We start from the raw sequence: 70,631 nt of genomic DNA, 5'->3' as shown, positions 1-70,631 counted from the left end.
GTTCTTCTTGAGGTCCTTGTACAACTTATCGCCACCCGGATGCACCGAATAAGGTGTGTTGTGGGCTTCATTCATAGTCTTCTTCTTAAGTTCGTCATCATTCGGTACACACCATCTCCCTTTGAACATAAGACTTCCATCCTCGTGTAACTCGAATCTCGAGGGTTCTCCCCTTTCTAGTACTCCCTTTCATTCCAGAATATTTACATCACTTGTTTGCCTCCCCCGGATTTCATCATATAACTCCGGCTCCAAGGTCAAATCTCCAATTGTTTTCCCTTTTCGTATTACATGGATACCCATCTTACTCACTTCTTTCTTCAACCTTAGCATGGATAAGGCGGTACACAAGGAGTGCACCGATTTCCTACTCAAGGCATCGGCCACCACATTAGCCTTTCCTTCATGATAGACTATCTTCATGTCATAGTCTCCAATGAGCTCGATCCACCGCCTTTGCCTCATGTTCAACTCCTTTTGGGTGTAGATATACATCAAGCTTTTGTGGTCGGAAAACACCTTGAAGGTTGCTCCATACAAGCAGTGCCCCCAAATCTTCAAGGCAAAAACAACGGCTCCCAATTCTAGGTCGCGGGTTGGGTAGTTCTCTTCGTAGGACTTTAATTATCGCGAGGCATACGCAATGACTCTACCATTTTGCATAAGTACACATCCTAGACCATTCTTTGAAGCATTGGTGTATACCTCAAAATTTTCACTCCCTTCCGGCAAGTCTAGTATCGGGGCCGTGGTTAGGCGCTTCTTTAGGGTCAAGAAGGTTGTCTCACAACTCCCGTCCCATTTGAAACGGTTCTCTTTCCTCATCAATGATGTCAAGGGTCTAGAAATCTTGGAGAAATCTTTCACAAATCGGCGATAATACCCGGCTAGGCCTAGGAAGCTTCGAATTTCTGCCACATTCTTAGGTGCCACCCACTTAGACACGGCCTCAATCTTGGTAGGTGTTGGAGCTTGTGTCCTCCACAATTAGTGTGATAACATTTATAAATCTCTTATAGGTTCACAAGGGTATGCTTAGTATTTTATCAGTTGATTAACGATTACCTAATAACGGTTGGCTTGCTAGAAAGTTTGATGTTATTATCATACTGATGGCGGTGATCAACTGGTCCCTAAAAGTCACACCTAAAGGATGTGTATGAGAGATGTGATTGTATGAAAATATAATCACATTGATGCCTGACTAAAAGGTTAGTCCATGTATTTGACTAAACAGTTAGTCAATGTGATGATGAGACGATTATTTAATACAATTAAATAATATTAGGTAGAGCAATTAATTAATCAATTCGTAAAATTGAATATAAGCTGTTATATTTAATTAATGTATATAATGTTAGCTTAAACGAATTAAGATGTTAATTCGTGATTAAATGTAACCAGTTATATTTAATTAGCGAATTATAAATATGTTATATTTATAGTTAATGTATATATTATGCGAAATTGTCATAATAAAATGTTGACAGACCGGTATTAATAAATCGACTACAAACTGTTGATTGTGGACTTATTAAATACATGTTAACATAATTGACAATAGATAAATATACACATTATATATAATTAGATAATAACCGAAAATAATAGGATTTTATCCTTATTTTTGGTTGTTGCTAAAACCGAAAAAAAGAGGAAAGAAAAATCTCACCTAACACTCTCCCTCACACGGTTTTAAGGGGAGGAGGGGACTCATTTTTCTAACCTAATTCACTTGACCTAATTCTCTCATCATTCACACAAAAACCCTAAAAATTAATTTACATCTTGGGGATCTATTCTAGCAAGAACAAGGGCATTTCTCATGGCATCTTGGGTGCAACGATTAGGCGAATATTGATTTCGATATTGTTCTTAGGCCATATTTGCTAGGACCAAAGGTTGATTCATAATCTCTTCTCTTTTTGTTTATGTAAATTCGTTTATGACTAGTTTTCATAATTATAATTTCGTTATAATCCGTATTTTCTTAGAGGAAGTATAACGATATTTCCTACAAGTGGTATCAGAGCATAGGCCACAAAATTATTTTATATGATTTTAACAAAAATTCGAGAAATAGAAAAAGAAAAAAATTTCGGCCGAATTGAAAATTTTTCCAGCCGAGATGTTTTTTTTTATTTTGTTGTTCTTGTTTCCATTTTGATTTATTCATATTGTTGTTTTAATTAGTTAAGATGATAATATGATAAATTTGTAGATGTTTTGATTTAATTAGAATTAAATTAAAATGTAAATGGAAATTGTTTGATATTGTTCAATTGTTTTTGCTATATTGTTTTTGGTATACAAGTTAATTTAACAAATGTTCAAATCAATTGTGATGATCGGTTAATCATGATTTAGATATTCATTTTAATAGGTTAAATTGAATCATCTAGTTTGAATATATGTTTAAATTAAAAGGATGATTATGCCAATCTTGTTATAATAGCAACTTTAAACAATTGTTCATAACAAATGAGTTGTTTTAATAAAAAAAAAACTTGTTTTTGTTTTTTTAGGGCTTAATGCCGAAAATAAAAAAAAACTGCTTTTATTTTTTTTTTTGGCTGAAAGCCGTGAGCAAAGAAAAAAAAAGGGTTGTTTTTTTTATTTTTTTGCAAAAGGCCGGGAGCATAGAGAAAAGAAGAAAAAAAAAACCGTTTTTTTGGTTTTTTGCTGAAATGCCATGAGCATTTTTAAGAAAAATTTTCTGTTTTTTTCTTTTATTGTTGTATTTTGGCCAATAATTATAATTATACATTACTTTTATAATGTATGATTGTATGTTGTGAAACAGTTCACAATTTTAAGATACCTAATTATTTTAAAGAGGTTTAAAATATTGTTGGATTAATTCATATTATAGGTTAATGTGAATTAAGATTAGAATTATTGTGAGTAATTGAGGAATTGTCACATAATTTGATCATTTAAATAGGTGGTTTGGATAAATTACTCTACATAATTAAGGAATTATGTCTTGAATGTTTAATTTATTAGTTGATGCATTTTTTATTTAGTTGGATGTTTTGTTGAATGGTTTAGTTTACGTATTTTTGCAATCGGTTGTAATTTGTAATACCTAGTGTGGCCTTAGTTAATTATGTTTTCGTAATGAAGGAAACATAATTTTAATGTAATTTTGAGATCTCGAATCTCCTTTATTTTTCTTTAGTATTGTTTTGGGAATTAGAATGTAAATAGGTTTATTTTGTAATTTATTTAATTGTAATTTTGAGAAGACTAAAGATGGAGACTAGATTGCTCACTCCCGCTACATGGACCAAGATGGAACATCAAGACAAGCTTCTCGGGTCCTAGGAAGGACTCCAAAGTTGTATTTATGTTCATTTTGGTATATAGGCCACACTAGGACTTTATTTTTGTTTTACGTTTTTCCATTCTTATTGCTTTTCTTCACATGATAGTTAATGCATCATATTCCACCTAAACCAAACAACCTACTAAAATGCATGAAAATTGACTCATATAGATTGAATGTTAGTTTTCATAGACATACAGATGTCACACCATTTTAAACCATCATTTTAGTTTATTCATTCTCGCATGCTAGATATTAGTTCACTTAAAATGAATTAAAACAAAGTTGATGGGATCTTCCTCTAAAACTGAAATTGAGACTAGTCTTTATAGGCCAAACAGCTATGAATCCCTTCTTCGTCGGTAGGCATATAGGACCTTACTCTCCATATGACCCCTTCTACGTTGGGTAAGTATTTTGTGTTGACTTAGTTTACCTCAACATTATAATCCGAAGAGTTTCTCGTGATTATGATGGACTATAGATAGAATTTACAGAAATTTATCGACCAAGAATTCTAAAAGTAGAATTAGCCAAAAGGTTGGCTTATCAATTTACAGATAATTGAGTCTTGGGATCATTTATATAATTCTTGAGGGAGGTCAATTGTATAAATGCTTGAGCCTTCGCGTTATAACAGTATTGCTTTAGACTTAAATCATAAACGATGAGTATGCTTATTATATTTTTCTTCTTTTCGCAGTGTAGAATACGTTTTATTTCGATAATACTGTTACAACAAATGGCTGGAAATAACGAAATCCCTATGCCAAGTGCCACACTTGGACGCGAGTCCTAGCTAAAAGCTTTCATGGACCACATGAATCAGTTCACACGACTGAAGAATGACGGGTCCAACTTTGCGGACTGGGAGGCATCATTACGGAATGCTGCCATTGCTGACGGTAAGTTCAAGTACTTAACTGAGCCAATACCGGTAAACCCAGGCCCCAATGCAGGAGTTAACGAGTCACTTGCTTATAGTGACTTCGTCATAGAAGCGGATGCGATAAATAACGTACTCATTTTTGCAATGGAAACCAATTTGCAAAGACGCTTCATTGCCCAAGGTGCAAACAAGATTTTCACCACGCTCACTAATGAGTTCTCAAAAGCACCGAGAATCGTTACTTATGTTCTTTGATGCGAAACTCCAGAAGGGCCAACCGGTTAGCCTACACATTCTTAACATGATTGAGAATGTCGAGAAATTGGAGGCACTTGATTGCAAAATCAGTGAGAGCATAGTCATTGACCGTATGCTTCATTCACTTCATGATGGTTTTGCCCTCTTCAGGGCAAATTACTACATGAATGACATGAAGAAAAGTCCTCATGAGCTACACTCACTTCTCGTACAGACCGAGAAGGATATGAAATTGAGTGGGAGCATGAAGCAAGATGTTCTCATGATTTCCAACAAGAATAAGGGTAAGGGCAAAGCTCCCGGCGACCTAACTGTAGGAAAGCCAAAGTTTAAGAAGCCAGGAAATGGTAAGAGTGGGCCTGGTGAGACTAGTGGCTTACAAGGCAAGACAGAGAGCAAGGGCGGTGACATTGAGTGCCACCATTGTCACAAGACTGGACATTGGAGGAGGAACTCTCCCGTGTACCGTGAGGACATAAAAGCAGGCCGCGTCACTCCTGTTGGTATGTCATCTTATATTCATATGATTGAGATTAACCATGCAAGTTTCGGAACTTGGGTACTTGATACTGGTTGTGGTTCTCATCTGTGTAATCATTTGCAGGGCCTAAAAAACATCACACCTCTCGGAAAGGGTGATGTGGACCTGCGAGTCGGGAATGGAGCTAGAGTTGCTACAGTCTTAAAGGGAACATACGTAATCCAACTCCCAAGTGGTTTTGAGTTATATTTATATAACTGTTACTATGTACCCAGTTTGTCTAAGAACATTATTTCTGTTTCCGTACTTGATAAAGATGGTTTTTCATTTTCAATAAAGGATAATAGCTGTATTTTCTCTTTTAATGAAATGGTTTATGGCAAAGCAGTTTCCATGAATGGAATTTACGTCTTAGACCAAACCACAGATATATTACACGTGAATAATAAGAAATTAAACGTTGGTGAAAAAGATCAAACTTATATAAGGCATTGTCGAATAGGACACATAAATGAAAAACGTGTAAAGAAACTCGTCGAGAATGGGACTATTCCCGCATTCGATTTTTTTACATTTGGCACGTGTAAATCATGTCTCATCGGCAAAATGACTCGAATTTCCTTCAAAGGTGTTGGAATGCGCGCTAGTGACCTATTAGGACTCATACATACTGATGTATGTGGACCTATGTCAATTACCGCTAGAGATGGCTATAGATATTTTATCACTTTCACGGACGATTTGAGTAGATACGGATATGTCTACTTAATGAAACATAAAAGTGAGTCCTTTGAAAAATTCAAGGAATAACAGAATAAGGTTGCGAACCAACTGGGAAGAAAGGTTAAAGCACTCCGTTCAGATCGGGGTGGCGAATATCTTTCAAATGAGTTTGATCAACACCTTAAAGACTGTGGAATCGTTTTACAGTTAACTCCACCTGGAACACCTCAATTAAATGGTGTGTCCGAACGGAGAAATCGAACATTACTTGATATGTATCGATCCATGATGAGTCACACGGTAGTACCTGATTCATTATGGGGTTTTGCTCTTTTGTCAGCTGCTCTTATACTTAACCGAAGTCCGACTAAAGCTGTCGACAAGACTCCATATGAAATGTGGAAGGGAACGGTCCCTAACTTGTCCTTTATTCGGGTTTGGGGCTGCGAGGCTTATGTCAAGTGGAGACACGAGGATAAGCTCGGCCCGCGATCGGTCAAGACATACTTTATTGGTTATCCAAAAGGAACGTTTGGTCATTACTTCTATTCGCCTACCGAACATCGAGTTTTTGTTGCGGTTAGTGCAAAGTTCTTAGAGAAAGAATTTCTCGAGAACAAGACAAGTAATAGAACCTTCGAGCCGTCGGAGATTCAAGAACCAACAACCGAGGAACAGATGGAGGAAGTTATTCCTCCAACTAATGATACGGTTAATATTCCTCAGGAACCTAGGAGGTCGGGTAGAGTCTCTAATCCTCCAGACAGATACATTGGTATGGTCGAGGAGAATGACGTTTTGCTCCTAGAGAGTAATGAACTCGCTACCTATAAAGGTGCAATGACCTGTTCCGACTCAAAGCTATGGCTTGAAGCCATGCAATCCGAGATGGACTCCATGTATGAGAATGACGTATGGGATCTTGTTGATTTACCAAATAAGGTAAAACCTCTACAATGCAAATGGCTTTATAAAATAAAGCATTCTGTAGACGGGCAACCAGATACCTATAAGGCACGATTAGTGGCAAAAGGTTTCACTCAAGTGCAAGGATTGCATTATGATGAAATTTTTGCACCCGTAGTTATGCTGCGTTCCATTCGGATAATCTTAGTGATTGCCGCTTTTCATGACTATGAAATTTGGCAGATGGATGTGAAAACCGCCTTCTTAAACGGTTATTTGGAGGAAGAGTTGTACATGGTACAACCCGAAGGTTTCATAGATCTTGAAAATCCTAACAAAGTATGCAATCTTAAGTGTTCCATTTATGGACTTAAGCAAGCTTCTCGGAGTTGGAATCATCGTTTCGACCAGGTGATAAAAGAGTATGGTTTCACTCGATCGGTCGAGGAACCATGCTTATATATCAAGTCGAGTGGGAGCAAGATTGTTTTCTTGATATTGTATGTCGATGACATACTCTTGATTGGGAATGACATTCCTCTCTTATCTTCGGTTAAAGGATGGTTCAAGAACCATTTCCAGATGAAAGATCTGGGTGAGGCACAACGCATATTGGGAATCCGTATCTACCGAGATAGATCACAACGGATGTTATCACTGAGTCAGGAGTCTTATTTGGATAGGATTCTTGAAAGGTTCAGCATGACCAACTGTAACACCCCTAATTTCCGTAATATAATTCTATAATTTTATTTTCCCATATTTTATATTTTTTTATTTTCGGGAAATTATCCGTTTGTCGTCTTCTGGGCTCGTTGGGCTCGAAAAACGGTGAAGATCCGTTTCCTCCTTGGGTCTCGCGTGATTCTTAGTGTTGATGGGTGAGTTTTGGGCCTAAACCTAGAATAAACCCATGAGCTTCTCTATAAATATGAAGGGAAACCAAACCCTTGCTCTTCTTTTCTCATAATCTCATAAAACCCTAAACCTAATTCTCTCCTCCTCTCTTCCTCCTCGTGCCGCGCGCCACCCTGCCTAGGGTTTCGTGCCATCCTCTTTTCTTCTTCGTTCTTCATCGTTCTTTCGTGCTTAGATCGATCCTACTTCTTGGATTTATCTATCCTCTTCGTAAGTTTTTATGTTTCGCGTAGTTTTTATAGTTTTATAGTTTATATATATATATAGTTAGTATATTTATTAGATTTGTTATCTTTGGCACGTGGATGATTTAATGAAGGCGTGGAAGTTGCTCCTGGAGAGGACGTTTACATCGTTGAAGATGATCTTTAGGGTTATTTGCTTATTAAGGTAACTAGGTGTTTCTCTTTTAATTGTGTTTATGCCAATTGATGTAATTAATATGATTTAATGATTGTTTTGCATGATTGGTACATGTTTGATTATTTGTTATCATGATTAAATATGTTTCACATGTTTGTATATGTTTTTATGCATTAATTATATATCATATGTTGCTTATGCATTAAATTATGGGTGTCATGAGCGTAATTAGGGTTTACGAATAAACCCTAGTGGCGGCATGATAGGCGGCCAAGGGTTCTTTCCAAAGTTATAGCTAAAGCTAGTATAACATTGATGATGATTCAAGAGTTATAGCTTAAGTTAATGCAACTTTGGGTAGCTACTCTAGTTATGGCTGGACCTACTATAACATTGAAGTACGAGATAAGGTTATAGCTGTAACTAATGTAACCCTGAGATTTATGGCTCAAGGTTATGGTTAATGCTAGTATAACTTTGAGTTTCGTATCAAGGTTATAGTTGAGGTATATATAACTTCAAGTTATATATACTAAAGTTATTGTAGAGGTTACTATAACCTCGCGTCCGAAGTTTATGGTTAGGGTTACAATAACATTGAATGGTTAATGTTAAAGTTATAGCTGAGGTTACTATAACATTGAATGGTTGATACTTGTTTCACATGTTATGTGGTGTTCAGTTTCATTATATAACGTTATGGTTGCATATATCGTTTGTTACTCTTGTTTATATAGTTGTAGGATAGTCAGTTATATTATCCTATGATTTGATAGTGATGTTATTCACATGTATGTATGGTCAGTTATACATAATTGTTTGTGGGCTGGTTGTATAGATGACGTGAAGTATCAGTTACATACCGAACGGAATGAACTAATGCAACCCTTCGGGGTCTGGTGTATGGTCTATGGTCGGGGGGGGGTAATGGAGGCAGTTGTTATACGCTCTATTCCCCGAGTGTCGTTCGGTGTACAGTTATTGCACCGAGAGTCCGCCAGTCTTAGACATATAGGCAGTGGTTATACGCTATACATAGTACCTTGGATGCAGTTGTTATACGGTCCACACCGATGGAGGCAGTTGTTATACGCTCCGTCAGTTAGAGGCAGTTGTTATACGCTCTAAGGCGTTCATTTTATACACCGTGCTTGTGATTAGAGGCAGTTGTTATACGCTCTAGTAGGTTGTTGGTTTGGTCACATGTTATCTGATTGGGGTAAACATTTCGAATACTTATCTTTTTATGCCATTATTTTGGTAGTGAGTCGTTGTCAAGTTTTTCATGAGTATAGATGGTCTCACATGTTTACTAGTTTTGCATTTCAATTGTTAATGATTGTTAGTTATATTCAATTGTTGTAAACATGAATGGGAGAGCATCTAGTTACTCCCGACTGATTGTCGACCCCCTTCTCAGGTTGTTCAGATTGTTGCTGTTTTGGATGATATCTTGCTGGGAAGTTCTGTGCGGCGAGATGAATAATAAATTAGGAGTTTGTTTTTAAGTTTTAAGAACCTTTTGAATAATGTATTAGTTTGTTTTGGATTTTAGTAGCGAACCGGATTGGTCAGGTGTTTCCGCCACCTTGACCCTTTTTATCAGTATCGTACTCTGATATTTACTTTATATAAGTTTTTCCTTTGTTTTATAATCCGGGTTGTATTAGTTGGTATCAGAGCGAACACGCTCCTAACTCTCGCTTAGTTAATGACTAAAATAAATGACCTAGTTAATGAGTGAGAGTAATTGGGGTAGAAACCAATAGGATTGGTTGGTTTTCTTATGTTTGTAAAGTGTGTGAGTAGTTGTTTGGAGTGGTACTTAGGTTCTACCACTTATAACGAAATTTCGTTCTTGCAGATGGTACGTAAAGCTAATGGTGAGACCGATGCTGACCGCATCAGGAGACTAGAGGCCGCTTTGGCATCTATGGCCGAAGGTTTCACCAACCACCTCAACAACAACAACAACAACAACAACAACAACAACAACAACAACCATCCGCAGCAGACTGTGTTTGATCGCTTTGCTCGTCATCGTCCTCCGACTTATGATGGTGCGAATGATCCTACTGCTTTGGAGGCTTGGATTCGAGAGATCGAGAAGTTGTTCCTCGCTACTGGATGTCCTGAGGATCAGAAGGTGGATATCGCCACCTATTATCTGAAGGACGAGGCCGACAACTGGTGGGCTCTTGCTAGAGCTGGTTTGGAAGTTCAACCAGGATATGGTTGGGCTCTTTTCTCTGAGGCTCTGAAAAAAGGTTTTATCCTGAGGAGATGCGCTGGCAGAAGGAGCAGGAGTTCCTTCGTCTACAACAAGGTTCCATGACCGTTGAGGAGTACACCAACAAGTTTGTGAAGCTGTCACGTTTCGTTACTTCTGTAGCTATGGACGAGGTTTCGAGGACTCGTCGCTATGAGAAGAATCTAGATCCTAAGGTCCGGACTGCTATGTCTGGCATTCCTTCGACTTCTTTCCAGCAGGCTTATGATCGTGCTCTCAGCATATACGATTCAGTTCTTGCTACCGAGGCTGAGGAGAGTGCGAAGAGTAAGTTCGTGAAGAGACCATATGTTGCTCCCAATGCTTCCCAGAAGAAACAGAAGTATGAGGCTCGTCTGTATGCCCCGCGTGATCAAGGTCAAGCTAAGAAGGACTGGTCTTGCTTCCGGTGTGGAAATGCTTACCATCCGGGTAAGGACTGCGACGGTAATGTTCTTACATGTTATCTTTGCAAGTCACCAGGTCACAAAGCTGTTGACTGTCCTCAAAAGCCGAAGACTGATGCCCCGAAGACTAGTGCGCCGAAGGCTGATGCTCCCAAGACTGGGCGAGTGTTTGTTATGAGTCGTGCTGAGGCTGATGCTAATCCAGATGTGGTTACGGGTACCTTTCTCGTTCACTCTTTATCTGCTTTTGTTCTTTTTGATACGGGTGCCTCGATGTCTTTTGTATCCGAATCCTTTTCCGTCCGAGCTGGACTCTCTTCCTCATCATCCGTTCATACCTCTATATCCCTTCCTACGGGTGAGATCGTTTCTTGCTTCGTTCTTTTCAAGGACGTACCTGTCAGTATCACAGGGGCGATCCTTCCTGCCGCTCTCGTCCAATTCAAACTCGGAGAGTTTGATGTGATTTTGGGTATGGATTGGTTATCTCGCTATGACGCTAGGTTCCTGTGTCGTGATCAGAAGATCGTGCTTAAGAGTCCCACAGGTTCGAGGGTTTCTTACCAAGGTGTTAGGGTTACACCTACGGTCAAGTGGGTTTCTGCTATGAAGATGGTTAACATGGGTAGAAAGGGTCATCAGATCTATCTGTGCAGTGTCCATGGTGTTTCTGTTGAGCCTAAGTTAGAGGATATCCCTGTGGTTAAGGAGTTTCCCGATGCCTTTCCTGAGGATCTACCTGGTATTCCTCCTGAGCGAGACGTGGAGTTCTCGATTGAGTTGCTACCTGGAACCGGTCCCATTTCGAAAGCTCCTTATCGTATGGCGCCAGCTGAGTTACAGGAACTTAAGAAGCAACTTGAGGAGATGATCGATAAGGGTTTTATCCGACCGAGTGCTTTGCCGTGGGGTGCTCCTGTTTTGTTCGTCAAGAAGAAAGATGGTAGTATGCGGTTGTGCATTGACTATCGTGAGCTGAACAAGGTCACTATCAAGAATAAGTATCCATTGCCGAGGATTGAGGATTTGTTCGATCAACTCCGTGGTGCTAGTGTGTTCTCGAAGATCGATCTGAGGTCAGGATACCATCAGATTCCAGTTAGGAATGAAGATATTCCTAAGACTGCTTTTCGTTCAAGGTATGGCCACTATGAGTTCGTGGTGATGCCGTTTGGTTTAACGAATGCACCTGCCGTTTTATGGATCAGATGAACCACACTTTCAGTGAGTATTTGGATAAGTGTGTCGTGGTGTTCATAGACGACATACTGATTTACTCGAGAGATGAGGCTGAACACGAGAATCACCTTCGTGTTATCTTGGAGACTCTGCGTAAGCAGAAGTGGTATGCTAAGTTCTCGAAGTGCGAGTTTTGGCTAAGGGAAGTTACCTTCTTGGGTCATGTGATATCTGGCGATGGAGTTATGGTTGATCCGTCGAAGATTCGAGCCGTGGTCGATTGGGAAAGTCCAAAGAATGTGAACGAGGTTCAGAGTTTCCTTGGTCTAGCTGGGTATTATCGTCGGTTTGTTCATGATTTCTCTAAGATCGCGAGACCGATGACTCAGTTAATGAAGAAGGAATCCAAGTTCATTTGGACTGAGGCTTGTGAAGCTGCTTTTCAGGAGTTGAAGAAGAGGTTGACTACCGCTCCTGTGTTGACTCTACCAGAAGATGACGTTGAGTTCGATGTTTTCTGCGATGCGTCAAAGTTTGGGTTGGGTTGTGTATTGATGCAGAAGGGTAAAGTTGTGGCTTATGCGTCCCGTCAGTTGAAAGTTCACGAGATGAATTATCCGACTCACGATCTTGAGTTAGCAGCAGTGGTGTTTGCACTTAAGCTGTGGCGACACTACTTGTATGGGGTCTCTTGCAACTTTTATACGGATCATAAGAGCTTGAAGTATATCTTCACTCAGAAAGATCTTAACATGAGGCAAAGACGTTGGTTGGAGTTGCTTAACGACTACAAGATTGAGCTGCTGTATCATGAGGGTAAGGCAAACGTGGTTGCCGATGCTTTGAGTCGCAAGGTGTGCCATGGTATGAGATCTGTGTTGGTGTTACCAGATGACTTGAGTCGAGAGTTCCAGAAGATGAGCCTTGAGGTAGTTCTTCCTGGTACTTTAGATTTGAGTGCGATGGTTGCTGAACCCGAGATCCTTCATGAGATCCGAGTTAAGCAAAGAGAGGATGAATACTTAGAAGGAGTTCGAGTCGCTATAAGCGAAGGACGTGCCAAAGACTTCGACGTTGGACCTGATGATGGTCTACGATTCCATGGTCGTTGGTGTGTGCCTAGCTGTGAGGTCTTAAAATGTAAGATTCTCAAAGAGGCTCATAGTACTCCCTATTCGGTTCATCCTGGTGGTGATAAGATGTATAAGGATCTGAAGCTAAAGTTTTGGTGGCCGGGTATGAAGAAAGAGATCGCCGAGTTTGTGAGCCGTTGCTTGGTTTGTCAGAAGGTTAAGTTCGAACATCAGAGACCTGGTGGTCTACTGCAACCTTTGGAGATTCCCACATGGAAATGGGATTCGATTTCGATGGACTTCGTTATGGGTTTGCCGAGGTCGTCGAGGGGAATGAATGCGATTTGGGTCGTGGTTGATCGTTTGACTAAGGTCGCGCATTTCATTCCGATGAAGGAAACTTGGAGTCTCGAGGAACTAGCGAATGCTTATCAACGAGAGATCATTCGTCTTCATGGGGTTCCTAAGGATATCATCTCCGACCGTGATCCGAGGTTTTGTTCTCAGTTTTGGAAGAATCTTCAGTTGGCTTTGGGTAGTGAGCTTAAGATGAGTACGGCTTTTAATGCTGCAACTGATGGTCAGACTGAGCGTGCGATTCAGACGCTTGAGGATATGTTGCGAGCTTGTGCTTTGGAGTTCCAAGTTAGTTGGGAGAAGAGTTTACCGCTTGTGGAGTTCTCCTACAACAACAGTTATCAAGCTAGTATTCAGATGGCTCCGTTTGAGGCACTTTATGGAAGAAAGTGTCGTAGTCCTTTGTGTTGGGACGATTCTAGTGAGGCTGTCATTCTTGGCCCAGAGTTGGTTCAGGAATCGATTGAGCAAGTGAGGTTGATCCGCGAGAAGCTTAAGGCGACCCGGGATCGACGAAGACGTATGCAGACTTGCGGCGTAGGCCGATTGAGTTTGAGGTTGGCGATAAGGTTTTTCTTAAGGTTTCGCCGATGAAAGGAGTTAAGAGATTTGGACTTAAGGGCAAGCTTAGTCCTAAGTACATTGGACCGTATGAGGTGCTCGAGAGAGTTGGCGAGGTAGCCTATAGGTTGGCTTTACCTACGAATATGTCGAGGGTTCACGATGTGTTTCATGTGTTGCAGTTGCGTCGTTATCGCAGTGATCCTTCTCATGTTTTATAGGCTGATGTTATCGAGGTTGAGCCTAACCTGACTTATGAGGAACGTCTTGTTCGCATTTTGGAACGTCAGGAGAAGAGGTTAAGGAATAAGGTTGTACCTTTGGTTCGGGTCCTATGGAGGAGTCAGAAGTTTGAGCAAGAGACTTGGGAAACCGAAGCGTCTATGCGAGAGAAGCATCCACATCTTTTCGAGTGAGGTAGTTCTCTTATCAAGTTTCGAGGACGAAACTTCTTTTTAGGGGGTTGGATTGTAACACCCCTAATTTCCGTAATATAATTCTATAATTTTATTTTCCCATATTTTATATTTTTTTATTTTCGTGAAATTATCCGTTTGTCGTCTTCTGGGCTCGTTGGGCTCGAAAAACGGTGAAGATCCGTTTCCTCCTTGGGTCTCACGTGATTCTTAGTGTTGATGGGTGAGTTTTGGGCCTAAACCTAGAATAAACCCATGAGCTTCTCTATAAATATGAAGGGAAACCAAACCCTTGCTCTTCTTTTCTCATAATCTCATAAAACCCTAAACCTAATTCTCTCCTCCTCTCTTCCTCCTCGTGCCGCGCGCCACCCTGCCTAGGGTTTCGTGCCATCCTCTTTTCTTCTTCGTTCTTCATCGTTCTTTCGTGCTTAGATCGATCCTACTTCTTGGATTTATCTATCCTCTTCGTAAGTTTTTATGTTTCGCGTAGTTTTTATAGTTTTATAGTTTATATATATATAGTTAGTATATTTATTAGATTTGTTATCTTTGGCACGTGGATGATTTAATGAAGGCGTGGAAGTTGCTCCTGGAGAGGACGTTTACATCGTTGAAGACGATCTTTAGGGTTATTTGCTTATTAAGGTAACTAGGTGTTTCTCTTTTAATTGTGTTTATGCCAATTGATGTAATTAATATGATTTAATGATTGTTTTGCATGATTGGTACATGTTTGATTATTTGTTATCATGATTAAATATGTTTCACATGTTTGTATATGTTTTTATGCATTAATTATATATCATATGTTGCTTATGTATTAAATTATGGGTGTCATGAGCGTAATTAGGGTTTACGAATAAACCCTAGTGGCGGCATGATAGGCGGCCAAGGGTTCTTTCCAAAGTTATAGCTAAAGCTAGTATAACATTGATGATGATTCAAGCTAAGAGTTATAGCTTAAGTTAATGCAACTTTGGGTAGCTACTCTAGTTATGGCTGGACCTACTATAACATTGAAGTACGAGATAAGGTTATAGCTGTAACTAATGTAACCCTGAGATTTATGGCTCAAGGTTATGGTTAATGCTAGTATAACTTTGAGTTTCGTATCAAGGTTATAGTTGAGGTATGTATAACTTCAAGTTATATATACTAAAGTTATTGTAGAGGTTACTATAACCTCGCGTCCGAAGTTTATGGTTAGGGTTACTATAACATTGAATGGTTAATGTTAAAGTTATAGCTGAGGTTACTATAACATTGAATGGTTGATACTTGTTTCACATGTTATGTGGTGTTCAGTTTCATTATATAACGTTATGGTTGCATATATCGTTTGTTACTCTTGTTTATATAGTTGTAGGATAGTCAGTTATATTATCCTATGATTTGATAGTGATGTTATTCACATGTATGTATGGTCAGTTATACATAATTGTTTGTGGGCTGGTTGTATAGATGACGTGAGGTATCAGTTACATACCGAACGGAATGAACTAATGCAACCCTTCGGGGTCTGGTGTATGGTCTATGGTCGGGGGGTAATGGAGGCGTTGTTATACGCTCTATTCCCCGAGTGTCGTTCGTGTACGATTATTGCACCGAGAGTCCGCCAGTCTTAGACATATAGGCGTGGTTATACGCTATACATAGTACCTTGGATGCAGTTGTTATACGGTCCACACCGATGGAGGCAGTTGTTATACGCTCCGTCAGTTAGAGGCAGTTGTTATACGCTCTAAGGCGTTCATTTTATACACCGTGCTTGTGATTAGAGGCAGTTGTTATACGCTCTAGTAGGTTGTTGGTTTGGTCACATGTTATCTGATTGGAGTAAACATTTCGAATACTTATCTTTTTATGCCGTTATTTTGGTAGTGAGTCGTTGTCAAGTTTTTCATGAGTATAGATGGTGTCACATGTTTACTAGTTTTGCATTTCAATTGTTAATGATTGTTAGTTATATTCAATTGTTGTAAACATGACTGGGAGAGCATCTAGTTACTCCCGACTGATTGTCGACCCCTTCTCTCGAGTTGTTCGATTGTTCTTTGTTTTGGATGATATCTTGCTGGGAAGTTCTGTGCGGCGAGATGAATAATAAATTAGGAGTTTGTTTTTAAGTTTTAAGAATCTTTTGAATAATGTATTAGTTTGTTTTGGATTTTAGTAGCGAACCGGATTGGTCAGGTGTTTCCGCCACCTTGACCCTTTTTATCAGTATCGTACTCCGATATTTACTTTATATAAGTTTTTCCTTTGTTTTATAATCCGGGTTGTTACACCAACTCCAAGAAGGGGAACCTTCCAATGACTTCTGGGATGCATTTGAGCAAGTCTCAGTCACCCACAACGCCTGAAGGGATTGAGCGCATGAGTCGTGTTCCTTATGCATCAGTCATAGGATCAATCATGTATGCCATGATATGCACACGTCCAGACGTGGCATATGCATTGAGTATGACGAGTCGGTACCAAAAGAATCCAGGTGAAACACACTGGATAGCTGTTAAAAACATCCTTAAGTACCTACGGAGGACTAAGGATTGGACATTGACTTATGGAGGAGATACTAAGCTATGCGCAATCGGTTACGCAAATGCTAGCTTCCAAACGGATCGAGATGATTCGAAATCTCAGTCCGGGTTCGTCTTTACTCTTAATGGTGCTGCGGTCAGCTGGAAGAGTTCCAAACAGGAAGTTGTAGCATATTCTACTACTGAATCCGAGTACTATGCCGCTTCAGAAGCAGCGAAGGAAGCTATATGGATGCGTCAATTCTTACAAGGACTATCCATAGTTCCTAGTTCGAATGACCCAATCACTATCTATTGTGACAATAGAGGTGCCATCTTCCAGGCTAAGGAGCCAAAGTCTAGCAACAAGTCTAGACATGTACATCGAAAAGCTCACCTGATCCGTGATTACGCGGAGCAAGAAGAGATAGTGATTGACAAGATAGCTACGGATGACAACATCCCGGATCCTCTCACTAAACCGTTGAATTATGATAAGCATGTAGGGCACGTTATTTCCATGGGAATTAAACGTGTTCCTGAGTTGTAGTAGTTGATTATGAATTTGATACATTATCTTTTTCATATACTATTTATAACTTCATCGTTTTATTTCATATTTTGTTTTTCATGTGGATTGTACGACAACATTGAACGCCACAAAGTGAACTGAATAACATTATATTTGTTTTGGTCCGTAATCGCCTACATGAGCTAATAACTCTGGCTATTATTTTGTGAAGTTGATTGATGGTGGGTTCAACGAGCCATAAGTCAAACAGTTGGCTGATCGATCACAGATGCGAGTTATAACGATACCTCGTAGGATAAATTGTGACAACGTAATGGAGTCCTAAATGTTTAATAACATTCGGTGCCAGGTCGTGGATTGGACGTCCATTGTGTTCCTAGAGTCGATTCTTTTGACTATCGACTGTCTCTTGAGATTAAGGCAGTTTTTGGGTGACTTTGGTTTCTTTCTCATGGTCTGCCGTAACAGGAGGCTAAGCAGATTTTTTCTGGGTCATTTCATACTGTACTTATATCTGCAAGATTCGAGTTGAAGAAAATATCCAACCTTTATCAGGTTTAGTTATTTCTCAGGGCCACTCGAGGAGTTGTAACTGAAATGCATGGCCATGCTCGAATGATGATTCGTTTATCAGTTAAGTTACTCTCTAGTCGGGGAAACCACTCTTGATATTGATCACTTGTAAAATACGACCTTTGTGAATACGGATTTTGCAAATTGTTTTACATTGAGTGGGAGAAATTTTAGGATATGAGAATCGGTTATCGCACATACACTTGTGAGGACAAGTGGGAGATTGTTGGAGCTTGTGTCCTCCAGAATTAGTGTGATAATATTTATAAATCTCTTATAGGTTCACAAGGGTATACTTAGTATTTTATCAGTTGATTAACGATTACCTAATAACGGTTGGCTTGCTAGAAAGTTTGACGTTATTATCATACTGATGGCGGTGATCAACTGGTCCCTAAAAGTCACACCTAAAGGATGTGTATGAGAGATGTGATTGTATGAAAATATAATCACATTGATGCCTGACTAAAAGGTTAGTCCATATATTTGACTAAACAGTTAGTCAATGTGATGATGAGACGATTATTTAATAAAATTAAATAATATTAGCTGAGACGAATTAACTGTCAATTCGTAAAATTGAATATAAGCTGTTATATTTAATTAATGTATATAATGTTAGCTTAAATGAATTAAGATGTTAATTCATGATTAAATGTAACCAGTTATATTTAATTAGCGAATTATAAATATGTTATATTTATAGTTAATGTATATATTATGCGGAATTGTCATAATAAAATGTTGACAGACCGGTATTAATAAATCGACTACAAACTGTTGATTGTGGACTTATTAAATACATGTTAACATAATTGACAATAGATAAATATACACATTATATATAATTAGATAATAACCGAAAATAATAGGATTTTATCCTTATTTTTGGTTGTTGCTAAAACCGAAAAAAAGAGGAAAGAAAAATCTCACCTAACACTCTCCCTCACACGGTTTTAAGGGGAGGAGGGGACTCATTTTTCTAACCTAATTCACTTGACCTAATTCTCACATCATTCACACAAAAACCCTAAAAATTAATTTACATTTTTGGGGATCTATTCTAGCAAGAACAAGGGCATTTCTCATAGCATCTTGGGTGCAACTATTAGGCGAATATCGATTTCGATATTGTTCTTAGGCCATATTTGCTAGGACCAAAGGTTGATTCATAATCTCTTCTCTTTTTGTTTATGTAAATTCGTTTATGACTAGTTTTCATAATTATAATTTTGTTTACGACACCTCCTTCCTTTGATATTATATGTTCTAGGAAAGCCACCTTCTCCAACCAAAACTCGCACTTACTAAGCTTTGCATAGACTTGGTGTTCCCTCAAGGTTTGTAAAACAATTCGTAGGTACTCCTCGTGCTCTTCCTTGGTCTTGGAGTAGACCAAAATGTCGTCTATGAATACCACCATGAACTTGTCCAAGTATGGGCTAAACACTCTATTCATGAGGTCCATGAAGGCGGCCGGGGCGTTTGTTAACCCGAATGGCATTACCACAAACTCGTAATGTCCATACCTTGATCTAAATGCGGTCTTTGGAATGTCCTCATCCTTGATCTTCAATTGGTTATAGCCCGATCTTAGGTCAATCTTTGAAAATATTCCGGCTCCACTAAGTTGGTCAAATAAGTCATCAATTCTCGGTAGAGGGTACTTGTTCTTGATGGTGACATTCAACTCCCTATAATCAATGCATATCCTCAACGTCCCGTCCTTCTTCTTTACAAAGAGAACCGGTGCTTCCCATGGTGAAACACTCGGTCTAATGTAACCTTTATCCGCCAATTCCCAAATTTGCTTCTTTAACTCTTCCAATTCCTTTGGACTCATTCGGTACGGGGCCTTAGAGATTGGTCCCGTACCCGGTTTCAAGTCCACTCCAAATTCCACCTCTCTAGGTGGAGGTAACCCGTGTAATTCCTCCGGAAACACATCTTCAAAATCTCTCACCACCTGAATATCTTGATCTTGCGGTCTTTCCATGCTAGTGTCCCATACATGACACAAGAGCATAGGACAAACTTTCTTTAAACATGTCTTCAAGGTCATCACCGAAACTAGCTTTACCTTTGGTTTGACTAAGTAGCCCTTGTATGACATCCTAGTACCTTTAGGTCCTCTCAAGGTGATCTTCTTTTGATAACAATCTATATTGGCCTTGTGCTTACTTAGCCAATCCATCCCTAGGATCACTTCAAACCCCTTTAGAGAAAATTCAAAGAGGTTTGCTGGAAAGTTGGTCTCATGCACTATGACCGACACTTCTTTATATACTTTTGAACATAAGATTGACTCCCCCGAAGGTAAGGACACGTCATCATTGGCTAGTTCTCCGTCCCCCAATCCTAGGGTCGACGCATGACTCTTAGACACGAAAGAATAGGTAGTCCCCGAGTCAAATATAACGAAACAAGGATGAGAATTAATAAGGAATTTACCGGAGACAACGTGGGCATCCTCCTCGACACTCTTCTTATCCATGGCAAAGAGCTTGCCACTAGACTTGGGTTCACCTTGCATCATGCTTGCCGATTGGGTTGGCCTACTTCCTGAAGCATTGCCTCCCCTGAAGCTAGTCGCCCTAGATGGAGCTCCCCGGTTGAAATTTCCCCGATTGTTTCCGCCATTGAAGTTATAGTTAGCATTCCTTGGGTTACTCCAATTCCCGAACTGTGGTTATTAGTCCCACTTTGACAAGGAGTGTAGTAGGAGTTCCCTTGCCCGAACCTCCGGTTGGGCCCTCTTGGGGTGCTCGTGCACTCCACCTTCTTGTGGCCAAAGCCACCACAATTATAGCATCAAGGTCCTCCTCCTTCACTCACGGCTCTTCCGCCGTAGCCGTCCGACTTCCCGTAGCCACTTGTAGGCGCTCCTCCCGAATAAGATCTAGCTTGATTGAAATTAGTCTTCTTGGGTTGGTATCCTTCATTCTCACTTTGCTCTTCTCCCCTGACCTTTCCTTAGCCTCCTTTGCCATGCCGAGTGCCTCTCCGTGTTCCCGGCCCTCTCATAGACCTCCTTCACACTTGACACGTCTCCGGGTTAAAGCTTCTCAAGGATCTTGACGGTTAGTCCTCCGTCAAGCTTGAGAGCCAGGTGGGATAGGCTAAGATAAAGGTCTTCCACATATGTAGCTAGTTTGTTGAAACGGATGTAGTAATCTTGAACGGTCATAGCGTCGGTCATGACAAAGGAATCGAACTCCGCCCGGAGTTTGCATCTCACATGCTCGGGAATGAATTCATTTCTCATCTCTACCTTGAAATCGGTCCATGGTATTGCGGCTTCGCCTCTTTCTTCATAAAACTCTCTCATAGCTTCCCTCTCTTTAAAACACCATCCCTGATGCGTGTCCTTCATATGATGTTTTACACCCTATTTTACACGCATTTCAGAGCTCATTTGTGTAGTTTGAGCTACTATTTTCCATATTTCCGTCTACTTTCGTGTTTTTGTATAATATTGCAGAAATGTGAAGAATTCAGAGGAAATCAAGCCGAATCCGTCCCCGAGTACTTAGCATTGCATTTGACATGGAGTAAAGACTCGGGAAGCGAACTTGGTGCGCGTATCGAGGCTCGAAAGACGAATTTACGAAGCTTTTGGAGCCAAGTACTTGTTGAAGTGGTCGATAGACTGGTGCTTTCAGTCGATCGACCAGAGCACGATTTACAGAAGCTACTGTTCAGCGCATCTCAGTCGATCGACTGGCCTCCGTGGTCGATCGACCACTCCACGAGTTGATGCGGAAATCAAAAGGACGAGAATTAGGAAGCCCATTGTAATTAGGTTATGAGGATTAGGTTACGTGATAATTCCTATATAACGTAACTCTTCCTCAGCATCTATCATCGAGTTTTTCATCATTGAGTTCTTAACATACAATTCAGTATTCATTAGTTTAGTTTAAATTTTCGTCAATAAAATTTACTTTTCGCATTGAGCTTTGGTTCTTTCCTTTTCAGTTCTTCTTACGGTATTCTTCTGTTTCTTTGTTCAATTTCATTGCTTTAATTCTTCCATAGTTTAGAATTGCTAGATAGGATCCCAAAGCCAATTTATCGCTTCATGTTAATTATTTGTTTAGTTAATTCAATTATGAAATCATCTGCTTTGTTTATCAATTTTACTGTTATTATTATTGCCAATATGAGTAGCTAAACCCATCGTGCTAAGATGTAGAGGAACAGTAGTGTAGGCGGCGTAAATTTTGTAGGTTTGAGTCGCGCCATGGTCGACCGACCGCCTACCTTGGTCGATCGACCGGCTCACGTGAGAACAACTTCGTTTTAATTAATTTAATTGCTATATTTGACGAATCGAGTGCACGCGACTAGTTGAATGCTTAGGAATTGACCGACCCGATAAGATCGAGAGATAGGGGAGGGAAATAGACTGCTTAATTAAGACGACTAAATTAATAAGATCGAGAGATAAGTTAATTTAGACTTTTAAATCACTTTTCAGGACGAGAGTCGGTACTAGTGATATTAGGGACCCGTAGCGAGATCGAAAGATGCTACTTGTTAAGAATGGACCGAGAGGACTTCTTATTTTCCCGTCTCACGTGATTATCTCAGACTTACCTAGGATACTGCCGCCGAAACTACAGTGAACCGATCATCTTAGCATCCTTTTAAAATTTGATTTCATCCAGTTCTTTTATTATTCATTTAATTACTTTAGTTATAGAACAATTCAAAACAACCCCCACACATTTGTTACTTTAAGACTAAAATAGGACAACTATTAATTATATCGCCTCTATGTGGTTCGACCCTGACTGCCACTAGCTATAGTAGTAGTTTGGATTATAAATTTATCTTTGGTACTCTACGACGGTATCAAATTTTACGTAACTCTTCCTCAGCATTTATCATCGAGTTTTTCATCATTGAGTTCTTAACATACAATTCAGTATTCATTAGTTTAGTTTAAATTTTCGTAAATAAAATTTACTTTTCGCATTGAGCTTTGGTTCTTTCCTTTTCAGTTCTTCTTACGGTATTCTTCTGTTTCTTTGTTCAATTTCATTGCTTTAATTCTTCCATAGTTTAGAATTGCTAGATAGGATCCCAAAGCCAAATTATCTCTTCATGTTAATTATTTGTTTAGTTAATTCAATTATGAAATCATCTGCTTTGTTTATCAATTTTACTGTTATTATTATTGCCAATATGAGTAGCTAAACCCATCGTGCTAAGATGTAGAGGAACAGTAGTGTAGGCGGCGTAAATTTTGTAGGTTTGAGTCGCGCCATGGTCGACCGACCACCTGCCTTGGTCGATCGACCGGCTCACGTGAGAACAACTTCGTTTTAATTAATTTAATTGCTATATTTGACGAATCGAGTGCACGCGACTAGTTGAATGCTTAGGAATTGACCGACCCGATAAGATCGAGAGATAGGGGAGGGAAATAGACTGCTTAATTAAGACGACTAAATTAATAAGATCGAGAGATAAGTTAATTTAGACTTTTAAATCACTTTTCAGGACGAGAGTCGGTACTAGTGATATTAGGGACCCGTAGCGAGATCGAAAGATGCTACTTGTTAAGAATGGACCGAGAGGACTTCTTATTTTCCCGTCTCACGTGATTATCTCAGACTTACCTAGGATACTGCCGCCGAAACTACAGTGAACCGATCATCTTAGCATCCTTTTAAAATTTGATTTCATCCAGTTCTTTTATTATTCATTTAATTACTTTAGTTATAGAACAATTCAAAACAACCCCCACACATTTGTTACTTTAAGACTAAAATAGGACAACTATTAATTATATCGCCTCTATGTGGTTCGACCCTGACTGCCACTAGCTATAGTAGTAGTTTGGATTATAAATTTATCTTTGGTACTCTACGACGGTATCAAATTTTACGTAACTCTTCCTCAGCATTTATCATCGAGTTTTTCATCATTGAGTTCTTAACATACAATTCAGTATTCATTAGTTTAGTTTAAATTTTCGTAAATAAAATTTACTTTTCGCATTGAGCTTTGGTTCTTTCCTTTTCAGTTCTTCGTACGGTATTCTTCTGTTTCTTTGTTCAATTTCATTGCTTTAATTCTTCCATAGTTTAGAATTGCTAGATAGGATCCCAAAGCCAAATTATCTCTTCATGTTAATTATTTGTTTAGTTAATTCAATTATGAAATCATCTGCTTTGTTTATCAATTTTACTGTTATTATTATTGCCAATATGAGTAGCTAAACCCATCGTGTTAAGATGTAGGGGAACTGTAGTGTAGGCGGCGTAAATTTTGTAGGTTTGAGTCGCGCCATGGTCGACCGACCACCTGCCTTGGTCGATCGACCGGCTCACGTGAGAACAACTTCGTTTTAATTAATTTAATTGCTATATTTGACGAATCGAGTGCACGCGACTAGTTGAATGCTTAGGAATTGACCGACCCGATAAGATCGAGAGATAGGGGAGGGAAATAGACTGCTTAATTAAGACGACTAAATTAATAAGATCGAGAGATACGTTAATTCAGACTTTTAAATCACTTTTCAGGACGAGAGTCAGTACTAGTGATATTAGGGACCCATAGCGAGATCGAAAGATGCTACCTGTTAAGAATGGACCGAGAGGACTTCTTATTTTCCCCTCTCACGTGATTATCTCAGACTTACCTAGGATACTGTCGCCGAAACTACAGTGAACCGATCATATCCTTTTAAAATTTGATTTCATCCAATTCTTTTATCATTCATTTAATTACTTTAGTTATAGAACAATTCAAAACAAACCCCCACACATTTGTTACTTTAAGACTAAAATCGGACAACTATTAATTGCATCGCCTCTCTGTGGTTCGACCCTGACTGCCACTAGCTATAGTAGTAGTTTGGATTATAAATTTATCTTTGGTACTCTACGACGGTATCAATCCCCCCGCGAGACCTCCTAAGTAGAAGACGGCTTGCTCCACCTTAAGCTCCTCGAGACACCTTACGACCTCGAATACATTCTCCATTTCCCTCACCCAGTCACTAAAGAGACAAGACTCCCCACCTCTAAGGTACTTGGTGGGGCGGTGGTGCGAGATGGCGGTGCTCTAGGCGGAGGCATCCATTGCCGCATATCTCTCTATAGTGACATTCCTAAGGGCCTCGGTGAGGGCTTCATTTTGAGCTATGAGTCGCTCCATCCCCTCTTCGGATATGCGGGATAGAGGTGATGTGGTCCTTGCACGGGTTCTCGGCATTATGTCTCTTCGATAAGCGTAACAAACGTCAATACACACTCCAAATTGGAAGGCAAACGGCATTGACCACAACACAGGTCCACTCGATCGAGTGTGTAATATCACTCGGTTGAGTGGTGAGCCCGATTGGTCAAGTGGTGTCCCACTCGGTCGATTGACTAGGCTTACAGAAACTCTCCCAGAAATCCCCCAAGTCCACTCGGTCGAGTGGTCCTTATACTCGGCCGAGTGACACACACTCGGTCGAGTAGATCCTCCACTCGGTTGAGTGCCCACGTTTACAGGATGCCCTAAGGGTCTGTAAATATGTCCACTCGGTTGAGTGACAGGGGCACTCGGTCGAGTGCCTTCTAGTCGACCGAGTCCCTTCTTCCACTTGACCAAGTACGTCTCTTAAAGGCTATTTATCCAACCCAACTTCTATAAGTCCACATATAATCCTATTTACATGTTACTAAACACATGTACGGGAAAAGTAGAGGCATTGATACGACATACAACTCACATATGACGACAATTAGAATATGGTCACATTAACACATCCTTCATAATTGTATCATCATCAACATGTTGTCACATAGGATATTATCAAGCATGTAACAAATCCGCAACACTAAGCAAGAAATATGCAACAACCATATGCATCACACACGCCCCATTGCCCCCGCATAGTGACCGACTTAAGTTAAGAGTACAATGGCACAGCCTTGGGACATCTCCCAAACTTGTTACAAGTTCTCTATGACTCAAACCGGGTTCATTTTAGTGACTCACCCTAGTTCATTGGTTCATTGGTCTAGGCTCCAAAACCGATGCTCTGATACCACTTTGTAACACCCCCATAAGTCAGGACCCTTTCCTTTAGTCATTCCCAACACGTGGAGGCATTACAAGACTTGGTTTCCTAAGTTTTGTTGTGCGATCAAGTAGAGAAGTTCCAAACTCAACATAGAGAAATAGATAAGTTAAAGTTAAGTGGTTACAAGTTGGGGGATGCAAATACCATCCCGAATGTTATACAACCAAATCGAAAGGTAGGAGTTTAATAATCAAAAAGCTAAGATAAACACAAGTGGAGATGACAAGTGAAGACCGCTACCCAAGCCCTCGAATCAATCATGCTAACCTGTCAACATTGCTCCCTATATGGGCGAAAATCACCATATGGTTCACCACAGGTAATTCAAAACCAAGTGTTAGCTCAATGATATAAGGTTCCATGCAAGCGATACTAATCTTACCTAAACATATGACAATGCAAGATGAAACCAACAAAGTATGGTGAAAGATAAGAAATCACCCTCCAACATACATCTCCACAAACCGATGACCGGAACACGCCCACGACATTACTAACACACAAGGTACTCGGAACACGTCCGTGGTACCGGGCCCTAGTGCGACTCGAGTTCCCTGCCAGACGTCGTGCCTCGCCACACGAGTCCCTACGTAACCCAAGTACTAAATGTGCACATCCCCCTTGCAGTGGAAAGCTTCAAGGGTGACTTGAGCGGAAGATGGTTTCCCAACCGCCTTCCGTCTCCAAAATCATAACCAATAATCCTCCGGCACTCTCCATTATCCACCAACCATGAATAAACCAACAAGCCCAAACAACACAACTATGTAACCATGTTAGCAAAACAAGTACAATCATGCTCAACTCTTCACTAATTCATTTATTCTCATTTAATTACTCTTTAACATGTTATAATGCAATGTAATCATCTTTGTAACAATTTTACCATCCTTATCTTAACTTAATTAACATGAAGTCATCTTATATGATAAACCCTAATTACCAAAACATGTTACAATGCAACTATCATGAGACAAATACAATTAATGATAATAAATGTACAACTAAACACTAATATCACCATAGCTAAGTAGGGAAAATCCTACCTCAAGGTTGTATTTATAAATCCACAAACTACTCACTAGAAATGCTCCTCAGTGAAGCTCCCTACACATATTAATTACTATAATCAATACTACAATCTGCTATAATAACAACACTAATTAACCCCTTAAATATCTCCTTTAATTCATACAACTTAAGTAGGTATAGAGTAATCTACTAACTAAATAAGATTGTTAAGACTAGATTAAAGGGAAGAAGGAGTGTAGATGAACTTATAACAAAGTGGAAGAACAAGGAGGCAAGAATCTTCTCTAGAGAATTAGGGTTTTGAGAGGTTTTGTTGATGAAGAGTTTAGAGAGATGTTGGGGGAGTTTAGAGAGCGATGTGAATAGTGTTTGAGAAGGGTTTTGTGTGGAAAATATGAAGTGATAAGGTTCCGAAAGCAACATCTCACCAACAATTTTCCCGTATAAGTTGTACTCGACCGGCACTCGGTCGAGTGGCTGGTCCACTTGATCGAGTGAAAGCTCCACTCGGTCGAGTGGATGGTCACTCGGTCGAGTGACCATTTTTACAGACTACCAGATTACTGCCCAGTGGTACTCGGTTCTCCACTCGGTCGAGTGGGGTTCCACTCAGCCGCGTGATCGTCTACTTGGTTGGGTCTAGTTTATATAAATGCGGGATTAGATTCCAACCTGAAACTCATTTTCTTCCATCATGAGTGTTGGTTTCAGGACCCTTTAAATAAGTCTGTTGTGGCCAAAGCTCAAAGACATTTGAATCTCTATCTCTTGAGAAGTGCATTGCAACCTGGCAAGCCCAATATTCCCTCAAATGCTATACTTCTGTAAATAAAGAGTTGCCTATGCAAACTCCAAAAGCTTTAGAAAACCCTGTAAATAATTGTGTTCAGACTGTTGATGTAAAATTGTTGCATCAAAGATTAGGGCACACTTCTTTTGATAAGATGGGATATCTTTCTGGTTTTCATTTGACTAGTAATGCTGTTTTTGATTGTGAAACCTGTGTAATGGCAAAACATCATCGATTACCATTTAATATCAGCGTTTCTCATTCCAAATAAAAGTTTGCTTTAATTCACCTTGATGTTTGGGGCCCATATAGAACTAGGGCACTATTTGGTGCTAAGTTCTTTCTTACCGTTTTGGATGATTACACAAGAACTACATGGACTTTTTTTATACAAACAAAGGATCAAGTCCCTCACTTGATCAGAGATTTCTTGAATCACATTGAAACATAATTTGGTGCAAAAGTAAGGGTTATTAGAACAGATAATGGGACTAAATTTGTTCAAGGCCCTTGCAATGCTATGTTCAAAGACAGAGGTATACTCCATTAGAAATCTATGACACGTAGACCTCAATAAAATGAGCGTGTTGAAAGGAAACACAGGCATCTCATTGAGACTGCTAGAGCCCTCAGATTACAGGCAGGTTTGCCACTTAAGTTTTGGGGAGATTGCTTGCTCATAGCAACATGCCTGATTAATAAGATGCCTACACCCATTCTTAAGTGGAAAACACCTTATGAGATGTTATTTGGAGAGCAACCATCTTATTCTGAATTAAGAGTATTAGGCTCATTATCCTATGCTACTATGCCTATTACTCATAGATATAAGTTTGGTGCAAAGGCTAGAAGATATATCTTCATTGGATATCCCTTTGGGTAGAAAGGATACAAGCTCTATGATTTAGATAATCATACAGTTTTACAAGCAGAGACATAGTATTCAAAGAACACATTTTTCCATTTCTTGAAAAAGATAGACCTTCAACTTCAACCAATTTTCATTCAAATTACAATCCTTATTTTTCTGAATATACACCTGAAAATAGTACAAATAATATTACACAAAATCCTAATACTAATATCACTACTTCTACTACTAATATCAATACTTCTCCAAATACTATAAATACTGCAGCTAATAGTGGTGACAATGCAACAACTACTATCATACACAATGATAGTACCAGAACAACCTCTGATACTGTTCCTCAGGTCCATGGGTTTGATACTGCTAATGGAGTCCATGGATTTGATCCAGTTGCTAGAAGATCAGACAGACCAAAGCAATTGTCTTCAAGGCTTAAAGGATATCAATGCAATCGTAAACTTCCATTCCAATTTTCTAAATCCACCACTGTTGCATCCACTTCTGTTGCATATCATACATCAATTCTTCAGGAACTCACTATATTTGATTCTGAGTACATCAGTTCCTTGAATGTTGTACTGTAAGAGTATGCACGTGGCAATTTGTTTGAAGCACAAAGGGATAAGAAATGGATAGAAGCTATGGATAAGGAAATCCAGGCTCTAGAGGCCAATCACACTTGGGAACTTAGTGACCTACCTCCCAACAAGAAAGCCATTGGGTCTAAATGGGTGTACAAAATCAAACATAGAGCAGATGGTAGCATTGAGATATTTAAAGCAAGATTGGTGGCTAAGGGATATAATCAGGTCAAGGATAAGGATTACAAGCATACATTCTCCCCTGTAGCAAAGTTTGCCACTCTCAGAACTTTGATAGCAGTTGCAGTAAAGGGATGGCCATTACACCAATTGGACATAAACAATGCCTTCTTATATGGCTACATTGAGGAAGAAGTATACATGAGGCCACCTCAAGGTTATATAAAAGCAGGAGCAGGTCAGGTTTGCAGGCTTAAGAGATCACTATATGGTCTTAAGCAGGTAAGCCGGCAATGGAACATACAATTGTCAAGACATTTGTTAAGTCTAGGGTTCATTCAATCCAACCAAGACTATTCTCTCTTTACAAGGGAGAGCATTGTTTCAGGGAGTTTTATTGTTATCCTAGTGTATGTTGATGATTTGATCATCTAAGAGGACAGTCATGAGGAAATCACAAAGATTAAAGAGAGTCTGGATGTTACTTTCACCATCAAAGACTTAGGGCTTATGAGATATTTTTTGGGTTTGGAGGTGGCAAGAAATAAAACAGGGATTCTCCTAAATCAAAGGAAATACATAACTGATATAATAAAGGACTTGAGGATGGAGAATTGTACAGAAACTCCTTTTCCTATGCCAAGAGGACTCAAACTCTCTACTGATTAAGGTGAGTTGTTGCCTTATCCAGAGAGATACATAAGGTTGGTGGGCAGACTACTCTATCTTAACCTTACTAGGCCTGAATATCTTACTCAGTTCAGCACCTTAGTCAATTTCTAAGTCAGCCTAGAGTTCCTCATATGCAAGCTGCCTTACATGTTGTGAAATACCTAAAACACTCAGTCAATGCATGGCTGTTTTATCCTGCAAATTCTGAGCTAGTTACAGTTAAAGGCATTCTCTGATGCAGACTGGGAGCAATGTGCTTTCAGTTGCAAGTCTTTGTCTGGATATTGTGTTATGTTAGGCAATTCTTTGTTATCCTGGGAGACAAAGAAGCAAAAGACAGTTAGTGAAAGCAGTACAGAAGCTGAGTACAGATGCATGTCTTATACTGCTGGTTAAATAGTGTGGTTGGAAAGATTACTGAGAGATCTAGAAGTGACAGTGCCTACACCTATAGATCTTCACTGTGATAATAGGGCAGCAGAGCATATAGCCCCCAATCCTGTCTTTCATGAAATGACAAAACATCTTGACATTGACTGTGATTATGTTAGAGAGAAAATACAGGAAGGACTTATTGTTCCAATCCATGTGAAGCCAAGCCTTCAACTTGCAGATATAATGACAAAGCCCTTAGGAGAACAACAACACAAGTTTTTGGTAGAAAGACTAGGATTGCAATTGATAGGTAATTAACTAACTGATGTGTATATATATATATATATATATATATATATATATATATATATATATATATATATATAGTTTACTTTACTCTTACACCTTAATTATCTCACTTGTAACAAACACAATTTACTCAATAATAATTTCTCTTTTATTTAGCTTTGTGTTTACAGTGATACAACATAGAGCTTACTTGATCAACAATGGTGAAGTTAGGTCTTCTTCACAATTACGATTACTACTAAGAGAATAAAAGTTATCAAAAGTTTCCCCTCCAAGCTCCACTTAGGCCCTACTCTTTTGGACTTAATTTCAGCTTTAATAAGTTCGATTCGATTCAAATTCTATTAAGTTCGATTCGATTCAAATAAGCTCCATTCGATTCGATTCGTTGATTAGTTTATTCAACATTAATATTATTGTTCTTATTTTATATTCTTATTGTTATCATTGTTATTATATTAATTTATTTACTATTGTTATTATTATATTAATATTTCTTTTTAATATTTATTATATTACTATTATTATTATTATTATTATTATTATTATTATTATTATCTAATATATTTATTTATTATTATATTATTATGATTAATGGTATTATTATTATTATATTATTATTATTATTATTATTATTATATTTTATTTATTATTTTATTAATATATTCATTTTTATTAATATTATTAATAACATATTTATTATTATTATTATTATATTAATAAATTATTATATTACATCTTATTATTCTTATTATTAATTGTTATTATTATTTATAATATTTATATTATACTTATCATATTTATTTTTTAGTTATTTTTATTATTATTAATATATTATATTATTTAATATATTATATTCTTATTAATAATGTTATCATTTATATTACTAATATATTATATTATTACTATATTTATTATTATATTACTATTTTATTTTTTATATAACTTATTAAATTATTACTATATTATTATTAATAATAATGAATAATATTATTATAATATTTATTATTATTATTGGTATTATTGTTATTATAATATTTATTATAATTATTATTATTATTATTGTTGTTGTTGTTGTTGTTGTTATTATTATTATTATTTTTTTATTTTATTTTTAAACAGCAAATTTTTATTAATCAATCAAAAGTTTACAAGAAATCGGTGGGCAGCCGAGATACAATCTGGGCGCCCACTCCCTTAGCAATAGTAAAGCTAAGTCTAGTAAAAATAAAAGTAGCAGCGCGAGCACCGGCATCCTGGGACACATAAAATTTCTGAATCTGCTTGAGTAAGGCAATAGCATCTGTCCCCAACTCCCCCAATGAAGAGAAAGAAAAAGGTAAGAAACCATAGGCAACTGCCTCACACAAGCTCTGATACTTGGCGCATTTGCGCTTTACATATCTTAATAAGTCTATGATTGGTTCGAAGAATGCCTCGAGATTCAGGCAATTGCGGATGATATAACTCCTCCACTCTCTTATTATGTTGTTGTTGTTGTTATTATTGGTATTATTATTATAATGTTTTTATTTTTATTTCAGTTCAATTCAGTTTAGACAATTTCAGTCCAAAAGAATACGGCCTTACTCATATAAGAAAAAAAAATGATTTTTCCATTAAATTATTATCTTTTCGGGATCTATACTAATTATTTATTATATGACTTAACAGAAAAAAGAAAGTTTTTTTTATTATATGACTTAAAAGAAAAAAGAAAATTGAAGGGCAAGATATTTGCTCCTAATACAGCAGAATCCTTATTATATGGATTGACAATAGTCCATGTCGTTTGTTGCTGTTGTTGATAATACACCATTACACTTTCCCTCCCCTTTCTGAACAAATTACCTGTTTCACCATTCAACTTCTTCTAAACTCCATTACACAGGTGAGAATTTTCTCTCTTTTCTGCTCATTTTCTATATTCATGCTTAACTGCCCTTTTCTTGTCTTCTCTTAAAACTTCTCTTTGTTCATGTCATTTTGTAATGTTACTACCACTTTTTACTGTTCTTTCTATGTTGTTATCTACTTCCAAAGCCCCTTAGCAAGAGATAAAAATGCATACTTACTGTGCAGTAATTTGTTGTGCTTACCTTGTTTTATAGGGGAAATAGAAGAAGATAAGTGGGACCCACTGGGTAATTTTAATGGCACATTTTAATGGTTATATTCATAGGGTTTACTTCAATTTATATTTTTTGTTTTGGGAAATAGATTGATGTTTCTGTTCTTTTTTGTTCAATGGCGGTTTCAAAAGTTGTCAGCCGGCCCCAAATCATTTTGGAATTAAGGCTTGTTGATGCTTCTTATCTGTTGAATTTATTTTCCTGCAATTTCTTTAGTTTTGGTTGCCTTTATCTTCTACGAGTATTTTTTACTAAATTCAATCTTATACTGCAACAAATTTGATGGTAAATGGTATATTGTAGTTGATTTTTGAGGCAATGAACAACCTAGAGCTGTATTTTTAGCAAATTTTCGGGGGTGCAATTGTGATTATTTTCTTGTAACAGCTAGGGATTAGGAGAGTAGAATGGAAGGAGGTCCCTTGATGTTGAGTACTTGCAGCAGCAGCATTAGCAGTAGCACAAAAACCCTTTTCGGGCATTTCTCGATAAATTTGCGGCCCCACCAGCAAATTTCATCTTCTTACTTTAGTTGTAGTTATAACAGCAGCAATAGTACTAGCAGTTTCAAGAATTTCAAGCCCCGACGACAAATTAAGAGCCAACTTTTTGTTTCAAGTGTTGGGTCTCTACCTGTTACACTCAAAGAAAATGAATCTTCCTCCTCGTTGTTAACTGATGGTAAAGAAGATGACACATATACATTGCCAAGACTTGATAAGAATGGGAGATTTTGCAGTCCAAGAGCTGCCCGAGAACTTGCCTTGTACAGTAATTTCGACCTTTTCCATATTGCTTTTGGATTTGGGCTTACTTCTCTTTATATTGTTTATTTAGTTTGGATTTTGAAGTACATGTTGCGTGTTTGGAAAATGGAAAGGGCAGATTGATTGTATATGCTTCGTGTATGGATGGGCATGATCCGGTTCGTTTGTTTGAGAAGCGATTGAATGCCCCTAGAGGTCAGTGCCATTTGTTTACTCAAAAAGCTTGCTTTGATTAATGGAGGCACTCTTTTCAAGGGTGAAACGCCTTTATCCACAGAATGTATATTACATGCGTGACAGTGATTGTTCCGTGGACAAAGTTGTTTCACCCGTGGATATATAGTTACCCTTGATACAAAGGTGAGATTTGTTTTTTGTAAATTAGTAATGTATCTACTGAAATTACTTTGCTGCTGTAAATCAGAATCTGAGTACATCTTTGACAAAAGCTCCATACATCAATATGATCACATGAGGTTCGGAGGACCCCCCATTAACACCTCCACTGTTGAAGAAGCTGAGCAACTTCGCAACCAATTTGATGCAGAATCGTTGATTGGTAAGTTTCACTTTATAACTTTTATATATGTAGATACTGACTTTAATTTTCATGCTAGTACCAGATGTATCTCGGGGCAAGGGGAGAGGAAGAGGGATAGTTGAAATTGTCCTTCAAATTTTCCCTTCATTTCCCACCAACCCATTTGGGTATCCAAACAGAGATAATCTCTCCCTCTCTTCTCCCTCTCCAAGTCATTTGAATCCCATCAAAGCTTTTGTGTCGATGTCAAGTTTCAACAATAGAGCTGAATGAAAGTCATGGTTACCAGCTTCACTCCGTAGTCCATCCCGAAAGATTGACAAATTGGTTTGAGCTTATTACGTGATGGTGTTAACTTAAAATCTACTCCCTCCCATTCTCTGGGGCTGCAACATTGTTGCATTGTATAAGTATTAGAGTAAGAAAGCAACTAACATCTCCATACTTTCTTTCCCCTCCTCAGAAGAAGGATAAATGATGTGGTTACCTTTAGCCTAAAATGAAAATGTATGCAAGTCCAGTGAATTTGCCCAAAATAGATGTTGCAAATCCAGTGAATGGAAGAGAGCTCTATTAAGAGTGTATTGCATAGCAGGATGTGGCAATTCATATCAAATTAGGCAACGGTGATGAAAGTTGAATACTTGAGCCCCCTGCTCTATAAGTCCCTGTTTTCCAAAAGTTTCATATCACTATTTGGCCGTTTAGACTTTAGATATGGCGTCCTCTCTGATAGGCTAACCACAGCTACGATTTTTAATGGATCGCAATTCGCAAAAGTGATATGTAAGCTCATTTCCTTGATCTGCACTCCATTTTTCTGGTTTATGTCTTGTTGTCTGCAAGTCTGCAACTGCTGCTGTCATTAAATCACTAATCCACTTACTCTGCCACATCTTTTTGATTTTGCTTTGACATCTTTGTCAAAGGTTTAAAACAGATATATATTTTTACAGTGGATTCAATCATGGCATGCTACTTTTGTTCTTTTTAAACATTATTTGTATACAATTATTCATGGTTCTTTTTCGTTCTATGTTATTCTTGTACCTACTCTCTCTTGTTCAGGAACTAAAATAGAAAAGAGAGGGTCAACCAGCGAGAATAAGGTAGGGATTAGAATCGGGGTAAAACACAAAACCAAGACTTTTATGTATGAACTCGTAGACTTATTTGTCAGCTGAATGCTTCATGTGCTCATTTACACACTATTGTAGCCACTTCACACTCATCAGTCATCGGTTTAAGCTTTGTGGCATACTTCTTATACTAAACTTGAGAATATTGATTGACGATATGTACTTGAAATGACAGAAGCAGAAGTTCTTTCAGCTCCTCTGAAGTTGGTGTATGGCAAATTGCTTCTACGGCAAGTTTCACATACATTCTTTTGCTTAATTTGTATGATTTACATATAGAGCTTTGAGCTTATTAAGGCCGCTAATCTCTTCTTTAGATTCACAAGGAAACTCTTGGTTGCAACAGTTGACAAATGGGACGAACATGTTCTGGTGATAGACAAAGTAGCCCCATCTAATTGGAAGGTTAACATTCTACCGATGGCTCCTCTTTTTAACTCTGCGTTATTATCAATTTATTGCTGTGAAATAAGTCGTTTGAAAGAGGTTTTGCATGTTACATATACTGTGAGACCAACCCAATTTATATACCTTGTCCATTACCCATTATTACTCCAATTTATTCTAAGTTTTTATAAAAGAATCCGGACTTCGATTTTAAAACCTATAAGTTTACCTGATTTTTGTATTACGTATGTTTTACTCCCCTTTTGTTTTGCACCTTTTCTTTTCTATTTTTCGCATTTTTGAGGTGTGCGTTCACCCATGGACGGTTCTAAATGATGATTCATGTCAGCCGACCCCAAATCATTTTGGGATTAAGGCTATGATGTTGTTGTTGATGGGATCTTGAGACCGTCTCATGTGAGAATTTGTGGTGTCTTGGAATGCCCTTAACAATCGTATCAGTTTTTGTACTCTTTTTATTTCCCGGTTGCTTTCTCTTATTTGATCCTGATGCATTTCCACCATTCTGAATTCTGAACTGGCAGGCAGAGCCAGCTGGAAGAATTTTGGAGTTCTCTATTCTTCATTTAGCAATGTCTGAAATTTCCATGCTGAAAACACGACACCAGATTGTCATCAACGAGGTACTGTTTTCTTTACTCAAGTTCTTATATGAGACCGTCTCACTGTAACTCGAGCATTTTGGGTGGTCTCACTGGAAGACGGTGTCATACAAGACTCAATACTTTCTTTAAGATATTTGGAACACATTCATCACATCACGAATTTCTTTCCAAAACCTGTCAATGCATGTAAAGGCCGTGGATCTTTCCAAACGGTTTTGTGACGGTTCAGCACCAAGAGTAATAAACGGTTGCCTAAGAACCTTTGTCCAAGATATATCTTGAAGAAGCAAGAGCCTTTCCAGCATCAGCAAAGTGACTAAAGTAATCAAGTACAAAGGGCTAGAACAGCTGACCATCTTACAGAAGACTGGATCCCGAAAATGAACTGCGCATGGATGGAGCATCGGAAATGCTCTGCCGCCTGGCAGGTGACACAGGAGGGTTTTGCTATTTGTATTTTGGAAGGTTTATAGGGAAAGAATGCTGTGTTCTTTTTTCATTAAATTTACAACATATCCCACTTAATTTGGGCACTGTAAGACCACTTTAAGTACATAGAAAATCTTAGACGTCGTAGCTTTCTTTCGAGACAGTAGATTACTCTTATAATGCCTTAATTTTTTAGCACTGGTTTGAACTCTCTTTTTAAGCTCTCTTCGCAATATGGAAGAACCTCTGAAATAGCGGACAAATGTCATCCACAGCTTGGTTTTTTTGTGTATACCATCTGGGTTTAGCCCGAATTCGAGTCGGGTAGGACCACTAGGGTGTTAAAGCTCTCCTCGTAAGCTTTAACACTGTTGCATTCCGGCTTGAACCTGAGACCTCTAAATAAGGTAGAAAAACCCCTTACGAGTTGATCAAAGTGCTCATTGGTACAAAACTCTATTGGTTAGGCCCTAACAATCGGCTTTTAAAGGATAATAATACATGAACATTGTTCCGGTGTACGTATTATATTGATACTAGATTTAATGCCCGTGCGATGCACGGGCCACTTGTTAGAATCTCTTATTACTATTTTTAGTTATAATACAGATTTAATTATTTATACATTAAGAGATTCTAAATGCTTTGTCAAATGCAAAAATTAAAGGAAATACTTTCAAAATATAACTTTCGAAATAAGCCAGCTATTAATATAAATTTCTCTATTTACCCATTTATGGTGCACTTATATAGAATAAACTTTCGAAAGAATAGATTTTGTTTTGAGAAATGCAAAAACGAAGTTTATAGTTGGTAAGCAAGTAAAAAAAATAAGCTAGAGAATTATACGTAGTAATGACAAAAGGAATTTGTTCCCATCGTGTAAGAAAAACTTATAGCCTTAACCTACCATTCGTAAGTTATTATTGAAAACTTGAAGATGCATTGGGTTTATATGCACAATCAACTGTTACATTAATTAATTTTATCTCAATAATGTCTAAAAGCGATCGATAAACCGGCACGGAGAAAGTATGAAATATAGTTTTTGTTTTGTTATGATGGAAAAGGATAAGAGCATTATAAAATAAGTACATGTTTGATTCCATGTAATATGACTGATCACATATTAGTTATTCCCGCTCATAAAACCTTGTAATACATGCATTTATGTAAAATACTAAGGAAGTTAGCCATATAATATGAAGAAAAAACAACTGAAATCTACACCATCCCTTACATAAGCACAATAGGACTAAAATAATGCCTATAAAAACACTGAACTTTAGAACAATGCATATATATGAGAATCTAATATGATTAAATGGACATAATATATGTATATAAAAGACTCAAAAAGGTTTAATTTGTTCTTTGGTGAAGGCGGAAAGCTTCATGTTGCTTCTTGGCCATCAATCCTCAAATCTCAAGCATACTGTGCTACTGTAATATCTACGGGCAAACAAAAAAAAATACGGGATACAAAATTGTGTTCACAAGAAAAGGGCATATAATCAATAGTTTTAGAGTCCTTAATTTAACAAATCAATAGTTTGAATCCTATTGAAACTAAAATTGGTCAATAAAGAGTTCTTAATTTAACTATAGTATTAACTGTAGAATACATTTGTGATATAATTATATATATTGTGAAATTCCTTGCAAAATATATTGCATTAATGCTCTATACTCTCCAAGTCTTAATCGGTACTCATGTAGGCATAATGGTTACGTAAAATCTTATGGTCAAAATATAATTAAGATTTTAGGTTAGTTGGAGTATATTTTATAGAATTTGACTCCTACCATCTTTTATACCTCATGATAACAATCGATTGTGCATAGGGAGTAACCAACTTCTACACTCGATATACTTCTTTATAGGCATGATAACAATTGGAGTACAAAAGTAATCATATATAAGTCTATATAATTTAAAAGACATTCTTAATAAGAGGGTGTAGTTATCGACTTACCGTCAATATTATCAATGATAGTAAATAAACGTCGCAAGGATTCAATTCTTGACTTTTAAATAATGTCTATCCTGTATTGTGTCCTGAAAAAAATATAACGACATTAGATCTCACTTCATAAAAATACTGTAAGAGTTCCAGAATTATTATAAAGACATTAGATCTCACTGCATAAAAATACAGTTCCTCACTAATATGGGACAATTGGAAACACTTCAAAGGCAAAAAGCCCTTATATTTTCCAACATCACGAAAGTTGCAAAATGGAAGAAAAAACAAACTTCAATGAATAGATGATAGTTTGAATCATCATCGATTTATTTTTCTAATACATATCAAGATGCAAACACCAAATATAGTGTTACCCAAGTTAAAACAAACCGAAATAAGTACCCAAATAAATAAATCAACAAAAAGCTTGAAGAGATAATACTCCTTTTGTTTAGGACTTTTCACGTTTCGAGACACTCAGTACTGTTTTCAATATATCTCAAAATTTATGATTAAATACTTATATAAGAGAAAATATAATCATGTGGAATTTTGTTTGATTTATCGTCGTAAATATTTTATGCATATAAATTTATAAATTTTTAATGATGTGGAACTAAAGATATCTACGTTGCAAAACACGTCTTGAGTAATAAAGCCAATGTAATATAAATAATTGTAGCAAGAGTTATTACGTACTTTATAGACTAACAAAGTTACGAACCAATAAGTTAGCTTGTACGTGCTTGTTTATTTGGTCACCGCTACTTTCACTTCAAGTTTCCGACTTTCGTAGCCTGCATTACCCATATTTGCTTCCTACAAAAACAATTTGAGGAGATTATTAGCAAAATTCATCGATCATGCCCATAGTCAATACAAACAACAGATGCAATGATTATAAATAATGTGCAATAATGTCAATATAGTTTAGGCCAACATGTGTAAATCTCAAATTGGTGTGAGCGATAGTGTTTGCTCATCCTTTATATAGCCTTACAAAGTTTGGTAGAAGACTCCAATTATGAATCAAATACTATCTTATGTACATAGGCAGAGAAGACACTATATCAACTCCGTTATTTATTTAAAAGAAATTCAATCAATATCTTTTGTTTAAATTCTTATATTTAAACAATATCTTTCAGATTTTTTTATTTATTTTAATTTTAAGAAGTTCGGAAAACTTGGACTCTCTGTAATCGCTCGGAAAAAGCTTCCTTTATTAATATAGATAGATAGATTTTGGCGATTGAATAGATAAAAGTGTAAGGCTAATGACATTTGAATCATTTATTTTAGAACCTTCCATAGATTTATTATTATACCGTCACTCTTAATATGTATTCGCTACTCACACTAGAAAAATACCTTAGAAAATAAACGAGTGACATAGCACATATTCTTTTGCCGTTAGCCCGTTACCACTTCTTATACCTAGCAAAACTGACAATTATCCCGAATTCATCCAACTCAAATGTTCATTGTCATATTGACTAGATCTGGCAAATGGGTAAAGATCGAGTCATTTCGGATCGGGTCAACAATTTATCGGGTCTTTTTCGAATCGGGTCATTGTTGAATCGGGTCGTTTGGGTAATTTCGGGTCATTCGGGTCATTTATGGTCACTAAATCGGGTCACTTTCTCTTCAGATCTATCAGATCATTTTCGGGTCTCGGTAAGCCTCATCAGGTCGAATAGTTTTGCCAAGTCTGGTGTTGACCATCATCCATCCATATATATAGAAGTTGAAAACAAGCCCGTAAGGGCGGAGTCTAGTGGTTAAAACTTGGGTGAAATTCCCAGGAGACCCAGGTTCAAGCCTCCCCAAGAGCAAAATCTTGTGGAGTATTCTTGGTCTGAGTCGCGCACCGAAGATAGCAGCTGCGGGTTCCCTCGTTAGCGCACAAAAAAAAAAAAAAAAAAATTGTAAACAACCCCAAAAAACGATTCGACCCATTAAGATCCAACCCGAATTCTTACTTTTAATCGGCCTATAGTCCTATACCCGAGCTGGTTAAAATCTTCATTCAAAGGTCGGGGGAAAGCTCGAGCATAGAAAACACACCACTTCCAAGGATAAACTAAGAATGGAGGTTTTCCCTCGAATCTCAAATCGCTTCCTTTCTTTCTCCTCCTCAAACCCGACTACCATTTTCCGGGTCACCCCATTTCTCCACTTTAACACCCCTTCTCAAATTTCCTCCCTTAAACCCGCTTCACCCATTTACCCGAACCCGGTTACCCCTGCCCGTTTTTTCTCTTCTCCTGCTTCAAGATTATCAGCTCCCCGGGCAGGATGGTTACTGGGTCTCGGCCAGAAAGAGCAGAAACCAAGCCTGCCCGATTTGGTTAAAGCGGGTGACCCGGTTTTGCATGAGCCAGCACGGGAAGTTGACCCGAATGATATCGGGTCGGAGAAGATACAAAAGATAATAGATGATATGATTAGTGTAATGAGGAAGGCTCCTGGTGTTGGACTTGCTGCTCCTCAGATTGGTATTCCTTTAAAGGTTTCATCTTTTTAACCTTTTCGACTTTTCTAATACTCGCTAATTCGCTTGTAAAACGGTTTTATATAAGAATTGTTGTTGTAGTTAGGGCATCATTGTCTTTCGTAGATGGTTTTATAGTGTTTTATTGTAAACTGTTTTATACCATTATTTTCTTCTTGGTGTAAAAGGAGCCACAAGGACAAGTTTGATGCTGACGGGATTTGAACCCAAATCATGTGTAGCAACTCTCGTAACTTTACCAGCTGATAATGTTTCTTTTTGTGAAATAATGTATTGGAACATTATGTTCATGATTACTTGTTAGTTGTTAATAGTTGAAGGTTGCATTTAACCTGTATAAATGTCCCATGTGGAGAGTACAAAATTGATAAAATTATGTGAAAGTTGGTCATTTGTAAACTAGTGAGCTAGTCGTAAAATGGGTTTAAGATGAAACAATCAGTGTAGCTTTAGTAGTTCAGTTATATATTTACCTTACTAATGTTCTGTAACTGTCACTGGATTTTGGTTATTGGTATGACCTTGTTTGCTTAAATTATACTATCAGTTTGTTTTATTGTTTTTTTTTTCGGTTCAAATGAGCGCACTATGTCGCAGGTAAGAAACGAACCCCCAATTTCATGGTTGGGGTTAGAGAGCTCTTACCACTTGAGTTTTATTGTGATGTTAGCATTTTATTTGCTTTACTTGAGTTCAAACTCTCACCCTCCATTCCTCCTCCCCTCTTTTCCCCTCCTCTCTCTTTCCCTCCATTTTTGGTATCCAAACAATGCCTAAATGTATGAAAAAAACACATGGACTATTTGGGGAGCGCTTATAAAGCCACTATTGTACATGCTAGGGGTTTAAGGCTTGTAATCTTGTATGTGCCTGACGTCTGAACCTGTGGATGTGACATTATTCGTTAAAGATTTCATACATGTGTGCTTTTATGGGTGAATTTTTGAGCTTGTGTATGACGGCATGTCACTCTTTTTGAAGCATGCGCTTTGATCCAAAATAGAAATTTGCTCTTTTAATAATCTCTCCCTCGTAACGCAAATTTTGCTCTATTATTCAGATTATTGTGCTGGAAGACACAAGGGAGTACATCAGTTATGCACCCAAGGAGGAAATCAAATCACAAGACAGACGTGCTTTTGACCTTTTGGTATGATTAATATCGCAAACTATTAAACCATAAAACATTTTTTTGTAAATTCATCTTCTATTGTGTTTCGTTTTCTGTGTTGGGCTGGATGCTCTACATAATGTGACAAGCTTTTAGATGTGAGGCAGGTTCTAGTGAATCCGGTACTTGAGAAGAAGAGCAATAAAACGGCGCTTTTCTTCGAAGGCTGCTTAAGGTATGAGGCATATTCCTCTCTTTCTACTCTATCAAAAATTGAAAGTTGCACCTATCTTGGTACATATATTCTCTCCGTTGAATAAAACATGAGCTTCACGAATGTTAAATGGGCTTCATGTGCATACGCCAACTCTTCCTTATGGTAGACGAGAAGTTCCATGAGTTTCTTCTTGTAATATTGTTTCTGCACAAATGAGTACTTGATGTTCGTATATTTATCTGCATTGTGTATAATACATATGCTGATATGCTGGCGTAGCAGTTAGGGAAATGTCAGCACTGTGAAGATTTTTTTAATAACTGCAACAGATAGATGATTCTCTTTGTGATGAAAATTTAGCAACTTGCGAATCATCACAGGAAATATTTAATTACTAGTAAAAAGTTTATAAGATGCTCTGTTCATTTCTATCCGTGAAAGGAGAAGGAGTGAGAAAAACTGTGACGAAGGATTCATGTATCTTACTCCGTGTTACTTCGACTATTCCCGTTTGGAGTCGTAGTTGCGTCTGAGAAGACACTTATGGATACAGGTATGGAACCCGTACACAAACCAGTTGTGACAAAAAAGGAGTCTTACTTTGGAACGATATATATATTTTTATTTCGGAGTAAAGCTAGATTTCTAGTTAATTTTTCTTTTCCAGGCGTGAAAATTTGAGTCATTGTGACTCTGACAGTTTGAATATGTACACTCATATTTGACATCCATACCCGTGTCAAAGTATCCTAGCTCCGACCATTGATAAATCTTTTCCTTTATTGCAAGATGAAAGCTTGACTGATAATTCTGGCAAAGGAAGTTTATACCTCTGAATATAGCATAGGTCATCTCACCTCTATTTAGCTGTGCTCTCTCCAAGTATTATACAATGGATTGGTTTTCTATCTAATGCTTTGACAATTTTACAGTGTCGATGGATACAGAGCAGTTGTAGAGCGATATCTTGACGTTGAAGTCAGAGGACTAGACCGTTATGGGCAGGCTATCAAAGTGAATGCTTCAGGTTGGCAGGCACGTATACTTCAGCATGAATGTGATCATCTAGAAGGAACCCTCTACGTTGACAAGATGGTAAAAAGGACATTTAGAACTGTGGAGAACTTAGATTTACCACTTGCAGTCGGCTGCCCGAAGCTTGGGGTGCCCTAGTTTATGGACTTGGAAGATTCAGCCATGATCCGTGGCAGAATAGTCACTAATGATCTTAGCTTGATACTCCGCAAGGAAATTCATCAGCATCATTTGGAAAATTCTTTCATTGTTGATTGTGATACGTTTTACCGGAATACTAGTCATTTTTAGGATGTTCTAATATTCTACCTTTGAGTAATTATAAAGACATTACTTTTGTGCTCATTTGCTATGGCTGTCTACAATTTTTGCAAAGGAAATTGGATGTACTGTCTTAGCCCAGTTATCCTTAGAAAGACGGTTTACAGATGACCTATCAATGGCACCGAATCACTGCTACTTTTCAAAAAGAAAAAGGATAAGCAGTCATGGATTCATTATGCTTTACACTATCATAATCGATTATCACAGAGTAATGAATCTTTCTCTCCATTAAAAATTCTCTCGACCTCGAAGTAAAAAATATTATGCCTCTAAAAAGCATGCGTGTTATTCAGATAGCTAACAAAAACATGCTATCAGTTCATTACCCACAGAAAAGCTTTGCCATGATCAAATGCATCCTGCTCCTCTAATTTACAGCTAGATGCACTTATACATCCAGAAACACATGCCCTTTATAATTTCAGTAACCTAATTCCTTTCTGCATTTGCAGAAAATGATTTCATAAATTCAGATGACTGTAGCTTCAGTGACCCAGAAAGCTTTTCCGAGGATGGCAGATTGCTGCAATAATTTCCTTAATATCGCAATAACCCTGTCGTCAGTTTGACTGTTTTCATTTCGGGACAAGTTGGCAGGTCTTATATCAGATTGAATTATGAGAAGCAGACAAAGTATTCTGCACAGCCAAACTGACAGTGGTCAGAAAGCAAGGAGGAGGAAATACAATCCCAGAACTTGAACCATAAGCATTCCAACAGAATGATGTCGCCACTCCTGTGTACGTCAAAAGCTGGATATCTTCTAAATATAACTGTTGGCATGGAATGGTATCGCTGCATGCAAATCGTATGGCTTCTTCAGAAGCTGAAGTTCCCTTGATGCCCACAAATGATATATCGTTGACGTTTACATTTGCTGTCTGCAATAACATCGAAAAACTCTCACTTTAGCTGAGTGGTTAACATTTGTACTCCTAAAGTCCTAACCACAACAACTTTCATGGTCGTAATTGTTGTCACTTCAATACGTCCTAACATCAACCTGATGCCATTCTTTGGCTTTAGAATATGCATGGACTCATGGAGCAGAAATAATACCTGATTTTGACATGGATCTGGTGCATCACAATAATATTGATCAACAAGAATTGGATTTGTGACATTTTCCATCCATACATTTTTAAATATAATTTTTGTTGCAAATCCAGAGCCTCCCTGTTGACAACAAACATAGCACATACGTAACTACGTAAGTAGAAGATAAGACGACAACAACAAATACGACAGCACCCCAATGCAGCCTTACTTCCATTCTAAACCACAGAGATGCTGTTTCTGGATGGCCTATATTATATAAATTGCATTGCAGACCATTTAGTGAGTCATTTTGCTTTATTTATCGTTTTTCAAAACCGAAAAGCCAGTCTTGGTCTCCATTAAAGAAAATACAATTACACGGCCAATTAGTCGCCAACCAGTATTGTAAGTTAGTACAACTTGAGATACCTGCCAAGTCTTCACTCTTACGCCATTTTGCGTGTTGGATAGATATGCCCCATCAACCATTACATCATGAACCTCAGACCATTCATTCCATTTCCCCAAGCTTCCAATACTAGCAACATTTCAAAGAATCAGATAAGGTCTCCAATGTAAAGAACACGATGGGTATGAAAATAAGTTGCAAATAGTAAACAAGTCCGTACCTAATGCCATGTGTACCTGGACCGCAAACAATATTCGTCACCATAACTCTTGAAGAATTGCTCACAATAGACACACAATCATCCCCTACATACAAACACTTGATTAAATCATATTCCATTGATATAAAACACAGGAATAACATTTTTAACGAGCGAGTAACTAACCTGCATTAATTGTACTATCCCTGACTTCAACATTAGTGGAGGCACTAATGTGAATTCCATCAGTATTAGGGCTTTCTGCAGGTGTTGATAGTGTGACATTTGACACAATAACGCCAAGGCAATCGGTAAAGGACATGTGTGTTTGTTGACTGTTAACAATACTGATGTCTTTAACGTTTAACCCCGTGCACTTGTGAAAAGTAATTGCCTGCAGCATGATTGTTCAATGATAATAAATACTGTAAGAGTGTGACAAACAATACTGAGTTCTGTATGAGACTGTCTCACATATAAGACAATTTCGTGTAAGTTTTTGGACAATCGATGCCAAAGACACCAAAATTAAACCAAACCTGTAGCTTTTAGCAAGCTGAAAAACTAACCGTGGGAGCATGATGACAAGGCTGCAGAATGAAAAGAAAAGCATATTGAAGATTAGAACAGTAACATTTAAAAAATGCCATTCTGAAAACACTGTATGAATTCGAGCAAGTATATAGGTCAAATAACGACGTACAATTGTAGTATTGATCTTGCAGGACCGGGCCCACCATTCTTCACCCATGCCATTGATTGTACCTCCGCCTTCTAGAGTTAGATGCTCCACACTGTGAAAGTATAGCCATTTACGATGGTTCAAACCACGCCAGTAATGAGGATCTTTAGGTGCTATAATTGCTCCATTAATCTATTGACAATACAAGAGATATATGTGAAGGTCAATTTGTAACAAGAAAAAAAAATCATCAGATCAAGCAACATTGTAAGTAGAACTTCATACCCTCAGAGTGATCTTAGATCGACATCCAGCAAAGTCAATTGGGTGTACCAAATAAGTATATCCCTCTGGAATCAAGATTGATGAGTGGAGAGATAGAGAACATGCCATTTTCCAAGCATTTCTGAATGCCTAAAGATAACTAGCATTGTGAGGCATCCGATGTAAGAATACACTTCATGTATCGGGAAAACAGTACAACACTTCATATCGAAATCATGCTCAATTATTTTTGTTGTTAGACACAAAAACAACCAAAGTCATATCAAATGTTATATATCAATTATTCCGAAGTTGATTTGTTCAAGGAGTACTTGGATCGTCAAAACAACAAACGAACCTAATAAAAATTACATCAGGTAGCTGAAAGAGTCTCTGACTCATTATCCCAATCCAAAACCCAACCTCAAAAGCATTAAAAATTTCATAGCTTCGGAATCAACAAAGACCTATACATATATTAACACACAATGCCTAATTCACGAGTTGTTCGAGAAATAGATGGTTCATTTCTTTTTTTTTTTTTGGTGTAAACCATCCGGTTTAATCCGGATTCGAGCCGGGTAGGACCACTAGGGCGGTAAAGCTCTCCCTCATGAGTTTTAACACTGCTGCGTTCCCAGGGCTCGAACACGAGACCTCTGGTTAAGCTAGAACAACTCCTTGCCAGTTGATCTAAGTGCTCATGGGTAGATGGTTCATTTCTCATCACCTAAAAATGTGCTCTTAGGGTCTTAACCTACAACTCCTCTACACATATCGCCCTGCACAATCGCAAATTCGCAACCAACACAGCTGATATCACAAGTCTAAAAGCAATAACAGTAAGTAAACTACCCATTTCTCATGCAAATTTAATTAGCTAAATCATCCTGTAACATATATATCAATCGGATGTCAATATTATTACAATGCCTCTACACAGGCACTCGCCCATGCTACGGAGGGCACCGGTCCAAAACCGGACCGGAACCAGAATCAGCAAAATTCACGGACCGGGACCGGACCGGATTACAAAAATTCCGGTCCGGGACCGGACCGAAAAAATTCCGGTCCAAGACCAGACCGGACCGGTTGGACCGGAATTACCCACTTTTTCAAATTCCGGTCCAAAAATTCCGGTCCATTGGACCGGATCGGACCGGAGTAAAAATACAATTTTAAGAAAAAAAATGAAAATAACCATAATTCCGGGCATTCCGGCCCAAACCGGTCCGGACAGGACCGAAAACCGGAATCTTGGAAAATGGTGGACCGGAGACTGGACCGGAATTTTTAATTCCAGTTCTAGTCCACTCGATTCCAGTCCGGACTGGTCCATTTTCCCGGTCCGGACCGGATTATGCCCACCCCTACTACGGAGATTAAAGGGCAATCAAATATACGCAACCTTACCCTAAGAATGAGCATTTTCGATACACTCTGGATTAAAGTAATTAAAAACATTTCACTATCAACATAAGAAAACAAAATACATTTTCTATTTTTTAGACAAACAAAAAACCAAAAAAATCATTTGACAAATTCGCATTTGTGACGTACAAAATCCGTCACTTTGAAGAGACATGAGCCAAAGGGGCAAGTGGGGAGGGGCTATCAGTTATGAGAGGTCTCTTTGAAGAAACAGTCACAAGCAAGACTATTTGATAAACTAAACACCACACACTTTGTTACAGCAAATACATTATATCATGTACTCTCTGTCCCATTGAGTTGTACTCCATACATATTTCAAAATATATATGTGAGACAGTGAACTTTAAAAAAACATACACAATTCAATAGAACGAAAGAAGCAATCCTTGCATCCCAATCATTTGTTTACCTTTTTATTACGTATAACGGGTATTTTAATCAAAAGTTAAACAAATGATCGGTATCAAATTAAACATATGCATAAGAGTATACCTCAGTGTCATCATGAAGGCCATCACCAATAGCACCATAAGCATGAACATGAAAAATGTTTCCTTTTCTGGGTTGTTCATGTATTGAAGACCCAATTCCTGGCAGCTGAAGAAAAGACTGATAATCATACACTGATGCATAAGTTACATGCAAAATCATAAGTATAAAAATCAAAATTATATAATTATTAAAATATGTGGGTTGGTCCATTTTATTATTATTATAATAATTATAGTATTATCATCAATTCATCATGATTTTTGTATTGTTGGATAATGATAGTTTAGTTAAGTGAACTTTACTCAAACTTTATATTTTTCTGGGGAATTTTGGATTTGATGATGCAACAATCAACAGACGAATTAGTTAATTAATTAAATAATTAAATGTGATTAAGGTTGTATAAATGTGGAATGAAAAAATTAAGGAAGATTAATGAAAAAATTAAGGAAGATTAGTGGAAAAAATTAGTAGTTTGTTATTGTCGAATGTTTATAGTGAAAGAAATTGAATGGTAGCCGACAGTTTAGCAGACAAAAAAGCAATAGATCATAACAAAATTGTGAATTAACATATCACAAAATCTCATTGAAGACGATATGTATCCGTCATTTTGGAATGACGGATACCATTTTTTCTCACAAATGACCCAAATAAAGGAGAGAGGGAAGCACATGGGGGTGTCCCCACCTTGTCCCCTCTATCCGTTTTGTGAGTGACATTACATCTTCACTTCTCCGACTGCTTTTTGAAGAAGACTAAGGCCCTGTTCTTTTGGATCAAATTGTCTCAATTGAATCGAATCAACTTAATGGAATCTGAATCAATCAATCAATCAATCGAATCGATCAATCAATCAATCAATCAAATAATAATAAAAAGATTATATTATTAATAATAATACTAATAATAAATATTATAATAAAAATAATACCAATAATAATAATAATAATAAATATTATTATAATATTATTCATTAATAATAACATATTAATATAATCTAATAATAATAATCTAATAAGATATATAAAAAAATAGTAATATAATAATAAATATAGTAATAATAATAATAATAATAATAATAATAATAACAATAATAATAATAATATATTAGTAATATAAATGATAATATTATTAATAATAATATAATATATTAATAATAATAACTAAAAAATAAATAATAATAATATAATAATAGGTCTAATATAATAACTTATTAATATAATAATATCAAATATAATAATAATAATAATAATAATAATAATGTGATTAATAATATTAATAATAATGAGTATATTAATAAAATAGTATTAATAATAATGAATATATTAATAAAATATTAAATATAATATAATAATAATAATGATGATAATGATAATAATAATAATAATAATAATAATAATAATAATAATAAATATATTAAATATAAATATAATAATATAAACAATATGAATAAATTATTAATAAATATAATAGTAATATAAAAAATATAATAATAATAATAATAATAATAATAATAACAACAATAATAATAATAATAATAATAACAACAACAACAACGACAACAACAACAATAGTAAATACATTAATATAAAAATAATAATAATGATATCAATAAGAAATAATAATAATAATAATAATAATAATAATAATGATATCAATAAGAATAATAATAGTAATATTGAAATAAACTAATATGAATCAATCAATCGATCTCAATCGAATCGAATCAATCGAATGGAGTGAATCAATCGAATCAATCAATGGAGTCAATCAATCAATCAACTTATTAGAACTGAAATTAAGTCCAAAAGAACAGGGCCTAACTATTAACATATTATGAGCAAAAAAATCTTCGAAAATTACTCGTATTCAGTATAGAATATACAAATTGTCTTTTTAAAGCAACAGGATTTTGTAATTATTTTATGGTCAAATGTAATTATAATGGTCTGCCTAATTTTATAGCTTGTGATAACTTATTTTCCAAAAGTAGTCATATTTGGTTGTAAAATGGTATTAAGTAAAATATTTTGGTGTAAAATAATATTGTTAAAACTTCATTTAGAGTTTTATTTTAATTAAATAGATATTAAATAGGTAAAATTACTTATCTACCCTTCAAACTTTGGGCGCAAAAACAAAAATTTACATTTTTATTTTTCTTTAATTATAATGGTGCCAAGATTCGAACACTGGGTAACACCCTATAGGCTATCCTTTTTGATAAATACGGAGTACTTAATTAAAACGGAAAATTCGCGTGGTACCCCCGAAGTATGTTATTTTGTACGTGGTATCCAACTTTTTAAGTTGGTGCACATGATAACCTTGAGGGCTTGCCTGGAATCCATGGAATAATCAGGGGGTAAATTTTAACTGGGCGATAATTACTGGGGAAGTTAATTACTTGGGTAATGAGTTCCTTGAAGATAGGTTTGGCATATGAGTAATGATTACTGAGTAGATGTTTTACTCCCTTAATCATTACCCAGGGGGAGGGTGGGTAATGTATTACCCCTTCATGAGGGTAATAGATTCGGGAGGTGAATAATTACCCTCATACCAAACATGGAAAACGTACCTTACATATCACTCCCCTATTTATTCCCCCTTTTACCCTCAATCCAAGCAAGCTCTGAAGTTTGATTTTTAAGTACGACATGTTCTTTCTATCGTATTTAAAATCTTCAATTGAGCATAAATCATAGACCATAATTCAGAATTGGCCATTTTTTTTTTTTTGAAATTGATTATCTCTTTGAGTTCTATAATTTGATAAAACAAAAAATTGTCATTCGGAAATTTAAAATCGAAGTTATGGTCGATTTTAGATTTCCGTGAGAAAAAACCCGAGAAATGTCAATCGACAAATTTTTTTTTCCTCTAATCGTAGATTATGACAAGAAAATGTGCGTAGAACAAAAAATTGATCTATTCCGAATTGCGGTGCATGGGTTATGCAGAATTGAAGTTTGTTAGAGCAACAAAAAGGACATTTTGTGCATAAAAATCAAGCGTGGAGGGTAACATGTATTCAAACTTGAAATATTGGGTACCATGTGCAAAATGACAAAGTTTAGGGGTATCACGTGAATTTTCCGTAATAAAAAAGTAGAAGTATAGTAAAACATAAAAAAACAAAGAAACAAAACTACATAAATCAATCAAGCTACAAAACGCCTAATTTCTACTAATTCCTAATTCGTAAATCCCCAATTCTAAGTCATACTTTGTGTTACGGGCTTACGGCAATCAAATCGTCAGGTACAACGGCTTTTTCTCTCTTCTCTTTGTAGTTTGATGCAGTAATTTTATGAAAATTTATAATTACGACACAAAAATTCTCAATTATGAGATTGATTTGAATGTTGGGCAGATATAATTTGATCTAAAAATGGCGACAACAGCTTGTTTCATGATTGTTAGTCGCACTGATATCCCAATTTATGAAGCTGAACTTGGTTCTGCTCTTAAAGTATGCTTCTTTCCCTTTTCTTGTTATTTTTTTGTATTAATTTCATTTGTATTTTTTAGTCAAATCCATCCATTTTATCTGGTAATCATCTTACAAAAGATGGGTCTTTGTTAATTTCATCAATGGGCTAAGCTGTGATTTTGATGGTGTTTTGTATAGTAATGTTAAAGGTGGGATTTTAGAAGGTGAATTGGATGTTTGATGTGATCTACTTTGATTCATTTGATCCTAGACGTTTTCCCGAAGCCCTCTTGCATATTTTGAAAAACGTATATAATCAAATGGAACGGAGGAGGTCTTAAAGTTTTGGTAGATGGAACAATCTTTGATGGTGTGATTTGGGTTAGATTTTTGCTGGCACATTGTTCTTTGCCCTGGCATTGAGTTTCACAATTATCATCTTTGTTGTTTGAGGTGATATGGGAGTGAAATAGTGATCTAAATGGTGGATATGTGATTGAACTCAATACACACTGTAAACTGTATGCATCTTAGCACGATGGCTTTTTTTAATCATGGATCAAGTATTATCTGTGTCAGATTGTACTCCTTCCGTCCCGGCATTTGTTTACCTATTCTATTTGTGTGTGTCTCAATTATTTGTTCACCTTTCTATATTGGGAATATTTTTGAAGGGTAATTTGATAATCCACGTAACCTATTATGCACTTGTCACTGAACAATACCACTCCCAAATGGTCTCCTCCTCTCTCCTAGGTCTTTGTGACAAAACCAAAGGTAAACAAATGACCTGGACGGGGACGGAGAGAGTATTCCTTCTGTTTGTTTAAGAGTTTCACAGTTTGGTTAGCTTTGATCTGCAATAAGTTAAAAGCTAGCAATTCCAATAACTTTGTGGTCTCTAAGGATGTTGTAAAGTTTTAAACAAGAAGGGGTGTGTCAAAAAAAGAGACGTAACAGAATATGGATGAGAAGTATAGAAATAAAGCTTTTTTTTTTATTGTTGTTGGATATTTGACTCAAAATGATCTCTTTATGCTATCCATTTTGCAACATGTAAAGTAATTGATGTAGTGTCAAATCATTTATCTATGACGCTTGAAATAAAAGAAGGAAACTCAAAGGGTCAAATGGTGGTACAACATGGATGTTTAACTTTTGTGGGTTTAAGGTAGTTCCTCTCGTTTTGAACGCTAATTGAATGTAGCTAATCTTTTAGGTGCAGAGTTTTTAACTTTACTTGCATGAATTATTATTAACTGATACAATTTGTTGCTTGATGTCATTGGTCAAATAAAGTGTCACCTTTCTATTTACAGAAAGAAGATGCTGCACAGCAGCATCAGTTCATATTGCATGCAGCTTTGGACATAGTTCAGGATCTTGCTTGGACAACAAGTGCTATGTGAGCTTCAGTTACTTGTCTTGCTTGTTCTTTTCTTTTTGGGTCCAATCTACTGTTTATGAAAATTTATTCACTGCTTAACCACCTTTGATATCAAAGTCAGGTGTTGTAGCGTGATTCTGGTCATTGTGCCATAAATGCGGCCAATAACGCGTTACAAATGCAGTTGCCTTAACTTTTAAATGCTAGATAAATTTGTCCTCTATTTGATCTTGCAGCCTAGCTTTTATATCTTGACCTTAGGTTCTATCTGCGTTCTCATATTGTGATTACTGTGCATCCTATTCTCAGGTTCTTAAAAGCAATAGACAGGTTCAATGATCTGGTGGTCTCTGTATATGTCACTGCTGGTCATATCCTTTAAAACCTGACTAATTTTGCTTCCTCTTCCCCTCGTTTAATTTTATCGTTTCTCCCTTGTGTTTTTCTAGCTTTTCACAGTTGCATGTAGTAATACCTGTGTTACTCCGACTCTCAGACACACTGTCGTGTTTGACACGTGTCGGAGTGTCGGATACGGCAACTATGTGCGAAAGTATATTTTGTGGTCTAAAGCAAAGTGTCGTGTCGTGTTGGACACGATACGTGTCGAACACACGACACGATCGTGTCGAACACGCGGCACGGCAACTAACTGAAGTGTCGGAGTAATATTGCACTCACATCGTCATATGTGGACCATTAGCTTATCATGTTTTTTGTGCAAGTGTAGTTGGAGGGAATTGGACGGATCCATTTTCCCTCCCTCCCTTACCCCCTCCCCTCCCTTTCCCTCCTTTTTTGTACCGAAACAAAGGGTAAATGTGCTCATTATTATTATTATTTAGTTTAGCCTTTTGGATTCTTTAATCTATTATCACATACAAGATTCATGCTTCTCCACGACTCCCGCAATGAGGATGGGGTAAAAAGTTTCTTTCAGGAAGTGCATGAGTTGTACATCAAGGTATGCCACGACTTCTTTGGCCTTCACATGATATGCTATGCTGCTGCTAGAAAATTTTTCCCTTTGTGAATAGACAATAAACTGAATGTCAAATACATGAAAGAGGACCTTGTTTAGAACTTGGATATTCTTAGATTGTTACTTTGTGATTATTGAGCTCTATCATTTTTTTCAACCTCTCGAGATTTTATAGGCACTCTGACTTGATGAGTGTAATTTATTTTGATGTTGCTAATGCCCATTTCATAGTACAAAAATAAAATTACCTCTGTGCCTTAGCCCTTAAGAGCTCCCGCGAATTGCAGGGCAAGGGGGTTTGGATATATGTAGCTTGACCCCTATGCTAACACGCACTAGCTGTTTCCAAGATAACCCAAACTGAAAATTATGTCGAGAATTGTATGAAAATTTGCCCAATTAGTTGTATAATGGAAAAAATGTATTTTTTTTTTACTATTGTAAAAAGGGATGCTTACATCATTATGATGAAGCTATTTGTTAAATTAGGAGCTTTGGGTAGCGGATGGGTTTTTATCCTTTTGGTGTTTGTATGGGTATCCTCTACATTTCAGTCTTCGTTGTGATTTCTTGAATAAGGACTGTGTTGCATTGGAGTTTCCCCATGGCTTTGGTTTCTGTAAGATGTATGGACTCCCTGTGTGCTTATAGCCTTATATGTTCCCTACTGGAAACAGTGTAGGTTTTCATTTGCTTATATATTCTCTAACCTAATGAATGCAATTTCCAGACTCTTCTGAATCCACTATATTTACCGGGTTCTCGCATTGCATCATCCCATTTCGACACAAAGGTACGAGCGCTATCCAGAAAATACCTTTGAAATGGATGCTGAAAGCAAGAGGAGTTAATGGCCTTATTGGACGTGTTGGAGTTGAGTTTCTTGCTCCCCTTGCTTTTGTTTGGTCGATTGTTTGGTCGACATGTTCTTCTTCAGGAAGAACCCTCCCAATCATGCTGAGCTCCATAATTGATAGTGTTTGTTATGTACAACCTTTGTCATGTTTTGATTGTCTCCGTTTAAATTTGTTAGTCCGCTGATGTCAATTATGTAAGTCCGTTCTTTCTGAAGGATTCTTTGTGAACACCTCATTTTTTATTTCGAGGGCTCGAGGCTACAAGCTTATATAGTTGTATTCTTCTCCAACAATCTCAACAATGGTCTTTACTCTTCTGCTGCTGCTCTGTATTGGATGTTTATATAAGATTGCATAGACTTGGTTACCTACCTCACTACAGCTGGAATTCTATAAGATTGCATATATCGAATGACACAGCTCACTGTGTCTGCAGGCGGAACTCTATGACGCATGCAATGGGTTTTATAACATTGTCGCCATTGCTCAGCTCACCTTTCTCTTCATTATATGATAATCCTACAAAGTACAATACACACAACACATTAGTTTCGTCAAGTATACCAACTAAATCGTCAAATACAAAGCGATATGCATAATATATATTGAAATTGGCTTATATCATTCCCAAAATCCCTACCCAAAATAATCGTCATATTTCAAACACTCGGAAATGAACTGAAAATTCGAAGAAAACACTTCCGCTGCACACCTGGTAAAAAGGTAGCGACAACCGATTTCCTGATATCAAAAAAAAGATTTACTGCCATTCATCTTCAATAATGTTGGTGGACATATGATTGCAATGAACAAGTTGATGGTACAGATAACGTAAAGATTAATTGACAGCATTGTGACTTGTCAGTTGTCAGCAAGTAAAGACAAATTAAACAGGAAAATATAGAAACTCAAATAAAATTTGGGTACTGGACCAACCCATTTTTGGAATGTTTGTTGTAAATTTTATGGCGTTTTCAGAACATTTCACTCTCCTTGTCTTTCCACATTCAATTTCACCTCTTTCATGAATCATCATCTTTTTTTATTGGTCTATGTTTTTCATTTTCTATTCAGCTGAAAATGAAAATTTGTTGAAAATTTGGCTATTACTGCTCTTTTCTGTGCAAAAAGTTGTTGAATTTTAGTGTTTTTAGGGTTCTGATTCAGATTTTTGAGGTGGGTTTTGCTTAATTAATCATATTATTGAGTGGGTTTTGCTTAATTGATCATATCATTGTTGGATTTTGCTTAACTGATCATATCATTGTGTTGGGTTTTGCTTAATTAATATTATTGGGTGGATTTTCCGGGGTCGTAATTGTTGTCTGAATTCAGATTTCTGATTAGGGTTTGGTTCAATTTAGCAGATTGTTTTGTGGGGTTGTTGTAAAGAGAGGTACTGCAAGCTTCTGTAGTTATGCTGGTTAGATTAAGGGTATTTACTTGTTGATTTAAGTTTTTGATTGATGAATGTGATTAGATATGTTTGATGGAAGCATGTCAGTGTCGATTCATACATCGAGTTTTCGGGCAAATGTATTGGGGAAGATGTCTTTTTCTAAGCATGGAACATTAAGGAAGACAAGAGTAACTCTATCTCTTGCTAATTCACCCTCTTCAATTCTGGTGCACATTGATGAAAGTGACAGTTCCCAGAAATGTGGAAGAAACACTGTGCCGAACCCAAATATGTCGTTGTCAAGCAAAGATTTTAGTACTAGTTCGATGCTTAACCAATCGAATGCGATTGGTATAATAGGAGGGGTATGTGTGAGTTCTACTTTGAATTTCTTGCAAAAACTCGTGCAATGGGGATCAAAGGAGGGGAAAGAATGCCCTCCATTTGTTCTTTGTTCTGATCCAAAATTGGGAGAGGATCTACTGATGTATGAGAGAAGCTCTTTTCCTTCACTTTACGCAAGAGTGGGGCCCTCTAATGTGGATCATACTCCGATTGTAGAGAATTTGAGGCGCAAAAGAATGTCTCTTGAGCAAGGGGGTGCTCGCTGCATTGTTATGCCTTGCCATTTGTTGCATTCGTGGCATGCTGATGTTTCTATTGGATGTGATGTGCCGATTCTTCACATGGGCGAATGTGTGGCTAGGGAGCTTAAGGAAGCAAAATTAAGACCCCTTGAAGCTGGATGTCGTTTGAGGATTGGCTTGATTGCTACTGATGTTATTCTGAAATCAGGGTATTATCAGGACAAATTGCAGAATGAGGTATATGTTCTCGACTTCTTGTCTTTGCTACTTTATTTTGTGTCCCTATTGCTTGCTTCCTTGATATTTTATGTGCAAGATTTCAACTGAAATAGCTTGAACATGAAAATTGAATTAAACAGGGCTCAATCTAGAGATTTGTCGTGAGTAGGCCAAAACCGCATAATTTTAGAAGGATTAAACAATATCCTATTGCTGATTGCAATGCCAAGGAAGGACTTAGACGTACGTCCTTACCTAAAGTATAGCTGGTACTAGACCTGTCAAAACTCGACCCGACCCGAAACCCGACCCGTTTTTTAGGGTTACAAACCCGGTTTTTTCGACCCGCAACCCGTTTGACCCGAACCCGAAATGACCCGTTATTTTAGGGTCGAGACCCGACCCGAACGGGTCGACCCGTTGGGTCAAGGGAAAATCATGAATTTTATAAAAAATATTGATATTTATATATTATATTTGAAAATATAGTTAAAAAATTATTTTTTTATTACTTAAAATTAAAAATTCAACTAAAAAGTCAATTTTATATAACTTTTATAATATTTAATAATAAAATAATTATTAAAAAAACTTCATTTTAATAATTATATCAATATAATTATTGTATATGATGAATATGGTTAAAATAATAATTTTAAATATATTTTACTTTTTAAAAAAATATTTTTTAAATTAAAAAAATCGTTTAAAAAAGACGTTAAAAATTATTTCTTGACCCGTATTCTGACCCTAACCCGACCCGTATGACCCGACCCGTATTTGACCCGACCTGTATTCTGACCCGACCCGGGACCCGACCCGCCCGACCCGTTTGACAGGTTTAGCTGGTATATTATTTATATGTGTGAGATCAATCTAATGCCTTTTGTGCAGTTTGAGAGTACATCCCCTAGATAAGTGACAACATGTATTACTGGAGAAGGTTTGAAGATGTATTGTACCGGAGGAGGTTAAACATTCCCCTGACAATGCCTTCTGAAACATCCCCCTAACATGTATTGCTAGTAGCAAAATCATTGTTTAAAACCTTCTCTGTAGGACATGTGACGATCATAACTCTGATCGCCGTCTATTGAGGATTGGAAATAGCTTTGAAGGACTGCGATTATGATAGAGTTCTACTCTCACATATACCCTTTAGGGAAAGAACATTTGATTTTGTGCTGAAGTATATGAATATTGTTGTGGAATGTCAAAGACATTCTCGGACATCCTGCAAAAAGGCTTAGCTCGTAAACTTGCAATTGTGGGGGTAGTTTTCTATATTGGTTTATTATGAACTAACGAACTAGTGAATACTGCACACTATTACTAGAGTACTTGCTCTATAGTTGCTTACAACATGTGAAGAAGAGTTGGCAAGTGCTGTGAAATGTTTCCTTATTGTTCTGAACATTGCTACAACCTACAACTATATGATCCAAGTGTAAAAGAACTGTCAATTATTGGAAAATGCTAGTGTCGCTAGAGCTGGCCACTGGCCGGGCTGATCCGTGGTCTTAGACAGGCCAAAGGGCAGGCCGGGTTCGAAAAATAGAACCCGGTCCCGGCCCGCATATAGGGCGGGCTGGGATGGTTGTGACCCATGAGACGGGCCGGGCCGGGCTGTCCCGTTGCTTTGGCCAGGTCTAAGTGTCCCCATGAGTTTCCTTTTCCAATGAAGTCAAAGACTCGCCATCTTTGTTTTTTCTATGATGCCAACAGGAAAAAAAAAGTGACTCAAAACTGGTCTCCCTTCTTTTTAATACGAATATGAATTAGCAGTAATTTATGCAATTCTTAACGCAAATATCACCAGGAGTCATCCCAGGAAATACTGTATTCATGTTGCTAATACATAAATAAGGCTACATACCCGCCATTGGCGGGAGCCCTTGATGCAATGGGGTAATGTAATTGTTTTGTTACTATAACGTCACTAAACCGACTGATTAACTTATCTTCCACCTGAATTACGTGGAAAAGATTGGGTTGGTGAATCAACAACTGTGGGAAACTAGGAATAGTTTGCTACACAAACTGTAATATGAGGCGGCCTCATGGTGTTATCATCATGAGACTGACCGTATTTCCTTTAATGGCACCACGACCAGCTGGTTGACTTTTTTTCCTGCCTGAATAACTTGCTAGGGATTTGAGGTGGTTCTGCATGATAAAGCAACCATGGAACACACAGTCATTCCTGCAATACAAGCCTTGGACAGAAAAGACATAGAAGGAGCTCGAAATCTGTTAAGAGTTGCAGTTCAAGTATTGTTGGTTAGGGCGGTGAACATGGTCATCATCTCTTCTCATGAAATGTGTGGACTGTTACCTCATGACGATCCTCTACGAAAGAAATGTGTTGATCCTATTGATGCACTTGTAAGGGAAACCATCAGATGGTCTTATTCTCTGGAATGAAGGAGGTTCATAATGCACTTATATTCTTGGAATTTAGCGAAGCTGCATTCACACGATTCGTCATTGTACAAACCCCCCACCCTTTAGCCATTATTTGATGCAGTAATATATAGGTCATTCAGTCATTGTTAGACTTCTACTATTGTAAGGATCGAGAACATCAGCGAATATCTTGTTGATGTTTGATTCTATTTAATTGTTTTTAAGTCAATGTTCAATTATCTTTAAACAGTTCTTTGAAGGAGAATCTCATATTTGAACAGTTTCCGCTAAATGCTCAGCATATCGTGGTTCTTGCACAGGGTTAGAAACTTAGAACTCAGAAACTTTTCTTATCTTGTGCGTTTTTCACAAGCATGTTGCTTAGGATATGTATACTACTATACTGTGAGTATACCATTTACAAAATTCTTTACATTCGCCACACTCGCATTCATTGAGATATAAATCTCAATCGGCTTTGGAATTTGACATTATGTTTTGCTTACATGGATGACAAGTACAAGTCGCTTGAATATATGATTTTATCGGTCTGTGACAGGAAAAGATCGAAGAAGACCCGAAAGAGACTGTTCATAGTATTGCGCTAACATAGATATCAAAGGGATTTCAATCAGCTGATGCAACAGCTTCTCAGATTCCATTGAAAGGGCAAATAACAAATGAAAGATTAATAATTCAGCAAAAAAATTCACTTGTTATCCTATAACTTGGTTGCATTACAATATTCGACTGTAACAAATGCCTTGTGGTGTTACTATGCCTAAAAATAAGTCTCATTCTCTTCCTATGCTAAACAATTCATCTACTCTAAAGATCATCCATCTCCATATTCTTCTATCCGAAGCTTCACTGAAACCTGTTGTTACTCAAAAAGTTGCTGTTCTGACAATCTTAAACCTACTGTTATATCAGATACTGTGTTCCTGAACTTGTACTGTTATGGCTGCATTAAAGTCAACTTTGGGCGAGATCTTGCTACTGTTGCTGGCTAGATGACGCAGACCCAAGTGAGTCCTCGTCAATCCAATCAGCGTAAATGCCAATAATCTTCTTGTTGTAGTTCCACTTGAAAGGGCATACTTTTGGTTTGGATGGCACTTTCCGATCATAAGGAGCAGGTTGTTCATCAGAGTTAGGAGCCGCGTCATTGTTGTTTATGGTCCTTAATGTTGGATTACTTCTCCTCAGTTCTGAAACAGTAAGGGGAGAATTTCAGTGGCAATGATTCTTAAAAACATGATGAGCATATTTATATCAGGGCAAACTTAGGTTCATGACTTCATGCTAATGCAGCTAGCATCCAGATCATGAAATGCCGATAACAGCAAAGGTTTCTTTCCTTTGTGACAGTCGTATAGTACGAGACCGACCCAGATCAAGTGTAACTCCACAACAAAATTACTTGTATTTGATTACATCCTATTTATATTGAACAGTCTAATATTTAATTACGATGATGTAAGTCGAGAACTATTCAACTTAAATATACGTCCTCATCACAAAATATCATGTCGTCAAATTAAAACTGCGCGTCATATATTCAGTCAGGTCTTACTTTAGGTTGAACTTATTGGAAATGGGTTATAAGTTGGTCTTACGGATGAGACCTTCCTAGACAACAATTTAAGCAACGACAATCATTGACAAACGATAATCAATCAGATGGTTTGTTTGTTTGTATGAATTTTTCAGAAGAGCACATAAATGGTTTGTTTGTACCTGCTAGTCCATGGGCAAAGGTGCATTTGTCTCCATATTGGCAGCTCTTACGCTCGCTCCACTTGTTACATAGCCTCGTCTTCATGTAAGTTGCATCTCTATCTTCTACTCTCTGAATGCTAATGGAAGCGCTCTCTCGTGGCATATCCCTCTTTTCCACAGACCCCTGCAATTTCTGATGAACATATTTACACCTCTCATATGGGCACCTCATTCCTCTGGAGAAGTAATTGCAGATTGGCCTTTGATAGCTGCCTTCATTTGTCGACTTCAGAATCATCCCATCATTAGACACATGAGCAAAAATGCAATTTTCACCATAGTGACAGCACCCAGTTGTCCGAAATCTCCTACAGATCTCTTTTCTTGTGTTGGAATTAGGACGAACATCGTCTCTAACATTAGACTGTTGACCAAGCTCTGAGTTACTAAGATCAATGCCTACACCATAAGACGGGCTTGAGGAATGTCGGGCAAAGGAACGAGCATCCATTGTCAAAATCGTAAACTTCTAGATCGAAAACAGACTTTTTTAACTGATTAATGTACCTGCAACAATCACAGTTTCACCCTGCTGTTACTATTACAGTAAATCAGATCAGTTATCAGAAAATTTTACACAAACAACTTGCAATTTGCACAAAAACAAGTAATTCCAATGTTTACCCAACAGTAAAAACCCACATTATAAAACCGAATGAAATCGCAATTTCACGAAATAAAATGACATTTAACATCTAAATTTCTAGTACCCATAAAACTTTTTCAAGAAATTTCTACATTCAACAGCAAAAACCCATAAAAAATTACAACCCATCATGAAGTTTTACGCAATTCACAAGTTAAATGCACAAGTTAACATCTCTAAGCACCTAAAACATTGTGGGTTACATGAAAATGCGAATGGAAGTCGGGTTCGCGTCGAAAGTCTAATGGGTTTTATTTACTACAAACACCGCATCAACTACCCACTAAGCAGGGTGAATTTTTTCTACAATGTATGTAAGCATTACATAACAACGATGATTTTGGGTAAAATTTTAAAGGGTTTTACTGCAAGTAACTACCCACAAAGGCACAAACCAGGGTAAAACAGTAACAATAATGTATGTAGTTTTACACAACAAAAATGCAAAATTAAGAAGAATTTAGGGAATTGAAGTAAAAAAAAAAATTAAGACTTACTTGATGAGAAAAAAGTTGGAAGAGAGGAAGTTTTAATGAGGGAAGATGGTAAAAGAGAAAGGCGGGGTAATAGGGAAAATTGGCATGACTACCATTTTTGTGACATTCGTACTTTATTGTGGAATTGTTTGATGGGACTAAGAAATTTCCATTTTAGGACACCATACAGTTTTTTAATGATTCTTTTGTTGTTGGTCAGTTGAGGGGTCAGGGGTCTTACTATATTTATTACCATTACCCTCTCATATAGATCGGGTCTTGTCGGGTTTATGTTCGTATCACATGTAAACGACTCACAAACCCTTCAACCCAAACCCGACCCGATTAAATATAATGTTATGTTCGTGTTGACCACTTACATAAATGAGTCATTAAGCTCTCAACCCAAAGCCGTTTATTTCGTGTCGGGTTTTCGTGTTTTATCATTGTTTGTCCTCTTTATCTTTTATGGTCGGTTACCGAATTAAACCTATATAAAATCGTCTCACAAGGTAAAGATAATACTTCGTTCAATTTAATTCAAAGGTAACATGCATTTTTGCACAAGTTTTGAAGTTTGTTCTTTTGGTGGGAATAGTATTGAGTAAAGACGAGAGAAAATGGGATTGGAATGTTTGGATGTATTAAATGAATGTATTTGATGTAAATATGGGTGCATTGTAAGGACAATGATGGCAATTTTCTCATTTTCAGAATGGGTAAATTATAAGGAATATCATATTACCGTAATAATAGAAATCACAATATTACCATATTGTGATTGTCTAAGATTATAGTAGTCCTAATTTTCTATATTGTGTCAAATATATCTTTATGATATATTCTAGTAAGATTGAGTTTCCAATTATTATTGTCTTGTAATTGCTATATAAGCACCCCTTTGTAATCAATAATATTCAAGCTATTCAATACAATTTATAATTTCTACATGGTATCAGAGCGGTAAAATCCTAGGGACCTCTGCTTACCCAAACCCTACTACAAAAACAACCACCACCGTCTTTCCGCTGCCGGCCGGAGATGGCTGTCATCTCTTCCATCTCCGGCAGGCTTAATAATTAGCCTATCCTTTAAAACTTCAATTTTTTTTTTTGCTTTATTTCTCGTTCCAATCCTTTAGTTCTCGTGATATCGATATCAAAAGAAAATAATTACTCTAACCCTTCTTATTATCTCGTCAATGTAAAATCTCCTTCTCACATCTTCCAATATGCTTATCCTCTTTTCTCGTCTCTCTTGTCCAAGCCTCTGTGTGACTGTGCCTATGGCCATCTACAATCTTTACTGACATCATCAACACATTCCATTATTTACACTCTGACCTTGCTCTTCCTTACGTTGGAGGTACAAATTTGCAAGTCCTTACTTGTCTCTAAGCACATACTGCTATTTGCTAGCTATCTACTTGATTTTTGAATAATATTGTTCAACCAATTTTCCTATCTTCTCATTTTTTAATCCTATCTCACAATTAAAAGTCTTACACTTCTCATCGTTCTCTTGTTGACGAGAAGCTCCCTCAAACTTTGCTCCTCTTCTTAATTGGCTGTCCTTGCCCAGTTGCGCTCTCTTATTTCTCTTACAAACTGATACCCACTAATCAATTATCTCAAATTTAAGTCCATCGTCAAAGCCTTTATCTTTCTTTAATGCTATCGTGATAATGGATGTGTTCTCTTTCAGACAATTTCTACTTCTGCCCTACTCTTTCTTACGTACCAAAGTCATGTTTTGCTTTTCCTTACATTGTTATTTCTAATATCCCGACGCAAATTGCTAGCCACTTGAAAACCTTGCTCACAAATTACTGTCTTCCTATCTCAAATTTACTCATCTACTTCAAATATGAAGTTCCTCTCAAAAAGACGTCTTCTTTACCTCAACTCAAATTTTCTTTTCCAATTTCCTACATATCTCCATACTAAACCTCTTTCTCTTGGTCACCGTTATTATTTCGATAAAATTATACGGAGTATATCTCTCCCGGCCTTTACAAAATACAGTCAAAATAGTTTTTTCTTCACCTCTCACAAAGTCACAAGTCACAAAAATAAATTATGTCATCTTTCTCAAAGTATGCCCTAACCTTTGACAATCTTTCCCAAATTACTCATCTTCTTTAAATTTCGGCCATCGTTTCATCTGGCCACCTTTAATTTCTCTCAAATTATGCCATAGTTTTTGGCCTTTTCTCAAATTCGTCCCTCTCAACAAATATTCTTCTCATGATCCAACGATCAAATTTGGATTCCTATAAGACCGTACAAATTTTACGGTGCAAGTTTATTTCCCAAAATCCTCAAGCTTACAGCGTACCAACTAATCACATTTACTTCCTTTCCCAACTTTCTCCCCTTTATTTACTATGCAGAATTAAGCCTCTACATCTCGTCTACTGCTACTTTGGCTCAAGATTGCAGTCCCGTCTTCTCTCAAGATTGTCTTTCCCCGGAACATTGCGGTCCCGTCTTCTTCTTCTCAATATTGTCCTTCCCCTCCGGTCGTCCATCTTGCGGGGGCGTATAAGGAATATCATATTACCGTAATAATAGAAATCACAATATTACCATATTGTGATTGTCTAAGATTATAGTAGTCCTAATTTTCTATATTGTGTCAAATATATCTTTATGATATATTCTAGTAAGATTGAGTTTCCAATTATTATTGTCTTGTAATTGCTATATAAGCACCCCTTTGTAATCAATAATATTCAAGCTATTCAATACAATTTATAATTTCTACATAAATTAGATTGAATTGTTCAAATAATTAAGATAATACCTTTAAAATGGATTGCTCGTTCGAGAATTTCGAAAACCTTCCAGATTAATACGATGGAAGTTTAATTGGAATAAAATTATAATTTTTCATATATCAATCGATATAACATCATGGATTTTTTTGTCAAACACAACCTTTAAAAAACTTTTTTTTCTAAACACCACCTTTAAGAAAAAAAAGTTTGTAAAACACAACTTTTAATAGTTTCTTTTTTTTTGTTAAACACGACATTTTGGCTAGAGTTTGAAAACTTGCAATGGGGCGACTTTCAATCAATGTTTGAGATAACAAACGAGGTCGGTTTGAGGTGTTTTTAGACTCGTTGGAAAGGTGGGAGTACAAGCTTTTCAGGCGTTATCAATACGGCGGTGATAGGTGGCCTTATGTGGGGTCTATTGGTGTGTAAGTTAAGGCTGGTCAAGGAGTGAATTGATGTTTTTCTGATTTGTTTTTACCTCCAATTCACTCCTTGACCAGCCTTACTTTACACACCAATAGACCCTATATAATGCCACCTATCACCACTGTATTGGTAACCTCTGGAAAGACTATACTCCCACCTTTCCAAATAGTCTAAGAACACCTCAAATCGGCCTCCTTTGCTACCTCAAATATCGACTTAAAGTCACCCTATTGCAAGCGGTTAAACTCTGGCAAAAATGTCGTGTTTTACAAAAAAAAAAAAAAAAAAAAAAAAATTATCAAAGGTTGTTTTACAAACTTTTTTTCTAAAGGTGGTGTTTGGAAAAAAAAGTTTTTTAAAGGTTGCGTTTGACAAAAAAACCTAATATCATCAAGACAACAACCCATAATTGGGTTAGCTCCGCCTAAACAAATAAGTGCGTGGGCCACAAAGATCATATCTAATACTCCCTCCATTTAACTTCATCTTACATGTTTCTCTTTTGCACACTATTCACAAGCGGACATTCAATTTCAATTTTCTTTTGATACATAAGTTAAAATTTATTCATGTGAGATCTTATTTGATTCGCCTTTAAGAATACATTAAAAATATCTAACTTTTATAATTTTTGCAAATACGTAATTAAAGATATTTATCGCGTAAAAATTGCATTGACAAACGTGATAAAACAAACATGTAAAGTTGAGTTGAATGGAGGGAGTAGAGTAATTAGTCTTATTATTATCCGTTTATTATAGTGAATGACGGGTCAAATATTCTTAAAGTGGTAACTTTTTTGGACTCACCATACAACTTGTTGCTTGTATTATGCTTAAAAGTGGATGGATATTTCACTCTTTATAATTATAAACGGATATCTACTCTATAATGAGAATTTGTGAATAGAGAGATAGTTGGATCAATTATATATTTTCGATCAATTTTTCAGAGGCTGGTTATATATTTTCAATCAATTTTTCGGTTTCTCGTTATTGTTTCGTGAGCTCTAATCCAAATCACACACTTTGCCATCCGTAATCATTCACTCATTGTACATAATAAGATCATCAAAATAAATCGGGAAAAGAAGAGAGTGAAAAGATGTCAATGGGTAAAGGTGATGCACAACAACTATTTGACCTTCTTTCCCATCTCCTCAGTGAGGTATATACATATATTACACATAAATCCCCAACCCAATCTCTTTGATTTCTTAATAATTGCATAATTTGCCATTGCCTGTTGTAATTGTGAATTATGCAGATAGTTAGTTGTAGAAATTTGATGCCCTTGTTCGATCACAAATTCTTGTGTAAGACAGTTTTACAGTTAGTGTAAAAACGACCTTATATAGCCAAGCTTTAGTGAAGGGTATATGTGTCGTTAATAGATGGTTTCTTGTAAATCCGTAAAACCGTTTTACACAAGACCAACTCATGTTTGATTGGATTACTGGACAATGATGTATGAATCAGTCCATTTATTTGATGGGATTTTGTTGTTTTATTTGATGCTGTTGTATATAGGTTTCTGATTATAGGAATGCTGATTAAATTGTGCTGAAAGTTTTGCATATCTGAAGATGTAAGGATGATGATCTTTTGTGTTTTATTGATTACAAATCCTTACATAAGACAGTTGTAAGTGTAAAACAGATTTAAAGAACCCATATAACCGGTTAGTAAGGATCTTTAACTAGTGTTTGAGATATGTTTTTGGACCTGTTTCACGCTGAAAGACAGTCTTCAGAGAGATTTACCATTGATTGGTTGACCAAATTTGGCTTTATAACATACTCCGTATGTAAGAGGAGGAATATGTGTTTTTTTGAATCTGAATTCAGTTTTCTGTATGGGATATCCTTAAAACAAGGTTGCCTAATTCAGTTTACGCCACATCCAATTTGGGATATGCTCTTAGTGTAGCGGCTGGTATATAGATTTTGAAAGGAACAGGACAGAATACACTTGAACCTTTTTGCTATTTCCTAGGGGTTGAGCGAATCCAGTAACACACCCTTAAACATCTATTTCAATGTAGGGGTAACTAAGGTAAGGTCAAAGGTGGGCACTCTCTCCTTTCTTCTCCAATTCTGCATTTCCGCCTTAGGCAGGACTGCAGGATCCTTAGACTGTGAGTGAGTAATTAATAGTTAAGCTTGGATGGAAAATGGGAAAGTCTAAAATGAAAAAATGTTAGTAGTGTTTTGCACAAGGTGTTCTTGAGTTGCTGTGTCCAGAATTATATAGTCAATTTCTATGAGGATGTATTACTGGGTGTAATTTTTAGAGGAATTGTACTTAGAGTGAAGTCTTGTTAAGAGCTTTTTTAGGGTGTGAGTGCCTCTATGCTGATGGAGACTGTCAATGCCTAACTGTCATTATGGCATATTATCCGATTTCTTCCTTCAAACATGCCCCTATGTTTTGTACGATTCTACTAAGCGTTTGAATGTAAGCGAAGGTGACTTGGTCATTCTCTTGAGAATTATAATGGCGGAGCTTAGAGATATTGCTTTTTGCATTGTTTTGTGTTATATTGGTGGTTCTCAAGAATGGGGTCGGATGTCAACACTCTATTTTCAGTCAGAGGGTAGTCTATAAATATAAGGAATGTTTGGTTGTTTGCTTTTCCCCTCTTTGGAGACACTCACCTAAGTTCTACAGATTAATTAGCTTGAAGTTATCACAATTTTCTATGCTTCTTCTCTCTTTTGGTTGTCGCTGTAGCAAGGGGTGAGGTGGCAGTTGTGCATTGCTGCTAAGAAAAGGTTTTAAGAAAATAATACAAAGTCATTTGGAACTTGTATGAGAAAACATGAATACCAAATTTTGGGAATTCAAAGTAGTATAAATTGTCCCAGTTTTACGATTCTATTTCCATTCCACAATTAATAGTTAAACTTCGTATGCTCCTTAAGTCCTTAGACCGCCTACTCTCTGTCCAGTTTTCTTTACATTAAATCATTGTATCTGAGAATGGTTTAAACTTTAAACCAAAACATAAATCAAATATTGATGCATTTGGGAAGGGCTCAACTTTCAAATATGAAAGAGTATACTTTGAGGGCAAATCCGGTCTTCAAGGTTTTCTGTTCCATTGTCATAATTTTGATTGTATTTTTATTCTGTTTATTTCCTCCCTGGTATGCTTTGTAATGCCTTCTTGTCAAAGCTTAACATGTTCCCAACTGCAGTAATACATCCAATTCTGATTTGACGGGATAACAAGTTAGTCACTCTGATAAAAGTTAGTGATGAGAAACATGGTAGTCGTCGTTGCTTATTGCCTGATCTCCACTGTTGATGGCCAAATTGTCCTAACTAAACCCAGCTAAAGTAGAAGCTTATTGTGTTTAATGGTTGTTGGCTATAGTTGAAGAGTGACGAACACAATACTCGCAAATAAGCTCATTGAAACCGGGTGACCGTTGTGAATTATTTATTGACCTATAGAATCTGTCAGTACAATTGCCTTGCCTTTAGTTGTGTCTCTTTTATTTCCATTCTATGGATGGCTTCTTTTGTTTGTACCCTGATTACTCTTGCTGCTCCTTTCTAAAGGTGGAAACCATATCAAATCAAGAAGAGGTCGATCTGCGCGCCAAAATTGATGCCCTTAGATCAGAAGTTACGAAAGTCCCTTCCTCATCCGCACTGCAAACTGAAGATACTGAGGTACTGGACTTATGACCTATATCTTCTTGTTTGTAAGTAGAGTGGACAAAAGTTGGCTTGATCTAAGAAACCTGTCTCAAACTGCCTAAAACCAAACCCAATAACCAGTGAAAATTGGTTAATCAGAGCCGAACTGATCTGAGACCAATCCAATAACCGATACAACACAATTTGTCTCGACCTAACTCGAACAGAAATCGACCTAATATGATCCTGTACTTTGAAGTTTGAACTATAATCTGATTGGTGTGACCTGACCAATCTGAGACCTTTCAATTAATGATCTAAATAAGTTTGACTTCATTTAACTTGATTATCTTAATTCTTAGCTTAAATTTTTTTTTTGACCTAGAGACGGTACAAACATGAAATTATTGCTCTAGACAGTATAAACATAAACTAGACAAAAGCTTATCCCGGATATAACTTGGCCTGCCTTGAGCAAACCAAAACCAACCCGAGTGACTGGATTGAACCATATATGTGAGGTTACATCGTGTTTTCCATGCATAACTCAGTTGGAAGTAGCGAGGAGGTTGGATAACTTATCAATGAAGTTAGATAAAGTGGATGAGATGATTTCGTCAACAATAACAGCAGATCCACAAGTGAAGTCCATCTTGAGTAGTACATCAGATATATGGATGCCTGTAATTACAGCTACTTCTGATGAACGTCGCAAGTTTTCGTCACTGGTGAAAGATGAACATGAAGCTGACGAAAACAAATCCACTTAGTCACACCACACCGATTCTCTCTCCTTGTTTCCGGCTTCACCTTCTTGTCGTCCTTTGCTTCTCCGCCTTTTCTGCCCATTTCTATTTCCCTTGTAAATGTCATGAGACATAAAACTGTAGCTAAATACTCACTTGAGCAATTCTTTTGTCACATTGCACTTTTGCACGGTATGTTAATCTCAATAAACTCAAGCATTTATACCATTCAGCCATTGGCCCACTGTTACCAACAGTTTTGCAGTCCTGGCGAGTTGTGACGAGTTTTTGTTTCTCAAGTGAGCATTTGAGCAATGCAAAACTGCAATAGTTACTGTTACGCGATCGGTAAGTACTCCATATGCTATTTGTAGTTATACGCTTTCTAGAGTTATAAATAAGTGTGACTCCTTTGAGTCACACCTTTACTATGTAATTAGACCTAACAAAATGAACCAGAATCCTATAACCATGCGAAAATATCT

The 70,631-nt window shown here is 37.0% G+C and overlaps 7 protein-coding genes across 10 annotated transcripts; 5 read left to right on the top strand and 2 right to left on the bottom strand.

Moving 5' to 3' along the window:
- Positions 1-32,377: 32,377 nt before the first annotated feature.
- On the top strand, positions 32,378-36,949 carry LOC141648078 (uncharacterized). Of its 2 annotated transcripts, XM_074456535.1 has the most exons (8): positions 32,378-32,545; positions 33,174-33,552; positions 33,672-33,748; positions 33,978-34,112; positions 35,409-35,463; positions 35,551-35,638; positions 36,166-36,264; positions 36,439-36,949. In XM_074456535.1, the coding sequence occupies exons 2-8, from the start codon at positions 33,194-33,196 to the stop codon at positions 36,526-36,528; spliced, it is 903 nt and encodes a 300-aa protein (XP_074312636.1). In that variant the 5' UTR covers positions 32,378-32,545; positions 33,174-33,193; the 3' UTR covers positions 36,529-36,949. The 2 variants fall into 2 exon arrangements, with proteins under 2 accessions (XP_074312636.1, XP_074312637.1); XM_074456536.1 differs by lacking the exon at positions 35,409-35,463 and having other exon boundaries at positions 32,426-32,545; positions 33,978-34,141; positions 35,531-35,638.
- A 3,707-nt stretch (positions 36,950-40,656) lies between these two features.
- Positions 40,657-43,869, top strand: LOC141648077 (peptide deformylase 1A, chloroplastic/mitochondrial). Its single transcript, XM_074456534.1, has 4 exons — positions 40,657-41,157; positions 42,221-42,310; positions 42,439-42,506; positions 43,421-43,869. Exons 1-4 carry the CDS (start codon positions 40,735-40,737, stop codon positions 43,659-43,661), a joined length of 822 nt encoding a protein of 273 aa, XP_074312635.1. The 5' UTR covers positions 40,657-40,734; the 3' UTR covers positions 43,662-43,869.
- Positions 43,870-44,111: 242 nt separating this feature from the next.
- Positions 44,112-48,888, bottom strand: LOC141648076 (putative polygalacturonase At1g80170). 2 transcript variants are annotated; one of them, XM_074456532.1, is made up of 9 exons: positions 48,366-48,888; positions 46,461-46,589; positions 46,197-46,367; positions 46,063-46,083; positions 45,680-45,887; positions 45,515-45,599; positions 45,315-45,423; positions 44,907-45,023; positions 44,112-44,728 (listed from the first exon to the last, which is right to left on the bottom strand). In XM_074456532.1, exons 1-9 carry the CDS (start codon positions 48,573-48,575, stop codon positions 44,453-44,455), a joined length of 1,326 nt encoding a protein of 441 aa, XP_074312633.1. In that variant the 5' UTR covers positions 48,576-48,888; the 3' UTR covers positions 44,112-44,452. The 2 variants fall into 2 exon arrangements, with proteins under 2 accessions (XP_074312633.1, XP_074312634.1); XM_074456533.1 differs by having other exon boundaries at positions 46,461-46,599; positions 48,366-48,446.
- A 2,591-nt stretch (positions 48,889-51,479) lies between these two features.
- Positions 51,480-55,406, top strand: LOC141648075 (uncharacterized). 2 transcript variants are annotated; one of them, XM_074456531.1, is made up of 6 exons: positions 51,480-51,632; positions 51,745-51,843; positions 53,124-53,209; positions 53,501-53,562; positions 54,070-54,155; positions 54,904-55,406. In XM_074456531.1, exons 2-6 carry the CDS (start codon positions 51,763-51,765, stop codon positions 54,994-54,996), a joined length of 408 nt encoding a protein of 135 aa, XP_074312632.1. In that variant the 5' UTR covers positions 51,480-51,632; positions 51,745-51,762; the 3' UTR covers positions 54,997-55,406. The 2 variants fall into 2 exon arrangements, with proteins under 2 accessions (XP_074312632.1, XP_074312631.1); XM_074456530.1 differs by having other exon boundaries at positions 51,482-51,632; positions 53,501-53,565; positions 54,073-54,155.
- Positions 55,407-55,900: 494 nt separating this feature from the next.
- Positions 55,901-59,890, top strand: LOC141648074 (uncharacterized). The gene is made up of 2 exons (XM_074456529.1): positions 55,901-57,253; positions 59,387-59,890. Exons 1-2 carry the CDS (start codon positions 56,513-56,515, stop codon positions 59,657-59,659), a joined length of 1,014 nt encoding a protein of 337 aa, XP_074312630.1. The 5' UTR covers positions 55,901-56,512; the 3' UTR covers positions 59,660-59,890.
- Positions 59,891-60,264: 374 nt separating this feature from the next.
- Positions 60,265-62,652, bottom strand: LOC141648073 (zinc finger CCCH domain-containing protein 39-like). The gene is made up of 3 exons (XM_074456528.1): positions 62,567-62,652; positions 61,382-61,930; positions 60,265-60,852 (listed from the first exon to the last, which is right to left on the bottom strand). Exons 2-3 carry the CDS (start codon positions 61,872-61,874, stop codon positions 60,638-60,640), a joined length of 708 nt encoding a protein of 235 aa, XP_074312629.1. The 5' UTR covers positions 61,875-61,930; positions 62,567-62,652; the 3' UTR covers positions 60,265-60,637.
- Positions 62,653-66,653: 4,001 nt separating this feature from the next.
- On the top strand, positions 66,654-70,410 carry LOC141648072 (uncharacterized). Its single transcript, XM_074456526.1, has 3 exons — positions 66,654-66,920; positions 69,320-69,433; positions 69,952-70,410. The coding sequence occupies exons 1-3, from the start codon at positions 66,858-66,860 to the stop codon at positions 70,168-70,170; spliced, it is 396 nt and encodes a 131-aa protein (XP_074312627.1). The 5' UTR covers positions 66,654-66,857; the 3' UTR covers positions 70,171-70,410.
- Positions 70,411-70,631: the final 221 nt, after the last annotated feature.

This window comes from Silene latifolia, chromosome 3 (assembly GCF_048544455.1).
Source record: "Silene latifolia isolate original U9 population chromosome 3, ASM4854445v1, whole genome shotgun sequence".
Lineage (NCBI taxonomy): Eukaryota > Viridiplantae > Streptophyta > Magnoliopsida > Caryophyllales > Caryophyllaceae > Silene > Silene latifolia.
The sequence above is the reverse complement of the archived record's forward strand: the minus strand, read 5'-3'. Positions and strand labels throughout refer to the sequence as shown.

Bases quoted from the DNA above. Each gene is read 5' to 3' on its own strand.
- LOC141648074 (XM_074456529.1), top strand. From the start codon at position 56,513: ATGTTTGATGGAAGCATGTCAGTGTCGATTCATACATCGAGTTTTCGG. The intron at 57,254-59,386 runs GTATATGTTCTC...ATAACTTGCTAG, and splicing joins AGGACAAATTGCAGAATGAG to GGATTTGAGGTGGTTCTGCA.
- LOC141648075 (XM_074456531.1), top strand. From the start codon at position 51,763: ATGGCGACAACAGCTTGTTTCATGATTGTTAGTCGCACTGATATCCCA. The intron at 53,563-54,069 runs ATATCCTTTAAA...ATCTATTATCAC, and splicing joins TGTATATGTCACTGCTGGTC to ATACAAGATTCATGCTTCTC. The intron at 54,156-54,903 runs GTATGCCACGAC...TGCAATTTCCAG, and splicing joins TGCATGAGTTGTACATCAAG to ACTCTTCTGAATCCACTATA.
- LOC141648078 (XM_074456535.1), top strand. From the start codon at position 33,194: ATGGAAGGAGGTCCCTTGATGTTGAGTACTTGCAGCAGCAGCATTAGC. The intron at 33,553-33,671 runs GTACAGTAATTT...TGGAAAGGGCAG, and splicing joins GCTGCCCGAGAACTTGCCTT to ATTGATTGTATATGCTTCGT. The intron at 33,749-33,977 runs GTCAGTGCCATT...GCTGTAAATCAG, and splicing joins GCGATTGAATGCCCCTAGAG to AATCTGAGTACATCTTTGAC.
- LOC141648073 (XM_074456528.1), bottom strand. From the start codon at position 61,874: ATGGATGCTCGTTCCTTTGCCCGACATTCCTCAAGCCCGTCTTATGGT. The intron at 60,853-61,381 runs GTACAAACAAAC...TTACTGTTTCAG, and splicing joins CTTTGCCCATGGACTAGCAG to AACTGAGGAGAAGTAATCCA.
- LOC141648072 (XM_074456526.1), top strand. From the start codon at position 66,858: ATGTCAATGGGTAAAGGTGATGCACAACAACTATTTGACCTTCTTTCC. The intron at 66,921-69,319 runs GTATATACATAT...TCCTTTCTAAAG, and splicing joins TTTCCCATCTCCTCAGTGAG to GTGGAAACCATATCAAATCA. The intron at 69,434-69,951 runs GTACTGGACTTA...TGCATAACTCAG, and splicing joins TGCAAACTGAAGATACTGAG to TTGGAAGTAGCGAGGAGGTT.
- LOC141648077 (XM_074456534.1), top strand. From the start codon at position 40,735: ATGGAGGTTTTCCCTCGAATCTCAAATCGCTTCCTTTCTTTCTCCTCC. The intron at 41,158-42,220 runs GTTTCATCTTTT...TCTATTATTCAG, and splicing joins AGATTGGTATTCCTTTAAAG to ATTATTGTGCTGGAAGACAC. The intron at 42,507-43,420 runs GTATGAGGCATA...ACAATTTTACAG, and splicing joins TTCTTCGAAGGCTGCTTAAG to TGTCGATGGATACAGAGCAG.
- LOC141648076 (XM_074456532.1), bottom strand. From the start codon at position 48,575: ATGGACCAACCCACATATTTTAATAATTATATAATTTTGATTTTTATA. The intron at 46,084-46,196 runs GTACGTCGTTAT...TTCATTCTGCAG, and splicing joins GCAAGATCAATACTACAATT to CCTTGTCATCATGCTCCCAC. The intron at 45,024-45,314 runs GTATCTCAAGTT...TGTTGTCAACAG, and splicing joins TAAGAGTGAAGACTTGGCAG to GGAGGCTCTGGATTTGCAAC.